The 72,089-nt window shown below is 36.2% G+C and overlaps 1 protein-coding gene, 1 non-coding gene and 1 pseudogene across 2 annotated transcripts in view; 2 read left to right on the top strand and 1 right to left on the bottom strand.

The window, feature by feature from the left end:
* LOC122283303 overlaps window positions 1-56 on the top strand; it is a 119-nt gene extending 63 nt beyond the window's left edge. The window contains exon 1 of the ribosomal RNA XR_006230777.1: window positions 1-56. This exon is cut by the window's left edge and continues 63 nt beyond it. This is a non-coding gene — a ribosomal RNA (5S ribosomal RNA).
* A 188-nt stretch (window positions 57-244) lies between these two features.
* LOC122283461 lies at window positions 245-363 on the top strand (annotated as a pseudogene).
* A 33,040-nt stretch (window positions 364-33,403) lies between these two features.
* LOC122282651 (increased DNA methylation 1-like) lies at window positions 33,404-51,592 on the bottom strand. Its single transcript, XM_043094595.1, has 9 exons — window positions 51,379-51,592; window positions 48,475-49,279; window positions 48,255-48,363; window positions 48,045-48,154; window positions 47,701-47,942; window positions 47,505-47,591; window positions 47,283-47,382; window positions 33,797-34,010; window positions 33,404-33,699 (listed from the first exon to the last, which is right to left on the bottom strand). Exons 2-9 carry the CDS (start codon window positions 49,201-49,203, stop codon window positions 33,578-33,580), a joined length of 1,713 nt encoding a protein of 570 aa, XP_042950529.1. The 5' UTR covers window positions 49,204-49,279; window positions 51,379-51,592; the 3' UTR covers window positions 33,404-33,577.
* Window positions 51,593-72,089: the final 20,497 nt, after the last annotated feature.

Here is a 72,089-nt window from a genome sequence, read left to right on the forward strand (position 1 = left end):
GGGCGAGAGTAGTACTCGGTTGGGTGACCTCCTGGGAAGTCATCGTGTTGCACCCGCCCCATTTTTATTTTTACCACATCTCTAGTCGAGTGAACCGGAACGACCACCCGGGAATGGATTTTTAGGAAAATCGCACCAGCCCCATCAATTAGCCATCGGTATCGATCAGATTGCCGGTTCGTATTGGATCGGTAAGGTGCGACTAGGTCGTACTAGGATTATATTTGTTTTTCGATGGTAACCTGGGTGCGATCATACCAGGACTAGTGCACCAGTTCCCACCAGAACTCCGTAGGTAAGCGTGGATGGGCCAGAGTAGTACTAGGATAGGTGACCTCCTGGGAAGTCCTCATGTTGCACCCCCATTTTTATTTTTACCACATCTCTGGTCGAATGAACCAGAACGACCGCCCGAGAGTGGATTTTTAGGAAAATTGCACCAACCCCATCGTGTAGCGATGGGTATTGATCAGATCGCTAGTTCGTATGTGATCAGTAGGGTGCGACTAGGTGGGAAGAGGGTTATATTAGTTTTTCGATGGTTGCGAGCTAATTATTTCCCATTCCCTATCCGTGTTCGACACATTTTTCTTGCATATCCCTTAGCTTTTTTTCACCATCTTATACAAAAGGAAACAAGGCATTTTTAATAATGTCCAAAAAGAATCAATTTTCATTGTGAATATTATTGTCGATAGCCTTAGTTAATAATTTTCTTTTATTTTCGATAGTGAATGAATTTGTATTACTTTTTAAAGTGTGTCAGTAACATGATATACTTGCAACATATAAGAAAGCATGACAGAATATATTGTGTAACCGATAAATATTTCATAATAGAATAAATCATGTGTAACAGATGAACATGTAATGACGTGGCATAGCATGACATATGTGATAACATAGACGCATAAACTGTAATTCCTTTACCCATCACACATACATAGTAAACTAATAGTAAGTTAAAAGCTAACTTATCTCGATCTTTGAGTTTCTTTGAAAAACTCAAGCGTGAGCACGAGGAACTATAGGAACTATAAGTAGTGATTTTAAAAGTTATAAACTTAATCATTAACAATTAGAAATATGGAAAAATACTAACTTAGAGTAAAATGATCATTTTACCCTCTACATGTGCAAAAATGACTATTTTACCCCTAACTTAAGGATTTTGTATCCTAATTCCAAAATTTACATACCTAATGTAAATTTCTTCCTAAACTCAAATATCAACTCAGAAAAGTTTAAAACTAAGCACAACTATGAAAACCTCATAAGGATCGAAACATGCATAGGCTATTCCCCTTATTTTTGTTGCGAATCTTCCAAATTTCAAAACTCATGATTAAACCAAATTTTTTTTCTAAATACTCATAACATATTCTTAAGTATAATCGTGTTTTGAATCATCTATAAAAGTTATCAAAATCACCCAAACCACACTTGGAGTTTTTGTTTTCCTACTAAGTTCAAAAACATAATTTTGTTTCTTAAATAGTTTTGATCAACCACTTGATCCGTGATTTAAAAAAAAAAATGTGATCTTCAAGCCAAAGCATCACATTGTTTAAAACTATCTCCTAAAATAGATCCAAGCTTTAAACTCAAAATCACATGGTTAAAAATCAACCAAAACATAGATTTAGCCAAGAACATGAATCCTTTTGGCCTAACGAAATATCCTCTCGTATAAAAATTCATATCTTTAAAATTAAAGTTAAATATCTTCAAAATAATATCTTAACATGTATATAAGAGGCTTAGGATTCTCAAATAAAAATATCAAAACCATTGGAATAAGTTTAAACCACAAAATATCTAAACTTTCATAAAACAAAAATTGTTTTTCCTCTTCCAGTTTCTAAGTTCCTTGATGTAAAAAAATATTTCGTCAAAATTTTTAATCATGTAACAAATCCTCAACCAATAAATCATATACACATGTTAAAAACATTCCATTAAAATTTACCAAGATCTATCCATTAGCTTGGTCAAAAACTCCAAAATATAACACACTCTCTAGTTTATCATCCAGAATGACCTTTCTGTGGTTAAAACAACTTTTGATGGATCCAATGACCTTTAAATGGAGAAAATAAGACATTCACATAAACTAGACTAAAAAATGAACAACTTTCATGAAAAATCTTTGTGATAAAACACTTATAAAAGCTACAAAATGGGCATGCAAAAGAACTTAGAAAAGCTGTCTGAGAGAGTCTTTTGTTTTCTTTGTAAGAAAAGTGGGAAAAAGAGATGGGATGAGTGTGAAATGGGCTGGAGGGCTTCTTGAACAAGTGAGGGAAGATGATAAAGTTGAGAGTGACCTTGAGTGTTGGTCTTGCCAACCAAATTAGTATACAAAAGTCAGGCCAATAGATTTCTCTTTTAGTACCGTGTAGAAGGAGAAGAGTGAGGTGGCTTCTAGTCCTTCACTTCAAGTACACTCTAGGGACTTCTTGAGTAGATTTGGTTTACTGTGTGGGAGTGTAATACTTAACCAAGAAGTAATACCAAGGTGGCCAAATTCATGGGCCTTAACCAAATGGGCCTTAATTTAGGGTTTTAAGAGGATTTGGGTTGCTATCAAGTCCAAATGCAATTTCTCTTGGCTCAATCAAATATCCAAGATTAAAAAGATTGGAGAATAATGTCATAACATAAATTTTAAGGATGAATAGCATGTGGAAGTGATTTAATCAAGTGATTAAATACAAGGCTACAAACTAATTCAATTAGGGTTTGGATAAAACTATTTAGGGTTAGGATAAAACTATTTGGGGTTTCAGTTTCAACCATGTTTTTGGACTTTTAGTTGGATTCCAACCATAAAGGGTTTTACTAGGGTGGAAATCGTTTTTGTTTTGGCACAATTTGATTAGTCGAATGGAATAGGGTTTTGCTTAGGTGGCATGATCTCACACCTTGATTCCTTCAAAATTCATCAAATGGTTCCTCTTGATGCCAAGTGTCTAATACTATTCACCATGTCTGACTAAGATATTGCCAAGTGTCCAAATAAAACTTTACTAGTCTAATTTGGATATTCTACATTGTGATTTTGAAAATACTACACTTGGTGCACTTATCAAAATTACTATTCACTAAAAAAAAATAAATTTTGTACTGTAAAATCTTAAATATTCATAAAAATCTAACAGTAAAGTTTGTTTACCGAAAGTTAACTCCGAAGTGCCCCTAAAAATAAAAACAATGTTTTAAATAGGCACTTTTTCTGAAAATAGAAAAATGGACTTATTGCGGAATAAAATCATAAATATTCAACTGAGTCTAATGGCGCCAACCATAATGCATTTTGACACTTTTAACTATCTCAAATAATTAAAATTACACTTCTGACACTATAGTGAGTGGTAACACTGACTATGTTGACAAACTAAAACCTATGCAATTGGTTGGTTCATGAAAACTTACGTGATTTTCACAAGTTTCTTAAAGCCTATAGAAATTCTATCATTGAATTGCTAGCGGGATATTATAGAAAGATTCTTCGCATCAAACAGATGGAGTGATTTCTCGTGTTATTTTGGTGAGTGTGTTCCACATGTTGGTCGGATAAATAGATTCTCTCTGTCGAATGGGTGGAGTGATTCTCCATACTTGGTGATATGTATGATGATGCATGATTATGTTGTATTGTTGAGAGGGTGATTCCTTGGGCGAATAACAATTTATGGTGTTTTATATTTGGACATGGGTGATAAATTGACGTTGGTATGTAATTATATTTGAGATGATGGAATAATGACTTATAGATATTTTCATTCATAAATGAATATCATCTATTGTATAATTTTCTGGTATTATTAATATTAGTCTTCGACTTATACCTTTTGAAATACCTTTTACATATGTCGCTATGATTTGGATACAAACGCATGCCTGACATATGAGCGCACAAGATTTTCACAAAATAAGGGATTTATAGTTTGTTTTCAGAGATGAGATGAGATGAGTTGAGATAAGTTAAATAAAATATTATTAGAATATATTATTTTTTTATTGAAATTTGAAAAAGTTGTATTGGGATTTGAAAAAGTTGTAATGATTAAGATGAGATGAGATGAGATGAGATGAAAGTTTTGTGAAAACGAACAAGGCCGCCGTTCAACTTGCATCCTGAGATAGCATTTTCTCGTAATGCAGGTAGCATTTTCTCGTAATGAATAGTGGAGGGGCTAGGGCGACACATCGAGTACCATAGCTCTTCACCGAACTACAATCGGGAGCTGGGAGTGCAACCGCTGCCATGTGCTACTCACTAATGCATTCTAGGCCCTTTCAGTTGTTTGATGAGTTGGTCTTTACTAGAACTAGTCTTCTTTTCTCCATTATATCTTTTCTTTTTGTCTTATTTCCTTTTTTTGTATTATTATTCTTGATTGTATGAGGTTAGATTTGCCTTTTCCTTTTTTGTACTCAACCGCTTCATGCACTACCATATCAAATCCACAACCACGGTTCCATCTTAATAGTTATCACACAACTGAGTTCAATATCTTTGCAGCGTTTGAGGTGCACATGCCACTAATGGCCACCATTCACTAGCACTTCTAGCAACCTGTGTTAAGATCCTCAATTGAAGAGTGGATGAAGAACACAGAAAAGGAAAATTTATGAACAAGTAAAATAGCAAAATGAGAGAAATGGTAGAAAATATACTTTAGATAAATTGGCTACACCTTGGGAAGTTTGAGGCTCCCAATTCCTCCAGATAGTTCCAGCTTCAAGCAATATGTTCAAATCCACTAATGAATTCCCCCATTTCCCTTATATCCTCACAGGGATAACAAGCTAGACAAATATCCAAATGACATGTGTAAGGTAAAATAATAGACTATAGACATAGACTACTACAAGGACTCAAACGACAAGTAAATGAAAGACTCAAATGGCAAGTAAATAAGGACCCAAAATGATGTTGCTTCAATTGAACTCCAACGATGCCGTACCAATTAGGTTCATAACAAATCCCCTCCCTTTAAAGAACCTTGTCCTCAAGGTTAAGAGCTGTGATACAATTCTATGATTAAGTTTCCAATCCCTTCTAAAAGAAGCAGCTAGTAGAGCTAAGGAGAACATAACTCGAGCTCCATTACTTCCCAACGATATTCCTTAATAAGCTGCCAAGGTGCCCCAAAGCTGGTGGGACAACATTATTACCATGTCTAACAATGCTTGACTTATGTTGTATCCAATTTCCCATGCTTGAAAATGTGGGTATTGATAGAGAGGTCAATTTAACTTTAATGACCCATCTTTCCCATAAAAGGTTGTACCAGGTTGTGCTATAGATGACACATCAGCCATCTTCTCAAAATTAATGGGATATTCTGACACTTTTGTAAGTAAGCTAATATAAGTTTTAAGCTTATTGAAATTTATAGGGACTTCTGCAAGTACTTCTTCTTCAATAGCAACCCTTTTATTTGACTCACTTCCATCCCTTTCAGTACTCAAACTGAAAATTTGTTGGACCTATTTTAGCTTCCCATCTGTCGTTATTTGTTCGACCTGTTTTAGCTTCCTATCCACAATAGATTTTTGTTTTGATGGTAATCTTTCCACAAAATTATCAAGACCCTTCCAACCTTGACCAAAGAATGACTCCTCACTAGCTTTCTCCAATTTATCCAGAGTAGATTTCCCAAGCTTGTTTACTTCATCTTAACTTACCTTCTCATTTAAAAAGTCTTCTACCTAGCTCTCCTTTGGCTTCTCCATTTGGTCTCAAACTTGAACAATAAAATACAAAGAATTCATTAACTTCTAGCACCTCATTAGTGTTCCAGTCACAATACACTGTAATCGGTGTCGAGAATGCCATTGGGTCCATACACCCCTTCTCAACATTATCATATATTGTATCCCATTTAACAAAGCTACCAATAATTGTCTAAACAAATAACCCAAGTAAGATTGATAAGATGTCCTTATCCCCTTTCTCAAGCATTTCCTTAGACAGGTTCTCTACTCTACCCACCTTCCCACACTTAGTTACCTTCACAAGAGAAGTGTACCTTGTACCATCATTGAGAGAAGGCCATTTGTGGGGAGGCTTCCTAAGTCACATTTTGTCGGGCTTTAGCCATCTTTACCATCTCATTGTTCACATGAAGTGCACACAAGATAAAAATGAGCTAGGAGAATGCAGTGTATGATGAAATACTTTTCCACCAATCATCATAAATGTTGAAAAGAACCATTTGTGGATCTATAGCCTTCAAAATCAAGTAACCAAACCTCTCAATCTTCAAGCATGCCCGAAGGAAGCTGTGGCTCACTTCCTTTAATAACTATGTTGGGAACACCAAGCAAGTGAACCTCCAAGGATCTATCACTCCTTTACGATTCACAATAATTTTCTTTGGTTGTTCTTCTCCGGGTAAAGACCGAAAAATGACAATGTTGGGACTAACTGGTCTATTGCTGCATACTTTCCTTTTTCCCCATTAGTTCTTATGAATAGAGCTCAGTCCCCCCATTCACCCCAAGTTTTCGATTCTCCAAGTTGGGTTTACTTACAAATTCCAAATATTTATTCAAGCTTATTATGAATTGGCTTGTCCTTGGCTTGTAAAATACTACACACATAGTTTGGGTTACAATAGTGTGAGATGCAATTGCAAGAACTCCAAAGTGCATGCTCTGGCTTGAAATCACCGATGATGGCATGCTGCTTTGTTGACATGCAAGATGCCTCACCCCCACGCACAACTTCCCATTTCCTCCCCTAAAAAATACAAAGGACTCCCTAGCAACTAATCTCTTAGATGTCACAAAAACACTCCCTCTCAGAAATACATCAACTAGGTAATCTCTTCCTCTATCAAAGTGTTCAAAAATCACTTTAAGTGGCAATACATCAACCAAACAGTGAGCCAAAAATTCTTACCTCTCAGGTTTGTCTCTTTCTCAAAATCAAACACCATGCCATTTAGTGCATGCATAGCCACACTAAATGCTGATATGAGAAAATGACAAAAGTGAATGGTTGAGACAGCTGGTGGTGATGTGGCGGTGGGGTAGCTAACGAAGACTGAAATGGTTTGGTTTGGGTCATGTTGCAATAGGCGGAGATGGAGATGGAGCCATAGTAATTCATCTTAATGAGCACAAAGGTGATATTCTGAGTGAGCAAGTGTGGATCTAGGTGAAGCAAATGGTGGGTCAGATTCTGTGAAGCCTAAAGGACAAGCAAAGGCGTGTAGGATCCATAAGGTGGTTGCGGTCGATGAGGTGTTGTGGCAGTGGCGCCTTCGTTCTATGGGCATGTATCATTGACTAATTGTGCCCAAAAGTTTTTTGATCAATTGACTCTATTAGATTCTCCACTTCGTCTATCGTCTCTTCTCCTTCATCTACAAGTTCATCCTCATCTATCGATTCATTTGCCATCTGTAGTACTGAGTTTTGTATTTTTTTGGTTGAATCCATAGCGTCCTTTTCTACTACCTCCTCGTTAGCTTGGCCTTCCTAGACCAGGAAGGATTCCTTGACTTGTTGCTTGAAAACCTTGTGATTTGCTTGCATTCGATCGTTTTTTTTTTTTTTTTTTTTGTGATGTGCTATAGTTTATCCATAATTTTTTCCAGCAATGGCATCAAATTTGCTTGCTGGTTGTTGAAGTTTACCCCATCCATTAAAGAATCGACGGCCCTAGATACCACTTGTTAAGATCCTCGATTGAAGAGTGGATGAAGAACACAAGAAAGGGAAATTTATGAACAAGTAAAAATAGGAAAATGAGATAAATCATAGAAAATATACTTCAGATAAATTGGCTACACCTTGGGAAGTTTGAGGCTCCTAATTCCTCCAAGCCGGTTTTGGAAAAATCTCATTTCTACGTACATAACGGTATCCATAACGTTCTTTCCTTTTATGTCGCATGCATGCTCTGTGAGAGTTTTTACTACTGTGCAGCCCAGTCCTTCGTGAGCAGTGATGAATGGCCCTCCGGTGGCCTCTGGTACTAGTGGGCTGGAGCAAAACAAGATGGCAGGGCCCCCTCTGGTGGGGTTGGAGCATTCTGCCGGAATATCCACTGAGGTGAGCGAGTGTAGGACCTTTGTGGAGGCTCTGTAGCAGTCGATCCCTCCTCCAAAATTTAGAATTCCTATTCGGCATCTTGAGGTGATTAACAATGATCTTTGCTTTGTTTCTTCGGACATTGAGATGGAGAGGGCTACCAAGGAGTTGAAGTTTGCTTTGGTTTTAAAGTTTCTAAATACTAGACCTTCCATTGATGTTCTGAGAAGCCATATTATTAAATCTTGGGGATTTGTGAGGTGCCTATGATTAGTTTTATGGATGACTTTCATGTCCTCCTGCACTTAGCAAATGAAAAGGATTATCTTCATGCTTGGGTTTGTGAAAGTCTGGTAGTGGCAGGAGTGCAGTTCAGACTCTTTAGTTGGTCTGTGTGATTTGATGTGAAAAAAGAACCATCCATTGCTCCCCCAATGAATCTTCTTGCTAGGCCTTCCTCTCCATCTGTATCGGTTGGATTATCTCCAAAGTTTTGCTACTAGGTTCGGAAGATTCTTGGGCACTGATAATGCTACCATTTACAGAACACGGGCCACAGGAGCCAGAATGTGCTTTAAAGTAGATCTTCTAGATGAACCGATTTTAGGTTTCCCTATGATGGTTGGGAAGAACTAGATATGGCAACTGGCTAGATATGGAAGCTAGGATTTTATTGCAACAAGTATTTCTGTCAAGGGCATACAGAAGTTGTTTGTCGGAATGGCTAGCGCCTTTTACGTACCAATGATGTGTTTAAACAGGGGAAAGTGGGTGGAAAAAAAGAGGAACATCGGACGTGGAAGGAAGTGGGTCGGAAACCTTTGCTTGTTGAGAACACGGAAGAGGAAGGGAATAAAGAAGTTGTACCGCAGGTTAACATCGATTCTAGCAAGGAGGGGATCAGTACAATGGAAAGAAGTGACGATGCCATTTTAGTGACTCACATGGCCCAGATGGAAGATGTGGATGGGGAGAGAACTTGTGCAGGGGAGGGGGGCTCTATACCTCATATTATTCCCATTTCTAAGCCAGGAGTCCCGTCTGGGATTAGTCCAACCATTGAAGCTGCTTCCGTCTTGCATATAGACCCAGAACCATGCCGTGTTCCTGATTGTGTTATAGATGAGGTGAGAACGTGTATAGGGGAGGGGGGTCGTGTAACTTCCGTTAATTCAAAAGTTTTGCCAGGATCGTCTGTGGGCAAAAGTCCTATCCCAGACGCTGGTCTCATCCCACTAGTTGTCACAGATCCGGCTCAGGTGCATGACAATGTTGTAGAGGAGGTGATTGTTCAGGATATTATGCACGAGGAAGAAGTGGAAGAATTGGGTAGGGTGGAAGCTTTGACATGTATCAACAAGTTTGATGCTTTATTAGAGGAGGAAACCGTTCAGGTGTGTGCTGATAATAAGGATTACACCTCGGACCCTGGTGACTCGCGGATAGGGGAGGGAGTTTCCAATGAAGAAAGTACTATTGCTCCAAGGAGATCTAAGAGAGCTAAGGCTCTCCCCCTCAAACTTTTTAATGCTGACAATATTTTAGTGTGGAATGTTTGGGGTTTGGGCACTTCCAAGAGGAGGTTAAGTGGGTTGATCCATAAGATGAAAATATCGATTTTAGCTATTTCTTAGTTGTTTCAAAAGCAGTGGATAAGATTCAAAAGTGGGTGCGTCAGATTGGGTTTCACAAATCCGCTTCCAATGTAGAAGAGGGAGGCAAAATTTGGCTTTGTTGGTCAGAGGAGATAGATATGGATTTGGTTGCTATGTCTAGTCAATCCTTCACAGGTTTGTTGTCTTCTAACGGGGAGTCGGTGATGGTTTCTTTCATTTATGCAAAATGTTCTTTAATCGAGCATCGTGAGTTATGGGTCCACTTGAGTAGTATAAATTGTACGGGTATTCCTTGTGTTGTTATGGGAGACTTTAACATTATTCGAGCTGACTCTGAAAGAAGAGGTGGCAACCTGAGATCCTGGCTGGCTATGAGTGATTTTAATAATTGTATTGACAACTGTGGGTTGTTAGATTGGAATCTCTTTGGTAAACAATTTTCATGGTGTAATGGCCAACAAGGCCTTGCCCGTAGTTGGGCTAAGCATGATCTTATCTTAGTCAATAATATTTTTACGGTCAAGTGTGATGGCATTGAGGCCAGGCTTCTAAATCGTAGCATTTCAGATCACTCACCCCTTTTTCTCTAGTTGACTCATTCCTTTCACAGGTATGGTCCAACTCCCTTTTGTTTCCAGAATATGTGGTTATTGCATAAAAATTTTCTCAGGGTGGCTCAGGAGGCTTGGCGCATAGAGACTCTGGGTGATGACAATCTGATTAAACTAGCCGGTAAGCTGAAAAAGATGAAAATCATATTTCGTGCTTGGAATAAGAATACCTTTGGCAGGGTGGGTAATTGCATTCGTGAACTTGAAGAGCGGATTGAAGTTTTTGAGGAAAGTCTCCAAAATGGTTTTTCTACCCAAGTAGATAATGATTTGTTGAGGTCCAAGATAGAGTTGGACTCTTGGATGCAATGGGAAAATGTGAGGCTCTCCCAACAGGCTAAGAAAAAATGGTTTCAAGAGGGAGACCGTAATTCTAAATTTTTTCATGATGTTATTGCTCAAAGACATAGGAATTCGAACGTCCAGTCCATGCGCATTTCTAAAGAAGTAACTCTTTCTTCTCTAGAACATGTCCATGAGGGAGCAGTGAAATATTTTGAGGATTTTCTAGGTCAGTTTGGATATGGCGATACTCCTGACTTGTCTTCCCTCATTCAACTGTGCTTTGTGGATAATGATTGGGATGCATCCTTGTATGAGCCATCAAAATTGAGGTCAAAGAGGTGTTTGCTTCTATTGATTTGGATTCTAGTCCTGGATCAGATGGGTTAGGATCTGCGTTTTACACTTCTTGTTGGGATTTCATCAAGCATGACATCATGGCTGCGATGAGGGAATTTTTTCAAGGTACAAGCTTACCCCCGCTTTTACTCTTCCTCTTTTATTGTAATGATTTCGAAGGTGCCAAATCCTCTGAGCTTTGATAAGTTTCGGCCGATTAGCCTGTGTAATGTGATCTACAAAGTTTTTGCTAAACTGCTGGTTAATCGTTTATCTCCAGTCCTTAGCAAGATTATTTCTCCTGAACATGGTGCTTTTGTTACGGGGCAAAGTATCTTCCAGAATATTTCGCTTACTCAAGAAGTGCTTAAAATGCTGCATAAGAAGGCAATGGGTGGTAACTTGTTCATGAAAATTGATATGAGCAAGGCTTACGACTGAGTAGATTAATGGTTTCTAATGCTTGTCCTTCGCTCTTTTGGAATTCCTGAACACTTCTGTAAACTTGTCTAGAATTGTGTTTCCACCCTTTGGTTTTCGGTCATGATGAATGATACGTATAAAGGTTTCTTTAAATCTGAGAGGGGTCTTTGTCAAGGTGACCCCCTATCCCCCTACCTCTTTATCCTGGTCCAGGAAGTTATTCCTCGACTTATTTCCAAGAGGGGAGGGAGAGGAGAATTAGATGTTTTTCTCTGTCTTCAAGTGCCCCTATGTTGTCTCATCTCCTGTATGCTGATGATATTGTGGTTTTTTCTAATGCTTCTAAGCGCACGGTTAGGGCTTTGATGGAGATTTTCTATACGTTTAAGGCTTGGTCAGGCCAAAAGATTAATTAAGATTAATTATAATAAGTCTACAGTGTTCTGGTCTAAGTGGTTTTTGCCTAGCTGCACCAGAGACATCCTGGATGTAACTAGGTTCTCACAGGGTCGCTTTCTTATCATCTATTTGGGAGCTCCTATAGTGGATGGTAGGCAAATTGGATAAAAAATGGTATGAAGGCCAACTTTAGGGTTTGGGGAAACCGTTAGGGTTTTGGTTTTAACCAAGATTTTGAGATTTCAATTGGATTCCAACCATTTAGGTTTCACTACGATTGAAACCCTCTTTGATCTGGCTCAATTTGGTTGATAAGATGAAAAAAAAAGTTCTGCTTAGGTGGCATGATCTCACACCTTGATTTCCTTCACAAATCCATCTAATGGTTCCTCTTTGTGCCAATTGTCTAATACTATTCACTATGTGGGGCTAAGATCTTCCCAAGTAGCCAAATAAAACTTCTCTAACCTAATTTGGATATTCCACACTGTGATTTTGAAAACACTACATTTAGTATGCTTATCGAGGTTACTAGTCACTCCAAAGAAATGCATAATAAACTTAGTACTGAAAAATCCTAAATATTCATATTAACCTACAGTGAAAATCATTTACCAAAATTCAACCCTGAAGTGCCCCTAAAAATAAATTCACAGTTTCAAACAGTTGTTTCGTCCGAAATTATGAAAATGGGTTGTTGTGCTATAAAATCCTAAATATTCAATTGAGTCTAGTGGCATACACTATAACGTATTCTGGCATTTCTAACTACCTCAAACAATTAAAATTGCATTTCTGGCAACACAGCGAGTGATAAAACTGATTATGTTGATAGGCTAAAACCTTTGCGATTAGTCGATTCGTAAAAACTTAGGGAGTTTTCACGAGCTTCCTAAAGTCTATAGAAATTCCACCATTGAATTTCTAGCGGGCTGTTACACAAACCCATTTGAACTTAAGCGCAAGATTCAAACCCTAACTGTATCTAGTCTTGGCATTGGCTAAGGGGGAGAGAAGAGTGTTGGGAATCCGAAGGGAAGGCTTGCACACCTAACCCCAGTAGTGTTACCATTTGTCACTCATGCAAGGATGTTTATAAAAGAGTGAAATGATGAGATCCATAGGGATAACCAAGAGGCACTGGGCCAAGCCATCCCACATGTTTAGCACCTTCTAGTTTGGCACCCTTTCAATTTTCAAGAGAGATATGCATAAGTAAATGGAGCCTAGGGAAGACCAAGGGGATTTCCAAGAAGGATTTGTAAGGAAAGCCAAGGGACAAGACGAATGGTTAAGTTTTCCATCCCACACGCCTATCCTAGGTTTTTCTCAAGAATGTGACACTTGTTAACCATACTAAGATCTTCTAGAAGATTTGTGAAGAGACAACCACATGAAAGGACAAACCTACCCTCACTATTTTGGTTAGCACTCCCATTCACTTGCCACATGTCATATTAGGGTTTTGAGGAAGCATAGGGAAGTGAAAAGGTCACCTAGGGAATATGCATGGAAGGGGAAAGATCTTCATGGGGAAAAGGGAGAAAGAGGGGTAGCATCTAGAAGAAGCCACACACCTAAGTGATATGAACCCGCGAAATTGGAATCCCTTAAACCCACAATCAATTTGAAAAACTCACCCAAAAAAGCCAAATCAAATCAATGGATGGAGAAACTAAAAACGTTGATAACTTGTTTCAAGAACATAGATTATATTAAAATCTAGATCCGTTGAAGAACCTGTCTCAAAAACCTAGATTATAAAGGTGGAACGCCACAAAAGTTGTGATTTACTTTTGATAAGTTCAAAAGTTTAAGAATAACAAGAGGAGATAATTCAACTCAAAATGAAAACTCAATATTGTCTGACCTCCTCAAATGAGGCTACAAGTGGTTTAAATAAACGATCCCTAAAAACCCTAGTGAATAGTATCGCAGGTACTGTAGTGTGAATAGTGTCACGCTACAGTAACTTCTAAAACTCTAGCTCAAATAAATAATAACTTTTCAAATAAGCCATTGGCCAAAATACAAGGTCTTCCCAAAAATCCTAGTTCATAAGAAATAAGACATATGTGTGGACTGGACATCCCCCAAGCCCAATTATTCTGAATTAGTTCCTATGACTAATAAAATAAGCATTTTTAATGAAATAAACAAGTCCAAGGCCTTCAATAACAATAGGCCCAAGTCATGTCTTCCATAGCTTGTTGTATCACATGAATGTAGGTGGATTTTCTTTAAGCCCATCTTGAATGTTGGGATCTTGTTAGACACGTCCCAAGTGGATTGTACCAATCTTTGCATTGCTTCATTGCTCTTCCTGGCTCTCAATCCTGTGATTGCCCCATCTGGAATTTGCAAAGGATCGCTAAGGCTCAGTCCACATTAGGGCCTATCATTCCCCCTCTCTTCAAAAGGATTCGACCTCGAATCTCCACCTGCATCAAAGGGAAAAAGATCAGTAACATTGAAAATAGCATAAACGTGATACTTACCTGGAAGATCCACTTGATATGAATTATCACTAATTTTCTCATGAATTTGAAAAAGTCTAAATAAGTCACTCCTGCCATCAATAAGCAAAAGCATCAAATCTAAAGGAGTAAATGGATTAAAACCATAAACAACTTCAAAAGGACAATATGAAGTAGTAGCATGCATGGTCCTGTTTTATGCAAACTCAATAAAAGGGCAAACAATCCTTGTAAGTTTTTAAACTCTTATGAACAACAGTGCGTAAAACCTGAGTTAAAGTCTTATTAACTACTTCAGTCTAGCCGCTAGTCTGTGGATGACAAGTAAAGGAAAATAAAAGCTTAGTACCCAATTTTTTCCCACAAAACCTTCCAAAAGTAGCTAAGGAATTTAACATGCCTATTAGAAACAATACTCCTAGGCACACCATGAAGTCATACTATCTCCCTGAAAAATAAGTCAACTATGTTTGTGGCATCATCAGTTTTATGACATGGAATGAAATATCCCATTTTTCTAAATCTATCTACAACCACAAAAATAGAATCTCTACCCATTTTTGTTCTAAGTAGCCCCAAAACAAGGTCTATAGATATGTCTACCCATGGCACATGAGGAATGGGTAAGGGTGTATACAATCCATGTGGCAAAATCTTAGGTTTGGCCCTTCTACATGTAATGCGCTTGCCACAAATGCGATTAACATCTCTTCTCATCTTAGGCCAAAAGAAATGTAAATGCAACAATTCAACGAACAGTAAATGATACTCCCACAAATGCTCATGTAACACGTCTAAAGTCTGCCTTACACCAAAATGATCCATCAAACTACATCCACGTGCTTCAAGCACAATCAACTCACACATAGAGCTCTTAGGCACACAAAGTCTATTCTTTCTAAACAAGTACCAATCTAGTTTATAGAACTTACCAAACAATGCATTCTCACATATTCCATACACACTAGCAAAGGCATCATCATTAGCATGCAATTTCTTATCACATTCAAATCTCAATAACTTTGCATCTAAAATGAAAATAAGGACATACCTTCTTCCTAATGCAATAACTACAAAATTTTCCTTACCATGTGTGTACTTTATTACATAAGAAAAAGTCTCAATACATTCCTTCCAGTTGGCATGCATCCTAGTCAACTTACCTTGTCCCTTCAAGTACGTCAAAGACTTATGTTCTTCAAAAAAAGGTCGGGTAGGGATTGTTGCATCTGACACAAAATCAATATAATGCTCTATCTCTCTAATAGGCGATAATCCACTAAACACACTAGTAAGAATCACGACCTTATATCCCTGCAACAAAGAGATAACAATACTAGGTAAAGATTCATTAAATTCATTATTATTAAAATTCGCCTTAGCATAAAAACTCATTTCTCTCTTTGTTTTTCTCTATCTTTCTTCACTCTTACTTTTCTTTTCACTCTCTTTTTTTCTTTCACTCTCTTTTTCCTTTTTACTCTCTTTTTCAACATCTTTTTCTAAACTTTCGGCCTCACAATTATTTTTCAACTCATTCTCTCTTTTTCTTGAGGTTTCACTATTTCTTTCTTCCTCAATCTCACTCCCACTCTTTCTTTTTCTCTCAACCTCACTTTTACTTTCACATTTTTGATCAATCTCACTTTCTCTTTTTCTTTTTTGATCAACCTCAGTTTCACTCTTTCTTTTTGGCTCAGTTTCATTTTTCAACTTCAGTTGATCATCATGGACCCGTGTCAGAGTTAAAGGAGCAAGTTTGATTGTTTTTCCTTCCTTTTCAAAACTGTATATGCTCCTTAACCCTTCATGTATCACTTTCCTATTATACTACCACGTTCTTCCCAATAAAATATGGCAAGTATGCATAGGCACTACATCACAAAGGACCACATCCTAGAATTTCCCAACTGAAAAAGAAACTAGCACTTGCTTATTTACCCTAACCTTCCCACAATCCCTTAACCACTACAACTTGTATGGTCTAGGCTGTTTCAAGGTAGGTAAATTCAATTTCTTAATTAAGGTAGTGCTAGCTGAATTAATACAACTTTCTCCATTAATAATCATACTACATACGTTGTTGATGTGACATATAGTATAAAAAATATTCTCTCTGCTCCTCCAAAGCATCTATTTTAATTTGTGTATTGAGAGCACGTTTGACAACAAGAGACTCACCATACTCTTCATACTCATATCCATTCTCAATACTACTAGGCTCACATCTCTTCCTATCTCTCACACCATGCAGATTTCTAATTACTACACCTTGTTGATCTATCCTATCCTTCACTTTCCCCAATGCCAAATTTAACTTTTCAAACTTTTGTTGCATAGACTATAACACAAAATATAAATTTTTTGTCATCCCCTTTGGTGATGTATGAGACATCATAATGCGTTGCACAAAAGAATGTTAGTGGTAAAAACTTCACACACTCCCTTACATTTTTACACTCAAATAATGGCACTCCATTCGTGTATCACTCTTAATTGACTTTTTCCCGATAATGATCTCTCACTCTCTTGCTTTTTACCTCAAGAGTTTTCCCGCTTAAGCTCTTTAAGAATTAATTGAACTCAATCAAGACAATATAATCTTGTTTTATTCCAACTAGTAATTAGGTCCAAGAAATAAGAATAAGAAAACACGGAAGGAAAAAAATGACAAGAGAGTCAAGGAACTGAAACGAGAGAAAGAGTAATTACAAAATAAGATACCAACTATAATGATATATTTAGCCCCATTTGATGATAAGACTCAATCAAAAAAAAAAAAAAATTAAATGTTTTGAATTTTTTTTTCCTTTATTTTATTTTATTTTATTTTTCTCTTCCTTTTTTATCCACTAATTTAATCAGAAACAATTGATTCAATTGTGAAAATCAAACAATTGAACTCAAACACACGAAACTGATAGGAATAAAAGAGAATCAATGAAATGGCATTTCAAGCAATTGACAAAAGTAGAGATGCAAGAAACCCTAGAAAATTTCAAACCCTAGATAGTGCAAATTTTGGTAGCCCTCAGACAAGAAATTTAGCCATTATATGATGATGAACACGAAACCCAAATGATAGAATAATTTGGCAACCCTAGGAAAAAAGAATTTCTCCATTTTCTTTCTTTTGTAACCCTAGAACAATGAAGCCCTATAATTAAATTTAAAGATGTAAGAATTAAAAGATAGAATCAAACTTGATTAGAAACCTGACTCTGATACCAAATGATATGAACTTGCAAAATTGGAATCCACAACAATTTAAAAAACTCACCCAAGAAAGTCAAATCAAATCAATGGATGGAGAATCTAAACCTGTTGAGAACTCATTTCAAGAACCTAGATTATATTAAAATCTAGATCCGTTGAACAACGCGTCTCAAGAACCACCTAGATTATAAATGTGGAACACCACAAATGTTGTAATTTGCCTTTGATAAGTTTAAAAGTTCAAGAAAAACAAGAGAAGATGACTAAACTCAGAATGAAAATTCAATATTTTCTAACCTCCTCAAATGAGGCTACAAGTGGTTTAAATAACCCATCCCCAAAAATCTTAGTGAATAGTATCATGGTACTGTAGCATGAAGAGTGCCATATAAGGCATGATGTGAATCATGCGATTTGATATGATATGTTCCTGATCATGTGATTAACTAAGATATGAATGATGAAAAATGTATGTTTTTTTGAAATGCTAAGTTTCTGTTACAAGTTTTAAAAGTGGTCAATGCATGAGTCATAGTTCAGTTTTAGTAAAGAGGTTTGTACGCATTTCAGATATACCTCTTGTATACTTGTGTTAACTATGGTATGTTGTGCAGTTATGTTGCACCTAAACTTTTACTCAAACTAGTGAACCAAAAATTCAGAATAGTTTTACCTGCAAGTATACAGGTGTTGTAGTACTTAACAGGGTCGAATCCACAGAGATTGATTTATATGATAAGGAAACTAAATTCAAACAATGAAAAGAAATTACTAAAAGGAATGTACAATCGAATAAAAGTGAAAATTACTAAGATGACGATTTTTAAAGTAGCTGAATAAAATTAAAATGATAAAATAAATCAATATGGAGAATGACTAAGGCTTTGAGGATCCATCTAATAATCTAGAATATTGTTTTCAGTTGATTTACTTCAATTAAATTAGAATAATGTTTCAGTTTAATTGGAAAATTTAACATTTAAGGTCAAGAATAATGGTCACTAATGATTAATCATGAACGATTGATGATTATAATATTCACAAACTCATTTGACTACCACAGGGATTTTTTTCAAGCATTCAATGTATTTGGAAATCACAATGAATCAAGATAAATATATAGATAATCAAAATATCTAACAATAAAACCATTCAATTGATCAAACTTACAATATAAACTCTAATGTTGATTTGAAAACAATGTCTTCACCTTTAACCTTAGTACAAAAGTTTAGCCAACCATGTTTAACACAAGAGCTATGAAAATCATAAAAATATCCTCCATAAAACAAACTAAGATAAAACACATAAATTAACACTAGAAAAATAACGTAGACAATAGAGCAAAAAGAGAAGATAGAACTCCAAAAGAAATAACTCCCTCAAGTCCGTAAACCCCCAGCGCCTTCTTGTTCCTAGCAAAAGAAAAATAAAGCTGACTTCCGTCTGCTAGTGTTCAACTTCAAATGAAAATAATTCTTAGCCTTGTTTCCTGCTCTCTTTTTCCATCCACAACCCAAAATTCTCTCAGTCCAAGTCCCAAAAATAATGCAGCGTCCAACTTCTCTCCCCTCAGCCGTCCACACTTCGTTTTTGCCCAATCTCTTGTTCCTTCGTTTCTCTGTTTTCACTCCTTTTTATTTTTTTCATTTGTCCCCCAAGAAGGCCCCTGTTTTCCAGTTTCATTCTTTTCATCCAACACCTCAGTCTGTGTATGTGTCGCTTTTGAAAAAGTCTCTCACCTTCTCTTTTTCGTTCAAGTCCAGCCTGCCCCTCTCTTTCTCTCCACTTGTGTTTTTCTACTGTTGAAGACAGCTCCTATTTTTTAGCTCCCGTAAACCAGCACCTCACTCAAGCTCTCCAAGTCTCTATCCCCCAGCCCAAATCTCTCTCTCCAAAAGTCCTTCCTCTCACCCAGAAAATAAAACCAGCAACCCCCTAGAAGCAAGGACGTTGACTCACTCTAAAATGAATAGCACAAAGGCTATCCTAAGTGCAGGAGGATATCGTATAATAATTAGAAATAAAAATTCTACATATTCTCATTGGAAAAAGTTATTTACAATCAAACTTGTGTAAAGGTAAAAATATATACAAAGAGGAAATCAAAGTGATGATATGTACAATAAGTGGAAGAGTGTAACGGAAGTTTTTTTTTTAAAAAGAAAAAAAAACAAGGCAATAGTCATAAATTAGATTCATATTTTTAGATTTTTGAGTGTCGAAATGGAATATAAAAGACTAACAAATTGAAATTAACAATCAATGATCAACTAAGCTAAACAATCTTAATTAATCTAAAAATTAAATAATAAAATTGAAATTATTTAAGTCATAATTAACTTTTAATCAATCTAAAATGCAATGGAATTAAGAGATTAATAAAACTAAGCCAAGAACTAAGCTAAATTAGAAGATAATTGACAAAATATTAGTTGAAAATTGAAAAACCTTAAAATCGAGAGTTTAGGGTTTACCCTTATATTCCAATTACAAAATTCCCAAAATCATTCCATAACAATTGTAATCACTGTTAAACAGAAGTTTAAAAGAGGAAGAAAAAAAAAATACATCAAAATTAAATATACAGGAAATAAGATACCAAAAGCCAAATGATTTTAAATTAAAAATCTCAAAAACATATACCATAAAATTTAAACTAAAATTAGATAAAAAGTAGGATTTGGAAACAGGATGCCAAATTAATAGAGATGAAGGCGACAAGTAATGGAGGAGGCTGGGCAACGAAAATTGGACCCCCAGGAATTCTTCAAGCAACGCTACTGTATCCCAAAAAAAAAAAAAAAAAAAAAAAAAAAGCTAGTTCTAGTTCTATTGTGTTACGTCCCCCTCCCGAGAGTCCCAGAGCAGCCAAAATAATGAACTTCCTTCAGTCTAAAATGAAATCTCTAAAGAGGAAGCTGGCCCATGTTGCGTAAAACTCTCTTGGGTTTTATTTTCAAAATGCTGAAATGTGTGTTGCGTCCGTGACTTTCTCCAAACCTAATTCATCATGGGTCCCACGTGCGTCTTTCATCACTTCTTCCCGTCTTGCATTCCCAAATGCTTTTTTTCTTTTCCCGTGCGGCGTGCCTTAGTCTTGTTTAGACCCAACAGAATCTCAAAAACTCATGTGCGGCTATACTTCTTCCTATGCATGCATTTCTCTTCTTCTAACTTTCTCAACTTTTTTTTTTCTCTTTAAGAGTTAGTGCATCTTGGCCCATATGAAAAAAAAAAAAAAATCAGAAAAAGAAAAATGAAGAATAAAATATCAAAAGTGTATTGTAAAAGTGAAAAATTATTGCCTAATTAAATAACAAGTTATAAAATTAAGCATAAGTCATGCTATTAACCAATTTAAATCACAACTCAGATTTTTATTTCTCATAACCACCATCTAAGACTAATAGTAATGTCATGAAATAATTAAAATATATTATTTTTATATTTATAAAATATGTAATAATTTAACTCAATCAAACGTTGAAGGGCGACTTATTAGTGTTTAATTAGATGGAGTTCTCTTGAGAATGGATTGACTATTCAAGCACTATGCTAAGATAGATTGTCGGAAGCAAGAAGTTGTGTTTGAATCCCCAAGTGAGGACAAAATAAATTACACATGAGCATTAGTTAAGACTACCCTCTAGTGATTTCGGCTTTGCAGGCCAGGAGGTACATCGAGGATAGTGCCTCAACATTTATGATGATGATAGTGGAGAAGAATATTAGGAGTAAAGAAGTCCGTGGGATACCCAGTGTTGAAGACTTTCTTGAAATTTTTGTTAATGAGTTACCTAGATTACCGCCAAATAGAGAAACAAAATTTGGAATAGAGTTGGAACTTGCTATGGCTTTGACACACAAGGCACTGTATCGTATGGCCCTAACAGTTGGAGGAACTGTTAGAGAAGGGATTGATTTATCACAGTTCTTCGCCATGGTTCACATGCATAGACTACAAAGAGCTCAACAAAATGACGATCAGGAACAAGTATTTGTTACCAAGGATCGATGATCTATAGAATCAACTAAAAGGAGCAGCAACTTTTTCAAAGATCAATCTGCCATATGGATATTGATTATGCCCAAAAAATAATGCGGTAGTTGCAATATAGATTGGGGTGTCGATTCAACAGGGAGATGGTAGAAAAACTAAAAGAGACTAAAAATTTAAGTGAACAAAAATCAAAGTAGTAATGTAAGATGAATCCTTTCTGAAAGAAATAAACTTAAGAGTCAAAATATAATAATGAAAAGATTTCACCAAAATTAATAGTAGTGAAGCATCGGCAATCCCTTTCTTGAACTTGATAATTCTATCCATGCTAGGTTCTCTGGATACTCAATTAGAGATTGTAGCACTAGACTCTCGAATTGGAAAATATATCTTTACAACCAATTTGTTCAAATGTAATTGTTGAAAACCAATCTTCTTTTGAAAGCACGGATTGCTATTCTATTAGACTTAGATTGAAAGACGACACTATACATAATAGCAATACTGCAGTAGAGAATCACATCAATAAGATTAACAATTAACAACTAAATCATAAACACCTCAAACATTACATAGAGAAAGCATGACTGAATCTATGAAAAACATCGGTTGTAAAATTATCCAAATACAAGAAATACTAGTAAGAGATGATAAACAAGAATTGTATCAGCAAGAAAGTTTATTCCATGAATTCAATAGAATTGAAATCATTATTATTCAAGAAAGTTCATCCCTACCTTCATTAAGGAATTAGCTCCTCATTCAAAAGAAGAAGAATTATTTTTTTGGAAGATCTGTTTCATTTTTTTTTTTTGTCAATTCATCCCACAATCAGGGATTAAATAGGTATAGAATTTTGAAATATGGAATTAGAGAATTATAGCTATAAGCTATCCTAAAAATCTAAAAAATAGTTTATGAAAATAAATGTTAACAAAAGAGAAAATTATCCCAAGAGTAATGAAATTACCAAAAAATTGGAAGATTTAGTGATAAGCAACTTGATTTACGAATCTCGGATCTCGGGAGGATTGCATTGGGTAGATTTCATGTGTATTGAGCATTCCTAGTCTCCTTGCCTAAATCTCCTCGTCCCATGACCGAGATGACTCCTGATCAGGATGATAGATTCCTCTCACTAACCTACCGAGTAGTAAGTCTTCTCAGTTAAGCTAGTTGTTACCCACGATGTCGTTTAGGTTGGTCGCTTAAGTTGGTCATTTTGACTGGTCACTTCTGATAGTCACTTAAATTCAACTTTAGTCACTATAGTTAGTCACCTAATCTAACCGCTAGGACCCATGTTGCTTCTCCCTCAAGAGGTAAAACATTTTGCTCATCACCTAATCCTCGTCACTAAGCCTTGTCACCAAGTCTTGTCACACTTGTGTCTCCTTGCCTCTCGTCAATCTAGATCCGTAATATCTCCTTGAATGTACAAAAATGCCCTCCTTTTGCACTGGATCTTCTCATTCACTTATCATTGCAGATTCTAAATATTTTTCATCAAAACTTGGGCACTATGAAATTAAAGTTTAAATTGAAAAAACATAATCAAAATGCCTAAATAAAACATGTAATCTAACAATTAAACAAGTAAAAGCAATGTTTAGAGTACACTTCCGTGCACTCATCAGATATCATTAGCTAAAAGCAAAGGAACAAGTTGTGCCAAAAACTTCCTTTAGGACAAGGTACATCCACTAAGTGTTCTAGGTGATGCCTTTTGGGTTAACCAATGCTCCAACCACATTCATGGACATGTTGAACAGAATATTCAGACCTTATCTAGATCGTTTTGTTGTCGTATTCATTGATGGCATCCTACTACTCTAAGAGCGAATAAAGCACAAAAATTATCTAAGTATGGTTCTAACTATACTTAAAGATCAAGAGTTGTATGCCAACCTCAGTAAGTGTGAGTTCTGGCTTCTTGAAGAGAAGTTTCTAGGCCATTTAATTTCCATTGGATGAGTAGTTGTAGATCCTCATAAGATTGAAGCAATAACAAACTAGCAAAGACCGGCCAATATTCACGAGATTCGTAGTTTCTTAGGACTAGATGGATATTACAGGAGGTTTGTGGAAGGATTCTCTAGTTTTTGTGGACCACATACCTCCTTAATCAAGAAGAATGCGAAGTTCATTTGGAGTGATAAGTGTGAGGTGAGTTTTTTTGAGTTGAAGAAAGACTTATGACAGCATTGGTACTTACATGAACATGACTTTTGTGGTGTATAGGGATGCATGCAAATCAAGACTTGGATGTGTGCTGATGCAGGAAAGAAGTAGTCGCCTATGCTTCAAGTCAATTGAAGGATCAGGAGCAGAATTATCCTACTCATGACTTGGAGTTAGATGCAGTGGTTTTTGCTATTAAGATTTGGAGACAGTACTTGTATGGCAAAAAGTGTGAAGTCTTTAGGGTTCAAAAAAGCCTCAAGTACCTTTATGAGCGAAAGACCCTTCATATGAGGTAGAGAAGATGATTGGAATCGATTAGTGACTATTACTGCGACATTAAGTACCACCCTGAGAAGGCCAATGTGGTAGCTGTTGCTTTGAGTCGCAATAGCACATCAGAAGATTCATTTATTCAATTAGCGGGAGTAAGTTCCCTCATATGCAGTATGAGGAAAATATTGATCAGGGGCCATAGTCAAGAAGTCGTGGTGGCCACAATCCAAGAATTCATTATGGATGTCATTAAAAAAATTTGAGAAGTCAGAAGGGCCAAAAGACTTTAGTATTAGAGGAGATGGAACTCTGTATTACAAGGACCGTAGAGTCATCCCAACTGATCAAGAGTTGAGGGATAGGTGTTAAAAGAGGCTCATAACACTCCCTACATAGCCCATCCTTATAGTACGAAGTTGAAAAAGAATCTGAGGCAACATTTTTGGTGGGAAAGAATGAAGAAGGATGTGGCAGAATTTGTGAATAAATGTTATGTCTACAGACTGGTTAAAGCAGAACATTAGAAATCGATAGGTGAGTTGCAATCACTGCCAATCCTAGAGTGGAAGTGAGAAGACATCTTGATGGATTTTGTGGTTGGTTTTCCTAAAAACACAGCTAGGAATAACACTGTGTCTGTGATAGTTGACCATTTAACAAACAACGCCCACTTCATACCCATCAAGAATACCGATTCTTTAGAAAGATTGATGAGGATTTATGTGTTGAAAATTTTTCAAACTTCACAAAGTACCTAGGACAATCATGTTAGACAGAGACTCTGGTCTAATGTCTCAACTCTGGCAAAGTTTGTAGAATTTCATGGGTACCAGTTTTAAATTTAGTAGTACCTACCATCATCAAGCAAACAGATAAACCAAGAGGACAATTCAAACCTTAGAAGATATGCTTACAACCTGTGTACTGGAACATTAAGGAAATTGGGAGAAGTAACTAATTCTGGTAGGATTTGCTTACAACAATAGCTTCTAGGCCACCATTCAAATGGCACCCTATGAGGCGTTGTATGGTAGGAAGTGCATATCCCTTTTTTTATTGTGATCAAGTTGTGGAGAATAAGAAAATTGGACCAGAAGTCCTTCATGAAATAAAGGACCAAGTCCTGATAACTAGAGAAAGGATGAAAATGGCATAAAGCCAACAGAAGAGCTACTCTGACAACCAAAGGAGTATAGAGATTGGATTTATATGAAAGTATCTCCCATGAGAAGTAAGCCGATTCAGTGCTAAAGGCAAGTTAGGTCTGAGATACATGGGACCGTATTTGATAGTGGAAAAGGTGAGGGGTAGTTGTGTACTATCTAGACTTATCAACTGAGTTCCATGGAATTGATAATGTATTCCATGTGTCCTTAGTAAAAAATAGTTTTGAAAATTAGACACTAGCAGTTGTAGACCCCAATAGCATACCTTTGCAATCCAACTTAACCTACAAAAAAAAGGCAATGCAAATCATTGATTGGAAGGAAAAGGAATTGCGTAACTACAATATCACATTGGTCAAAGTACTTAGGTAGAATCATAATGTTTAGAAAGCAACTTGGCAAAAAGAAGCAGGCATGAAAGCCAAGTACCGTCATCTATTTGGATCTTAGCCAAGTTCTTGTTTTGTATTTAGTCTTGGCTCATCTGATTTTTGTATTCACTTTTGTACAAGGTTGCATTGCATCAGTTAGTCATATTACTCAATTGTTTGGATATAAAATAAAGTACATTTTTATTTCATAAATATTGTGGACACATCTTTAGTGTGTGCTATGAATTATTTTCTCTATATTTTGATTATATCCTTTTGCAGTTCCATGGCACAAGAACGAAAGGCTGCAAGGAAGTCGACCCTTTTCTATATAGCGAGTGCGAGAGATGAGAGAGGAATGTCGTAGGAGGTGACTTGTTGAGTTAGATAGGTAGACATTTGCCTATTAGCCGAAGATGGAGCACCTAGAGCACTATCGTAGCCACATGATGGATATAGATAAGAATGAGGTAGGTTATGAGAGGAAGGCTTTGCCTTACGAGGAATGTTATCCACCTCTTCACCTGACCACATGGTTGGATCGTGATAGCTTCAAGGTGAGAATAGCATGAGATGGAGCTAAGTCTAGTCGAGCTGTACAAGAGAGTGTCGCAACCACCGATCCTGAGTCTGAGACATCAAGATCATCTATGTCTTCTACTCATTTAGGAAGACTAACTTTTCAGGGTCACATACCTGATCACAATGATGATGAGGTCAAGTAGCACCTTGGCCCTGAGCATTTTGATTATGTGGCTTATGATTCTAAGGACGGATTCTACTACTTCCCTCAGCATACTACACCTATTGATACCAACTCACCTCTGCTTGCATCGATTAGAGAAGATATGTCTAGTGATGGACAATAGACTAGGCGAGCAACATTTTTTCTCTGATTTGGTAGTAGTTTTTTTTTAGTGCTACATGCTTAGATTTTGATGATGAAATCCTTTTTTTAGGAGGGATGATGTATTAGCCATGTAGAAATTCAATGGATGAATTTCTTTAGGCTTTAGGAACCTCGTTAAAACCATCTAACCATCCAATTTGTGCCAAACCAAAGAGAGTTTCAACCCTATTGAAACCCCAAATACTTGAAATCCAATTTAAACCCCAAAATCTTGGTGAAAACCAACACCCTAAATGGTTACCTCAAAACCGTAAGTGTTGGTTGGTTTTAGCTTAGTGTTTAATCACTTAATCAAATCACTTTCACATACTATTAACCACTCAAATTCATGTTATTACACCCTTATTTATTCTTTTATATGTTCGTTATTTAATTGGGCCAAGAAAAATTGGAGGTAGGCTTGTTAGAAACCCAAACTTGAAACCAAACCCTATTAAACCCCACACTAGGCCCAAATGGATAAGGCCCATGAAATTGCACCACAATGTAGGACTTGTAAAGGAAGTTTCCCACTACCATGAGTGTCCTTTCCCTGTAAAGTCAGCCCCAAATTGTGGTTGATGGGAAGTCTAATAGCCACCTCACCACTTTCCTTTCACATGGCAGCACCTAAAAGTCACTCTCACATCTCCTCTCAACCTTTCATGCAGTATAAGTCTTGTCCATGTCCATCCCCTTAGTATTTTGTCACTTTAGAAAAACTTTACTGGAGAGAAATCCAAAGGAACCCTCTGATAGCCTTTTTGGTCTTTCTTGCTTGAATATTTAGAAGCTTTTGTGTAGATTCTCACAAAGCTCTATCCATAGAAGTTGTTAAGACCTACATCTAATTTTTATTGGTTGTATTTTGTGTAATTTTTCATGGATGTTTGACGGGTTAAAATTCTTTTTAAGTATGGAGATGTGATTCTGAGTGATAGACTAGACAATGTGTAAATTTCTTATGAAATTCTAGGCAAGATCTTGGCCTGATCTTTTTATGGTTTGTAGTAAATATATTAATATGCAAGTTTTAAGAATATCCATTGCATGTTATAAGTTTTTAATAAGATTTTTGCATAGATCTAAGACATTTCTATTTTGGGAAAGCTCCGGTCTTTTGTTATGAAAGCATGCTCCAATGACTTGATATTTACAGATGTTGCTCTCACAGATGGATTTATGTTTCTATTGATCTTAGGTTTGATGTTTAGATCTATTTTAGGACATAAATATGAGGCATATGATATTATTTTTCAATGGTTTAGTTCATGGAAAATTCAGATATAGTGGTTTGATAAAAAACCAAAACATATAATACTTAGTTTTGGAGTATGGGTACAACCCGATTGTGTTAAATATGATTTTGTGACTTTTTGTGATTTTAGTTTAATTATTCAAACTATTATAGTCCTTAGGAATGTATTAGAAACATATTGAGAGTATTTATTGAACTTTGGAATTCTCGAAGTAATTTTTAAAAGGGATAGACCAAGAACATCAAAAGTTGTTCTTATGGTCAGAAACTTAAAGTTTTGACATGAAGGAAGTTGGGAAGTTATTTTATCTAAGTTTTTGCTGTTTCTTCTAGTGTATTATTAAAGCATAAGATGCAAAAAACCCTACACCTTTATCAAACATCAAACTGACAACTAGTCTAGTCCTCCTTAGTGAGGTTTTTTCTCTCTAGAAGAGAGTGTGTCCCCTAAGCTAGTTGGCTGGCTTGATGAGGTGATGATGAAGGAGGAGTTAACAAGGAGGTGGGAAAGGCTAGGTCTCACTGATAAGGAGAAGGAAGGGGTGGTCCTCCCACCTTCCTCCATGCCTTCCTTAAGGTAGTTAAGGCCTTTTTGTTTGATGGTCATGATAGTGGCAGAAGAGAGTGTTAACAAGGAAGCTTTCAAGAGTACCATTTCAAAGGTTTGGAGGTGTGAGAGCTGGATCCAGTTCTCTAAAGTTGGCCACAACAAGTTCCTCATTGAGTTTAATGGGTGGTGCAAGGGTGGTGCAAGGAAGGCCATGGTCATTTGACCGATGGCTTTTATGCCTTCAAACATATGATGGATTGATGTCCATTAATGAGCTAGCTTTCAATAAAGAGGAATTTTGGCTCCAAGCATTTGACCTTCCCTTCAACTGCATGACTCAAGAGATGGGTGCTCAGATAGGCAAAAGCATGGGGAAAGTTATCGAGGTCCATGCAGATGAGAGGGGTATCAGCTGAAGGAGGTTCCTGAGAATTAGAGTTGAAGTGGACATCACCAAGTCCCTTCTAAAAGGCACATTCCTCATAGTGGATGGGAAGAAATTCTGGGTGCCTTTCAAGTACGAGAGACTACCTTCAGTATGCTTTAAATATGGTATTCTCAAACACAAACAGGCTGATTGTGTGAGTGTACCTAGTGGGGGTGGCAACCAGCAATATGGTGCATGGTTAAGAGCACTGGTAGCTAAGGATAATGACCTGTTATACAAAAAATATGGTGAGGAGGTCAGGCAGGAAGGTTAGGACCTCAGTCGACCATGGAGGGGAGAGGGGGAGGTCAGGGATGATCCCAAAAGAGGACTTGCAGAAACCAAGGATGGATGTCAGGCTATGTCTAATGATCCTGTCATCCTACCCCAACAAGTTGTGGCTGATGACTACCTGCAGGATGCATGGGACAAGGAGAAGTCAACCATCTTACTAGTTAAGGTAAGTATAGGAAAACAAGTTGAGAAAGGAAATGTCCCATTTTCCCTTTTGGATGAACCCTCTAACATGATAGGGATTGAGGCTATTTAACTAGAAAAGAAAGGCACAACAGCCAACCTTCACCCATACAATCATGAAAATAGCAATAAAGAGACAAAGGAGTCTAAAGCCTTGAATGACCTTGCCTCTCAGATCAATTCCATAGACTAGTTCTTCATTGAATGAGTTCAAGCCCTACAACAAACTAAATAGAGCAACACCTGGAAAAGAAGGGTCAGGAATCTGTGTTCTAACAGCTCCTCCTTGGGACTGGAAGGAGGCACCTCAGGCCAACCAAACAGAAGCAGAAGAGCCTCAAGCCCTCCTCCAACCATATCCAAACCAGCAGCAAGCCCCTCTGCTGCTGTTTTAACTAGATCCAAAAATAAAAATCTCAAGAAGGAGGCTGGTGATGATAAGAGCTCACACAATGCATAGATGGTGGAGGCTGTTGAACAACCCCACCAATCCAAATGAGTAGCATAAGCTAGAACTGTCGGGGGCTTAGGAACTCCCAGACAGTTCATGACCTACACCAAATGGTGCTAAAAAAGCTCCCCTCTTTTGTCTTCTTAATGGAGATTAAATGCAAAAGTTTCAAAATAGAGAGAGTTAAAAGAAGGCTAAACCTTGATTACAGTTTTGTAGTTGACAGTAAAAGGCTTACTGGAGGTATTGCCTTCTTGTGGAAGGATGAACTAGATGCAACAATTCATTCCTATACACAAAATCATATTTCCCTCATGGTTAAGAGGGGTATGGAAGGAATGGACTGGCTTCTAACAGGTTTTTATGGCAGTCCCACCACTGCCAAAAGGAAAGAGAGCTGGCAATTATTGGAAGCCATTAAACCAATGGCTCCAATAGGGTGGTTGTGCATAGGGGACTTTAATGAGGTGCTTAGCTTTGGTGAGAAGTGTGGGGGCCCCATGAGATCTCACAAACAGATTGAGGCCTTTCGATCCTCTATTGAAGCATTTGGGTTATGCGACTTGGGTTACATTGGCAATAAATTCACATGGTCAAATGGGAGGCATGGGGGAGCTTTCATTAAAGAGACGCTATACAGGGGCCTTTGTAATGCCACTTGGTTTGAACTTTTCCCTAACTCAAGGGTCTTCATCTTACCAGCATTAAGCTCTGATTAGGGAGGTCGAGACATGCTAAGGACCATGAATTCTCACATAATCCAAGAATTTGTTATTATTGCTAGGAAAATTTGGTGGAGAAGGAACTGTTTTCTTTTTAAATGGGAGTTTACTCACCCCTTTGTGCTGATCAGGGAGGCTCGAGACATGCTAGTGCTGCTTGCAGAAGAAGCCCCATCCAGTGGCCTTAGCTCCAGCAAACCCTGCAACCCAGCTTCTTTCAGGCAGGCTGCCCCTTTGAACTGGTATAAGTTGAACTGGGATGGGGCAGTAGACAATGCTCAAGGCAGGATTGGAGTAGGAGTGGTGGTAAGGGACAATGTAGGCCACGTGATTGCAGCCATGAGAACTGACAAAGATATGTTCCCTAATCCACTACTTGCAGAGGCCTATGGAGCACTACAAGCAGTCAAGTTTGGCATCGACCTTGGACTACACCAGATTATTCTTGAAGGTGACTCTCAACAAGTCACTAAGGCCCTTACTAGTGATCAAGAAGGATGTACAAGTGCCAGCATGTTCATTTGTGAAGCTAAGCAATTAATTAAATTTTTTGCTAAGTGGGAGGTTTCTCATGTAAGGAGAAATGGCAATCTTATGGCTCACTTATTAGCAAAAAATTCACTCTCCATTTTAGATGTAATTGTAACTATGGAGAACACTCCCAAGTGTATTTCCTCTCTTTTATATTGAAGTGGTATAAGAGTTTTCCCCCTAAAAAAAAAGGTATTAAAGCATAAGATGAGATTTTGTATGTTACATGTTTTGGTTTTAGCATGAAAGAAAGGGTTTGAAAGAATTGCAACAAAAACAACGGTTTAACATTTTTCATGTTTCGGCCTATGCTTGATTCATAAAGTTGTGTTATGTTTTAAATTTTTCTAATTATATATTTAGATTTAGGACAAAATTTACATTCGGAATATAAATTTTGGAGTTAGGGTGTGAAATCCTTAAATTAAAGGTAAAATTGTTATTTTCTCACATTTAGAAGGGTAATATAGTAATTTTGCCATGAATTGGCTATTTTATATTTCTAAGTTTGTTAGTAAGGAGTTTCTAATATTTAGAAATATCTCCTTACAATCCTTGTTAATTTGCCCTTATATTTGTCATGCTACGACCACTATAGTTAGCCTCTAACTAACTTTCACAATATTGTGTATGTACAGTGGTAAGAGACTATCACTCATGTTTGTTTAGCTTATGTACATGTTATGTTATACCATGCCATAATTCACTTTCAGTGCATATTTATCTGTTTCACATTACGTCACGTTATGCCATGCCTAATTGTTGCACGCCATGATTATGCCATGCTTAACTATATGCATCATGTTATGCCTTATCACAAGTCTCACTTATAACATGTTACCTCATGTCAAGCTATGTCATCAATAATTTCATTTCACATCATGTCATATCTCGAGTATAGAGTATGTCTCAATAATAATATTTTCACATATGTCAAGTCTTTTACGTTTGTCGTGACCCAGAGTACTAGGATAGGGTAATATCTTAGTGGAAACTTTTTGTTCACTCTAGAGTGTTTAAACTAGTGTGGAATTCTCTAGGTTGACAAGGTAAAGATAAACAGGCTACAAATAGGGCCCAAATAACTGGTTTCTAGAGTGAACTTAGGCACCAACACTGGTAGTGCCTATTGTAGTTCAATTTCATCTTATACACACTCATGTAGGTATAGATACCTGCCATAGGATGTGTATATTACGTACTTATAGTAGGTGCAGATACCTATGAAGTGATGCATATGTACGTACTCACAGTTAGTAAAGATACCTGTGTCATGATGCAGTATCAACAGGGGTGCACAACTCAAGAGAACCTGTGTAGCATCCACATTTCACTTTTAATTAACCAATTTAAATCTTGAACAAGTTTCCAAATTGATGTTCTGTTTCAGATGAAGTTAAATTCTTGTTTAGTTTCGGTTTAGTTCCTGTTCAATTTCCAAGTATCACTTCATGTTCTATTTCAAGTCATGACATTTCATGTTCAATTTCAAGTCATGTCATTTCACATTCCATTGAAGTTATCCCAGTACATGTCATGCTGTTTGTCAAGTCATGTCAAGTTTACTCATGTTCACGATTAGCATTCATGTTTTTACTATCATATGCATGCGTATCTATACTGTTGGTAAGTTATTTGTTAATTTACTGATATTTGTAATCAAATCTCACTTAGTAGTTCATATACTAGGATTAGGAGGTGCAACAAAGGGTCGACTAAAGGTGATCAATTAGATAGCAACGGTGCAATGCGGAGCTTATTGCTGCCATGCTCTATTTCATTGATAGGATGTTGGCTATCTTGGTTGAGTTGTGCGAGCTACTCGACATGCTAGCTAGTTATCTTAGTTTCTTTATGTACTTGAGGACTTCTATCTCCAATACTCTAGTAATGTTACATATCCTTTGGACATGCATTGTAAGTTGAGTGTCTTTTATCTTCAGTTTATGAACTCTATTTTAATGTTTGGGATATATCTTATTTGGTGCATAGTGTTGCTTAAAGAAAAAAAGTATCCACTGAAAATATTTCATACTATTTAGATGCATGCTAGCTGCATTGCATCCTTAATTGAGATCAACTGGGGCAAGTAATATTGTCTTGCATGTCCCGACTCTTTAGAATCTGTCCAATCCTAAGCAAAATCTAGGAGTGTCACACAACCTCAAAAGGGGGTTATAAAACCTAAATACATGTAAAATCATATGCCCTCACTGGGGTGTTCATCTTAAAAACTCCCTAAAGATATACTGACTTAATCATCGAAGATATCCCGGGGGACTCTAACCCCCTCTAATTTTTTACTACAGGTTACAAGCTGGAGGCGTGTCTAGCATTACAAAAACGTCCCTAATGCAACTTTTCAACTTTACATATCTACTTTCACAAACAACAATACAAAATATATTTTGAAAAAAGCTTTATATTCAATTTTTCTTATCTACTTTTATAAAATCCAATAAGCAATACATCTAAAAAAATCTGAAAGAATTCCAAACATTCTCAAAATCACCCTTAACCAAAAATAAGCTCAATATCTGCTCAGCTTACACGACATAATATGGAAATTGTACTTCAAAACATGACAAAACTAGGTTTTAGATTTTACATAAATCCATACTACCTTAATTATTGTAAAAAGAAAACTAAGAAAATATCGCATATATATCTAGTATATGCATTATTAATATTGTACGAGCAAAGTCATCAAAATGGTAGCTGAAGTACATGAAGTCAGACTTGCCTTCCATTTAGTCTATGTTAAAACTAAAGACAACACATGAGTCTTGGACAAAAATCTGTCTCATAAATGTTGGGAGTATTGTGTTTTGTCAACATGTTTCCCGTTATTGCTTAGGCATTACTTTCTACCCTCTTTCGTAGGTTCAACATTTAAGTCAAAAAGCGGGAGTTTTCCAACATTCCGTCCTTTGCTTGTTCCAGTTTCCTCCTTCTGTTTACTAACGCCATCAACTTCCTTGCCTAAAAAAGAAACCAATAAAAATAAATCAAGAAGCAACAAGTGGTGATTGGGATGAGAGAGAGAGAGAGAGAGAGAGAGAGAGAGAGAGAGAGAGACCTCTATTATCTCCGCCATCTGGTTTTACAGAATGAGCTGGGAGCAAGGTCTTCTGCAATCTAATTGCTTTAGTAAACATCAATGTGTTGAGAAAGATTAATTCATTCATCAGGGAACCTTCGACTTTGCTAAAACCAAATTTCTTAGTCCACATTGGAACAAGATGGTCGATGGATGGAATGACCAAATACTCAACTTTAAGAAAGCGAAGAGCCTGAAAATTAGATAAGCATCAAAACTGTGAGAGTATAATTTAAAGAATTAAGTTTATATCTTCCCACCAGTTTAAACTTTTGGAAATAGATAATGATTTAACATAGGTATAGAACATATATCCTTAGTGTGATGCATAACTTTACAATTTTAATTATCAATGAAAATCTCATTAATTTAGAATACAAAGAATGCGCGGAATGAAAATATCAATAATGGAAAAGATAAAGAATTGGGCAATTTGGCACCTCGTTCATATGATCAAAATTTTCTCAGTGGAAAGATATTTATTATTCCCTCCATTAAAGTATGCAATCATCATAGCAATGCTCCACACAGATATTCACCCTACTTTAACAAATAGGACTCATCCCAAGCTATGCCCATAAGTTTTAAGGGCTTTTAAAGTACTTTGTTATCTTTATACTATAGCAATATAGCAATCATAATTGTAAGAGAACTGATATAGACACATAAAGACTACACAAAGTAAACCTACAAACTGATTTGGTTTCATGGAATCCGTTAGATTTACTTTATAATAAAAGTAACTTTACAATCTGACATACTATATCAAGTCACATTAGTTTGTAATGCATTATAGTTTTTATATAATCTCACTGTGTTTGCTACTAAATTAATCATTATAATAAAATTATAAATCTCTAGGATTCATGTATAGTTAATTACTACAGCTCTACATTCAAATCACCTTACAACCTCTTATCCTTTTTGCAATTAATCTTCTATATTAGAGACCATTCCCTCTACACCATCCTCAATCCATATGATTTGTATATACGTCTTCACTCAGCTCTTATTCAGTTGTTGTTTCAAATATTAACCAATACATTTTCATCAAGATTGATTTTTCATAATACTTATTCTGGATCTCCCAATATATGATATGCTGGGCATTGTAAACGGCATTGAGACATGCCCACCCACAAAATACTTATAAAGGCAGTGCTTTCTACAAGTTATGGTCTTGACATTTCCATGAAGGTTCTGGCCTACTTTGTTTCTTGCTTTTCCTCTCACTCAAGATCATTTGGTGTTGTTTATTAAAAAATGCAAGTTACAAAACTCTTCACCAAGAGTCTTAAAATTAGACTACATACCAGCCTTTGTTTGCCAAGCAATATGCTAACTAACTTACAGTTGTGGGCAAAGACGTTGTACATGAAAAACCTCATATCTTTTATAGTATGTGGTTTCCATCCTTCTTACATAACTTCTGTTACCAATGACAATTGAAGCATTTCAATTACAAAATGTTTCCATGTATTCTCAAACAAACAAGGCCAAGAGTTCCCTACTCACAAGAAGGAGAGGCGTCCTTCAAATAATCCAATCAGAAATAGCTGCGGCCTTAGTCCCCACCCCTCATATTCTTCAATGGCAGCCAAAGTTGTTCAACTTTTTCAATAAGCAATATTGAGTTCCTTGTCCAATCTATTGTAAAAACAATCATCAAGACACAAAATGGATTTCTCTAATTAGGGCACCACACACCATCCCAATTTGATACTATGGTAGCTCAAACAAATGCCACACAATTGGAGAGAATGATCAGCCATGCAAAGAACAATGATCAATTTTTAAATCTTCTTCTCACTTTACCCTCTGTGCATTCATTTATCTTCCCCACACTAGTTTAGCACCTTCATCATCTTCAATATCCTCATCTCTTGTATCCTTTGTCCAACCTGTCACTAATATGCATCACTCTTTTTCTCCTTCCCTCTACCATCTAACTGGGAAACCATAGTCTTCTATATTTAATTAAACCACAACCAGCTCATATTTGACTACTAGAGCTAGCCAAAGTAGGCACTTCCGACCAACAACGTCCTTTATCTGATAATCACCTCAATCAATTCACAATTCATCTATTTAATGCCTTTCATGCACTAGCTCTCCATCTAGAACTCACTTCCTTCACTTAAGTAGTCAAAAACTTGGAATGAAGATATGCTTTCACGACTGAGTTCACTAGTCAAAGCAAACAAAACTTGGAATCTTTGCCCTTGATCCCCATGTCATAAGTACTTCAATCCAAACAAGTTTTAAAGATTAAACAAAAATATGAAGCCCTCATGATAGTACAAAGTTAGATAAGTGGCTAAAGGTCTTGAGTAGCATGATGAAATTGATTATATAAAGGTTTTGATAAGTAAAGTGATCAATCCTTCTACTATTAGAATAGACATTCTTACATGGTCATTTGCAAGAAAGTTTCTATATAAAGAAGTCCCCATGATTCAGACATCCTCTATTCCGTTACCATATGTGGAAATTGCACAAATCAAACTTTGGCCTCAAGTAATTCTATTTTCCTTTGTTTGATGTAATCACAAAGATGTTCAGATTTTTTGCCCTCTCTATATATGTTTTTTTTTTTTTTTTTTTTTTTTTTGATCACCAAAGAAACATAGTGTTATTCATCAAAACATCCATTACATCAAAGCATCATGACTAATAACTTGAGAAACAAACTCAGGAAAAGAATGCCACCAAATTACAAGATCATCTATATGCCATGAATGTCTAGCTAAACAATGAGCCACAGCATTGGCCATCCTACCCTTATGCTTAATAGAAACTTTAGGAAATCTTTACAAGAGCCTTCTGATCTCAAAGACCAAGTTCCCCCAGATAGACTCCTGATCTGTAGCAAGAGTTTGTACCACCAGAAGGGAATCTAATTCCACCTCGAGCTCAGCAATTCCCAAAGGTAAGCAAACCTGAAGGCCTCTTAACACAGCCAGAAATTCAATCTCCATTGGGTCTGTTACTTCATGTTCTGGTTTACAAGCTGTGAAAATCACCTGTCCCTTCTCATCTCTTAGAACCATTCCTACTCCCGAGCTGCACTGGTCCTGAAAGATAGCACCATCAGTATTAAGCTTCAAGGCACCTACCTGTGGAGCTATCCAATTGCACACAGGCTTTACTCCCTTTCTCTGCTCTGCTAGAGCTGATTTCTGTTCTTGCTGAAGTGAAAAAGCTTGATCCATAACTTGCTGAGGAGACAATCTTTGCTGCTCAAAGAGAAGTTTATTCCTTCTGTGCCATAACCCCCGTGTGCATAAAGCCATTAGTTCCATCTCCTTTTCCTTTTTGCTTAATGCTAACTGAAGCATAATCTGGACAAAGTCCAATAATCCTGAAGCACTCTGCAGAAACCTGAGCTGATCCAACAATGCATCTTTAAAGGTCACACAATTAAGCAAAGCATGATTTGTATCTTCCTCCTCCATTCTGCACCATGGACATATAGCATCTGTCACCACCTTTTTAACTAGCAGATTTTTTAAAGAAGGTAAACCTTCTTTACAAACCCTCCATACAAAAATTTTCACTCGAGTAGGGACTTGCATTTTCCATATTTTCCTCCACATTGTTGTCTGATCTTCTCGAAATGATACCTCTCCTTCTTGGTTCCTGGCAGCATCAGCCAAGAATAGTCTATAAGCACTTCTGACACTAAACTGACCACTCTTCTCATGTTCCCATACCAACTCATCAGGCCTACTAATAGAGGTTAACACCATATGCAACACTTCTTCAGCTTCCCTTGGAGGTAAACATCTTCTAACCTTTTCCACATCCCAACTTCGAGTTCTGTCGTCAATTAATTCAGAAACCTTCCAGTTTAATTGGGACTGAGTAGTGGAACCCGAGACAGGCACCAGTTTATGGTTTGGTAACCAAAAATCAGACCATATATTAATGGCCTTACCATCTCCAACCCTCCACTTACAACTTTCAGGAGATGTTGCTTAGCTTCCCATATACCCCTCCACACAAAAGAAGGATTTGCTCCTAGTTTGGCCTCTTTAAAACTTGTAGAATGGAAATATCTAGCTTTATATAATTGATGAAGCAGCAGACTTTCTTCTTTAAGGATACACCAACTCTGCTTTGCAAGAAGAGCCAAGTTAAAAGTTCTTAAATCCTTAAAACCCATCCCTCCATGCAACTTAGACTTACACATTTTCCTCCAACTAACCCAACTGATCTTATTTTCCTCTTTTCTCTGCCCCCACCAAAATCTAGCTATCAAACTTTCCAACTTTGAACACAAAGAGGCAGGTAATTTAAAGCAACTCATGGTGTAAGTTGGAATTGAGAGGGCTACTGCCTTTATAAGTACTTCCTTACCCCCTTGAGATAACAATTTTTCCTTCCACCCTTGTAATTTAGTCCACACACCCTATTTTGCAGCCCAGAAAAAGCTTGATGCTTTCCTCTACCCACTATTGGAGGCAATCCCAAATACTTATCATAATTTTGCTACTGTTGAACACCCCAGAACTGCATAATCTCAGCTTTAGTAGTAGAGGAGACGTTCTTGCTAAAAACCATAGAAGTTTTTTCTTTGTTCACCACTTGTCCTGAAGCCTTTTCATAAACCTCCAATAAATGAAGGATATTTCTATTAGTTTGTGTTGTGGCCCTGCAAAATAACACACTGTCATCGGCAAACATAAGATGATTAATCTTTGGAGCACCTCTGCATACACAGATCCCTTCCACTACATCTTTGACATCAGCTTGTTGAAGAAGGAAAATAAGACCTTCAGTACAGAGAATAAAAAGGTAAGGGGAGATGGGATCCCCTTGCTTTAACCCTCTTGAAGGATAGATTGGGCCTTTAGGTTCTCCATTCACCAAAATAGACAAAGAGACTGATTTAACACACAGCATCAGTAAACTAGTCCACTTATCACCAAAACCCATAGTTTTCATAACTGATTCCAAGAAATCCCATTCTATTTGATCATAAGCCTTACTCATATCAAGCTTTAGGGACATGTAACCTTTTCTTCCTTTCCTTTTCCTTCGAAGGAAGTGCACTAACTCATAGGCAATTAACACATTATCTGAGATTAATCTTCCAGGGACAAAAGCACATTGAGAACCAGAAATTAACTGAGGCAGAATATTCTTCAATCTGTTTGCAAGAACCTTTGACATCAACTTATAAATAACATTGCAAAGGCTGATTGGCCTGAAATCAGAGACCAACTCAGCCTTTTTCTTTTTTGGAATCAATGTCACATAAGTGTGGTTTAGCAATGAAGGAAAACTTCCAGTATTCAACACCTCTAAAACAGCTTGAGTAACATCTCTACCCACTATAGCCCAATATTTTTGGTAAAATAATGGAGCCATACCATCAGGACCAGGAGCTTTTGTTGGATTCATTTCCTTTAAAGCTACATCAACCTCATCTGCCACAAACTCCATTTCCAGTTTTTGTTTCATTTCTGCTGTAACTCGACCTGTTAGAGCCTCTAGAAACTGCATGCTACCCCTTTGTGTTGAGGATGTAAAAAGCTTCTTGAAGTAGTTTAGTATAATCTCATCCATATCTTCATTCACTCTCCAATTACCCATATCATCCTTAATCCCTTTTATCATATTCTTTGCTTTTCTCTGTGAGGCTTTATGATGAAAGAAACTGGTATTTTTATCACCTTCAGTCAGCCATAGAGCCCTTGACCTTTGTCTCCACATAATCTCTTGCCTTTCCAACCAATTTTGAACATCTATTCGAGCTTTCTTTAAACATTGGTTCTATGACCCTTTGGATCAGAAGCCTCAAGTCTTTTTAAAACTTCCTTTGCCTGTCTGAGCTTTTTCTGCACATTACCAAAGCAATCCTTATTCCACTTGGCAAGATGTTCACCACATTGCTGAATCTGTTTGAGGACTCCCTCCATAGATCTATCCCCATTGATATTAACCCAAGCCTTCTCAATGAGTGGTTTGCAGCCTTTATCTTCCACCCACATGGCCTTAAAGTGAAATAACTTTTGTCCTCTCCTCTGAACTCTATCCTTTTGTAGCTGTAGTGTGATTGGCACATGATCAGAGTATGACACACTTCCATGACTTACAGTTGCCATAGGATATAAATTCTTCCATGCAAGATTGGCAAGACCTCGATCAAGTCTTTCACTAATGCTGTGTTGAGGTTCCCTTCTGTTGCACCATGTAAATGGATTACCAATATATCCCAGATCCAATAAACCACAATCATCAAGCAAATCTCGACACTCCTGTATCTGTCTATCAGTTCTTGCTCTGCCACCAACCTTTTCATTCCCACTTAGCAGTTCATTGAAATCTCCCATCAACAGCCAGCCCTGATCACAAGAAATTTGAATGGATCTAAGTAACTGCCACGTCTCGTATCTCCTGCTAGTTTCAGGCTGGCCATACACCCTAGTAAAATACCAAGGAGCATAGTCAGTTGCAAAATCCTGAATGCTAGCATGAATATGGTGTTTAGAGTAATGCTTAATGGCCAAACTTACATCATTCTTCCACAATAAGGCAAGACCACCACTCCTCCCCTCACTACTTACTGCCAAACAATTATCAAACCCAAGTTTATACTTCAGTTTCTCCATAGCCTTAACTTGTAACCTAGTCTCTTGTAAAAACAAGACCTTGGAACCTTCCTCCCTAACTAGATCAGAGAGAGCTCGAACTCCTCGTTGGTTCCCAAGCCCACGGGAGTTCCAACTGAGGAGAATCATTGAGGTCGGCAGGGCTGCATAACAGCCTCTGCCGATGTCAACTTATCCTCACCAACCTGCTTAACCATACTTTCTCCTATCTTCCCTTTCCCTCTTACATCCATCTCTGCCAGTTTTAATTTCTTTTTATTATCATGCACAAAATTTGTGTAAACAGCATTGTCACCATTATCAGCCTGCCTTTTCCTACAGGTACTAGCATTCTATGACAAAGTACTCATACCTGTGCCTCTAGCACGTTTTTTCCAGGTTGATCGAGTAGATCTTCTTGGAGGATGTTTTGTTCCAGCAGGCAACTGGGCTTGGTTACCGATAGAAACATGGGCTTGAGAGGCCTCGACTGTCACCTGGCCCACCACAGAAGACTCCACATGTATTACATTCAAATTACCGTTACCTTCACCCTCCGAGAACTGCGTAACTGAAAAGCCATAATCACGACGAGTCATCTGATCCGGATCCCTTCCCACAAAATCAGCTTCAGCCATCAAGCCTCCTGCCGCCTCATTAGAATTCTTCACTCCGCAATCAAGAGGTCCTGAATATTCGCCATTCTGATCAAATGGTTCCTGAAAATCAGCACCGTTACGATTCACATTAACATCAACGTTGTCTCCCTCCTTCTTCCCCTCCGGCTGGCCTTCCTCCGATGATCTACTCTTACCAGCCATGGTATCTCCTCGGTGAGGACTATATGGAAATCTACGTACTCCTCCATCCGCGCGCAGCCAACTACCAAACTGTTTGGTATCACTTTTTATTCCAGCAGCAGTTTTACACTCCATCTCGCCATGGATGATCCTTCCACAATCAAGGCAGAACCGTGGCAATTTTTCATAAGTAATCGGGACCCATGTTTGAAATCCTTGCAGTTTAATGGTACGACCTCGTGCCAGAGGCTTTGTTAGATCCAAATAGATCCTCACTCTAAGAAAAGACCCCCATCCCACATCATCTACATCCACCTCCACCTCCTCCACCTCCCCTAGCGAGCTTCCGAGCCTAATCCCACACTCCTTAGACATTCCTGCCAATGGTAAATTATGAAACTGCACCCACATTGCTGCCTTATCAAACGACATTTGACCCAAGGGAGTATACCCATCAAACACATTCATAACAAAAATGTTGCCATCAAACAGCCATGGACGCCCACTCTCCACTCGGTTCTTATCAGCATGAGTAGCGAAGGTAATCACAAAAACATTACGTCCCACTTCGGTGAAAATGGCTGGTTTACTAAGCCTCCACACCCTGCCCATAGTATTTTCGACTATATTCTTCCTGATCACCCTCTCCGACCATATCTTACCAATCAAACTGCGTTCACCCTTTCTCTGCACTTCCGAACTACCTTCCTCCTCAAGCTCTATTGCCTCCCCTTCTTCATCATTCAACTAAAAAGTTTCCCACATCTCCTGAAGTTTCTCCATCGCACAGACTCAATCTACGGTGGCTAGCCCTCTCAGACACCACCACTCAAACACCACCTCTATTTCCTAGAGAGAAAATAGAGAGGAGACTCTCTTGTTTCTATATATGTTGTTGACATATTTGTCATGGGTTCCCACTCACATCATCTTTCTATGCAATTTAACATCTCTCGGAAGAATATGAATAAAAAGACTTACGCTCATCAAACTAGTGTCTACTTAAATAAGTCCAAATATATCTTAGAACTTTTGTATTGTGGATGTATGATTGGAGCTAAACCTTGTTTTTCTTGTATTACTTGTGGATCCAAGTTATCTCAACATGATGCTTACCATTTTCATGATAATGTTAAGTAATGTCAAATTATTGGTTCCCTCTAATGTCAATTTCTTCATTCTCTTGCCCCTGCACCTCGAAAAGTACCTAAGAGTGTCCTCATATACCTCAAAGGTTCTATCACTCGAGCCCTTTATCTTACGCATGGCTCTCTTAGGCTATGTTTGATTATCAAGCATACCTCAACTTATCTTAAATTAATTATTAATGGAACTGCTACTTTTCCAACTTCCCATAAAAAGTTTAAACCCATCTCAACCTACTTTATATATTCAAACACATCTCAACCTATTTCACACATTCATACACATTTCAATGAGACATACAAAAGACTATTATTCATATATCAACTTTGATTATCTAAAGATCACCTCAGTATCCAAACTTAACCTTACTCTTAAAAATTTTAGTGACTTAAATTGGGTAGGATCTGTTGATGATGGGAGATTTATTAGAGGTTTTCACATCTATCTTTAGTCTTTTCTTGTTTCATGGTACCAACAAGCAAGCGTTGAATGAGGGTGTCAAAATTAAGTATACAACGACATCTGTTCAAGTTGCTAATATTGCTACCAAAGGCTTAGCTACTGTGGGATTCTCATTTCTTTGTGATTGGCTAATGGTTTGATCTCTCCCCATTATATTTTAAGGGAGATGTTAATCATACAAATGATAACGAGATCAAATATAACTACCAAACAATCGTCTTGAGCCTTATTGTCGACCATAACATATCAAGTGAGAATGACAATCTAAGCCCCTCTCAATGCACAAAATCATATTATCAATGAAGCATGCATGCGGTTAAAAATTCTAATGTTGCAAATCAAGATTTGATTAACATAGTGCTGTTCATTATTTTCATTAGTAGATCACTTTTTATCTTCTTGCTGAATAGATCACATGCTTTTTTTTTTTTTTTTGTTTTTAAAGAGTTAGGGCCACCTGTAATAGATCATATGCTTAGTAGTACAAAGATTATTGATAAGTTAAAGCCTAAAACATTGTTTCAATGTTCAAACTTAGTATATGATATACCCTAAGTAGCTATGGGAGATGCTAATTTATAGAGTTTGTTTAATATTTTGTCCCTAAACTTCAATTTTCTCACCAAGTGAGATCAGGACCACATTAGGTTAGTTAATGATCAATATAATTAGGGAAGTGAATTAAGATCATGATTAGGATAGTACTTAGCCAAGATAAGGCCATATGATAATATCCTTTAACAGGATTATTACTAATCAAGACTAAATGTCCATTTGGGTTTGAGTTTCACAGCATGATTGTACTTTTAACAAATTAAAAATCCTTTTGATGTCTTTAACAGTTTTGGAAGTAATTAGATTTATAAAAATAGATGTAGAGACTCCTTTTCATGATGTCTTGGTTGAAGAATTAAATATGAAAAATGTAAGAGAGAAAAAACTTAAACAAACAAAGAGGAAAGCTGAAACCAATTCTAAACTTCTAGGCTAGACTCAAGTTCAACTTTTCAATTTTAGTTTCATAAACCTAATAACATGAATTGAATTCGTAAGAGAAGTAGTGTTGGAATCTTAAGAAAAAAGTTTGACCAAAAATCTCTTCTGATATTTAATTTGTGCAGCCATGAAAGCGATTTGATGTAGCCTAATTAATTTTGATTTTATTTGCTTATTCTCATGATATATAGATATTACTTTGATGATAGATGAATTTATTAATTGATTTGAATAAAAAATAGCAATATCGGGTCATGATATCAACACAAAGAGTTTCATGGGAAGGATAGTTTTGAAGCATATGATAAGATGCTTGTGTAGGAAATTCAGACATCTCAGCCATAATTCTTGAATGTATTTTCTGTTCGTTATATCATATAATGATAGGAATTGCATTATAGGCTGGTTTATAAATGGTTTCAATCAATATGGCAAAATGGATTGACAAAATTACATAAGCAAATCAATAGATACATGAGTTGCTCAAATTGAACCTGTTTCATGATTGAGTATAAGGTTCAATTCTAACTAATTGATACTTCATTTTATCTAAACTGAACTAAAACTTGTTCTAGGGATCGATGTTTAGGATGGTGTTTGAGTTGTTGTATGAAATTATAGGATGGTCATGTTCGAGTTGTTGTTAAAGTCAAGCGGTAAGAAAATTTGCGTAAGATGAAGAAATTTCAGCAGATTTTTAAAGGCACGTAAAAAACTAAATTAGAAAAAAAAAAATAAAGCTTAGTTAGAACATTATTTATAATTTATTAAATAAGAAAAAGACATGTAGCAGCCCTTAAAGCTGCCTTGGCGCAGCTAATAATATCAAATGACCTGTCAGCCAACACATAATTAGTTTGAGTACAACTAGATCAGCCACCGCTAGGCAAAAATTTTTCTTTATTTATTTTTTTTCAAATTATTTTTTAATATTTTAAAAAAAAATATAAAAATTTATAATAATATTAAAAAAATTTCTTAATCATTAAAAAAAGGGGGGAAAAAAAAAAAGGGCCAGCGGTGGCCAAAGTATTACTCTTAGTTTAATCCCCCAAATGGTTGACAAGTATACAAAAGTAAGTCAACCATAAAACAATCTCTTTTGAGCATTTCATGCCCATAATGACCCTCATCTTAATTCATCAAGCTCCTACCTCCAAGGCTCCACGGCCTTCTTGATTTGCATACAACCCCTGCACCGAACACTATATGTCTCTCTCTCTCTCTCTCTCTCTCTCAAAATTTCATCACTTTCGTTCTCGAAATCACATGCACATAAAGCCTAAATTCATGTCACGCTTACTTGGTGTTGTACGAAAGAGAGATGTTTAACTTGTTATAAGCAACCAAGGTAAGTTTCTAAATTTATTTTTTGTTTTGAAAAATATAAAGTTATGATGATATTTAGTTGTGTATTTGAAATTGATGTTGAAATTTTGGAGGAAAGACATAAGTAGATTTCGATTTGGCTACATTAATTTGGAATTCTTTTATATGGAAATAGCATGTAAAAAATGATGAAGGGATGGTGTTTGAAGTACTTGGAATTGATTTGATCAAGATTTCAAGTAAATATTTGCAGAAGAGAGATTTAAGGGTTTTTGCCCATGCATAAAGTTTAGCGTTTGAAGATCATAATAAATATAGATAATGTAATAAGTGAATAAAGAAAAATAGAATTTGAGGATAAGTGTGTTACACTACAAGAAAAATGATAAAACTTGAAAGGGGATGAAGTTATAAATATTAAAAGTTCAGGGTTTAGTTAGGAGTTTATAGTTTAGGGTTTCAATGGCTTTGCTAGATTGAGAAATGTAATGTAAATTGTAGTTAAGTTAAGTATCATAGTGAAATTAGTTAAGTGTTAAATAATAGAAATTTAAGAAATTATAAATGCAACAAAATTAATTGAAAATTAGAAATTTAGAAATAAACATGGAGAAGTCAACCTCTAGGTTTATGTAGAAATTAAACTAGCTAGCCATCCACGCCCAATAAGGAGCCCAAAGCCTAGCTATGTTTCGGCCACATAAGGATTTAGGGTTTGAAGACCTAATTAGAGTTTAGGAAAGAGGAAAGAGGTGCCTATGAGAGATTCTTGTGTTTCCCTAAGCTATAACCATTAGGCTCATAGGGAAATGGAGTTTTTTCTTTCTAGAAAGCATCCACCACTTGTCCCTCGTGCATTGAAAGTCTAAACTTCTAAAAAAAGTCATGTGAAGAAGGATCGAGGAAAGCCTTAGGGTTTCAGTTCACCTAGGGCACACGCTAACCCTAACCCTCGTCATGCCACTTGACAGTAATGCATTTCCACTCTATAGGTTCATTGTATATGAATCCAAAAGTGAAAGAAGGGGATTTCGGAAAATGCAAGTGACACACACCACCCTCACTATTTTTGCCACATTGCAAGAGACACGCCATTTGGCAACCATGCATATCACCCTCTCTAGATTCATTGTACTTGGACCACATATGTATGAGGGTGATTCAACCATGACATGCGGCAAACCTTGTGAGTTCCTAGAACCTCAATCTTGAGGAAGTGGAAGAGATAGGTCTAAGTAATAGGAGGGACACATCACATGGCACCCATGCAAAGGCTATAGTTTTTGAAAATAGAGGAAAGAAGAGGGAAGAGAAAGGGGGACAAAGGGGATTTTCAGTGGAAGGGCTTAAGGAATTCCAAAAATGCCAAACCCTATTGGAATAAAGAAGAAGGTATGCCACATGTCAAGCATGCACTTGTAGTTAGTGACTCGTATTATTCCCAAGATAAGTGGACCTAAAAATTAATCTTAGCCTTCTTGATTTTGTTTAGTTAGCCAATCTGATTCATTTTTGCTATATGCAACTAATAATGTAACGAAACTTTTTTTGTGCTTTGATATCAGTTCATGAATAATGTAACGCATGAAAGTCTGTCTATAATTTGCATTGTATTATTAAATTCAATTTGCAACCACCCTCATTTGTATAATTGATTAGTCATGGTAATAACTAAATTGATTTGTATAAGAGGGCTAACTGCAACCTTTAATGGGTCATGTGTGCTAAGTTCATAACTAATAAAAGGGAGAAAAGATAATACAAGCAATAATATCGAGAAAAGAACGAATATATTTATTGTTAATTGACCTAATAAATAATTGGTGAGATAGAGTACATATTCTCGATAAGAACACCCTCCCAAACTTAAAAATAGTTGGGATGTGGTCCGCTGTAGCATTTTGGCGCTCTTCATTAAATCTCTTATATATATTATATATATATATATATATATTTCTGTTCAAATTTTAATGAAACTGTAATACAAATGCATTATGTAACACATCCATTTGTTTCTATATGTAGGCAAAAACGAGTAGAATGAAGTCTTAATTTATATACTTGTTATATATATTATATATGTCATATATTGGGAAATTTCTAAATGCAGTGGGAAATTTTAATTCAACAACTTACAGATTCAATCGCAACTAGAAGCTTTCTCCACATCCCCATGTCCCTATAGTTTTCATGAGTTGTAACGAAGGGAATCTCTGCAACTTTCGTTCCATGTATCCTGTAAAACCATCATGAGTTGATGATCATTTTAGTTCGAAGGGTTATTCTTTCAAATCTGCATGATACCTATACTGCTTTTCTGCAATACGGATAAAGATATCGTAATGATTAAGAAATTACCTGAGACATGCTGCAGAGACTATCTCATCGTCCTTCTCAAGAACAGCAGTATAAAATCTTTGAAAGTTAATTCGAGCCAAGTTTGATCTAAAAACAACGATATCGTAAGTACCGATCGAGATACATGACGATGTCTATATATATAAATATATATATAATATAGTCTCATAATTAAAGATATCAAAAGGTAACTTACCCTTGATTGTATACGACACTTCGAACTATATTTATATTAGTAAGTCGGTCCGTGGTTGTAACGAAGGATTCATTCATCATGTCCCATACAATGCCAATCTTACAGTTACATTCCACAATCTTCTGAATGTTATCGGTAGGTGTAGCTGATCGTAGATCTGTTAGGCGCATTAGAGACCAAGACAATCGGCCTCCATCTACCTCATTTCGGACTCCAGCTATACTTTCCAAGTGCTTAAAAATCTTTGTAAAATTCACGCCATTATCATTATTGCAATTTACAATTAATACAATATGAAATATCACAGCAAATGAATATTTTGAAACATGAAATTAATTAAGTACCTCCCTGCAGCTTTTCCCACAGAAAGAATTGACGAGAGTAGTCTGGTTGCTAAGTGGGGCGACAGGAGTATTAAGATCTAAGTCTTCTTCAAGAGAACATGCCCAATGATCTACAAAAGCCATACTTTAATTAATTAGAATTTATTGCAAAAAAATAATTGAAAAAATTCTATAAAAATCCCAATAAAATTGAGGTATGAAAGTACTTACATTTCTTTTGGCATTGGGAACATGTGAATAATTCTTCATTACCATGGCCAAGAAGACCACAATATTTGCAAATGCAGTAAGGACACAACCACTCCTCTTGTGGAACACTCTAAAATCCATAATCCAATCATGCACTACTTATGTTAGAACCAAAACAATAAGTTATTATAATGATTTCTTTTTCCTTGAAGAATTCTTAACCGCAGAACAAATTCCTTACCTCCAATCTTAAACAATCTTTATGAAACGTTGAAGGACATTTGTCACAACAAATCAAGTCCCCTCCATCCGTGCAAATCATACAAGCATCATCATTCCTGTCTACAGCATTCTCCCTAGGGACAACTTGGTTAAATCCACATTGGTTTGGTCCCATGACCATAATGCAAGCCTCAAGCTGGCATTGGAAGAGAGAAACAAGTTTCCAAGCTAGAAAAATATTCGCATATGGTCTATTCAGATCACTCGCAGCATGAATCTCAAACTCCCAAACTGTTATCTCCTCGTTACAACACAGACAGAATATCCCGGCCCTTCTAATCATTCCCCTCAGCAAAATTCTTATTCGATTATCCGCCAGATACCAAACTTCTGCATTTTCCTTGATAATCCCCAAGTCTATCAACCATGACAAGATGTTTTTCTTTTCCTGTGGTTTTCCAACACTTGTATCTTGTTTCTTAAGTGAATAAGGAGCTTGCTTTCTTCCCCTAGAACTTTCTCCAACTTCGATACTTTGGTTTTCTCTTCCATATACCCTTCTCTTTATGGGACGACCTCTTCTTCGCACCAAACTTGAACTTCCAATTTCAATATTTTTGGCTTCATTTTGTGGTCTTCGTTGCCTAGACCTTGAATAGTCAGGATCAGAATAGCTGGAGTCACTATCTGAACTACTTGTGCTGAAGTAAATTCTCTTTTGGCTCCTGTCTCTCAATTTGTAGGCCATAGTTTTAACTACTCAGATCAATATCAGAAAATTTTCTCTCGAGATAGAATGTGTTAGCTGTTTGGATCAAAAGTTTCTGCATCAGAAAAAGTGGAGCTTAAAATACAAACCATGCATTCAATGTGTTAAATAAAGTTAATTCGAATTACCTCCACTACCAACACAATGGAGAGCAATGCAGAAAATGTGTTGGATTCATGTTTTGTTTTGTGAAGAAAATCATTTTGATTTGTTGCCAATCTGATTCTTTTCTTTTTTCTTTTTTCTTTTTTTCCATCTTAATTGAGATTTAATGGTTTTACAAATATGGAAGACTAATTAAAGCGTTAGAGAAAGAACGAGTACCCCTATGTATTTAATACAAGCATATGATGGAAGATTGCAATAGGAAATGGTAAAAAGGTCTCATACATAAGAAAATATGAACATATTATTATCATATAATATGAATATCCGTCGTAATAGTGAGCTTAAAGGAACATGAACTTCCCACTCGATTAAAGATATTCCATTTAACTGATCCTATGATCATTCTAAAATTCAATTTTCTAAAATCACAACCAAACAGCCCTTAGTTAATTTAATTAACTTTTTTTATTCCAAAATACTTTATACAAATTAATTTCAATAAAAATTAAATTCCTTTATGGCGTTAATGCGAAATTGGACTCATGAAAAATATATTCATTTTCTAAAGCTATATAATTCTAATAACTCAAAATTATATAATTCTAAAGAAATAATTACATTGGCATCATACATTAATTGTCTAAAACCATTGTCGAAAATTTTAAACTGCAAAAACATTGTTATAATCTTGAGGAAGAAAAATTTATATATTTCAACTAACTCAACATTAAGAAGTGAGAAATATAAAAAGTTCAAAGTAGAAGAGTTAAAAGCTCTGGAAGCCAAAGGGGTAAGTACTATTTTTTTTTTTAATAAGAAATAGACTTCATTCATTCATGGAACCGAAGTTACAGCTTTGATCTGATACATACAAAAAAATTCTCAGATTACAAGCCAACAACTACTCGCGTTTGGGACTTCACCAGTACATAAATTCTTTTATAATTGGTATGATCTTAACTTTTATGACTTTCTATAGACAAATTGCCTGAGAAACAACACCCTATCTATTGAAGAGTTAATAACTCATGCAATAAAAAGAAAAACCTTGTTTTCTTCATTAGAAAATTAATAAAAACGTCGTAGAAGAGTTAAATAGTGATTAGGAAGACAAGACGCAAATAATGGTAAATCAATAGCCACAATATGATGAAAAGTACTCTTTTTTTCCCCTTTATTGAATAAGCAACATAAATAGTAGATAACCTTTTGTCTTCAAAACTTTTCTTTAAGATCATAATATCAGAATTTATAGGGCAAATTGGATGACATTGCACCATAAGAGCAAATTAGCTGTTACTTCAGAAATTACATATATCATAAATTCATGAAATTCCAACCTCCTTTTTCTCAATGAAACAACATAACAAAGTCATGTTTTCTTAATGTGTCTAACAACTAGTTCAACTCTAGTTCAATATAATAGACAAATAATCATAAAAGGTTAACGATAAAGATAATTATCATGACGTTAATCCCAAGATTTATCCCAATCACACCCACCCCTTTAATTTTCATTTGACTTAATTGCATTTGATGGCACAAATATTAAGTGGAACCATTAATGGTTTTGAATCTTAAGATTATCAAAGTATTTTTGTGTGATAGATTAGTTTGTTTTATGAGTTGTGGACTAATAACTTCTTATATACATATGAAAGAAGATTCATAGATAGTAAAACTTTTTCATTATAGATTCAAACATAGCAAATTAAAGTATCTAGATCTTATGCTACCATACGATTTGCCTATAACTAAATCAAGATTCCAAGTAAAATAAATAAAAAGTCTACACTTTTTACTAAAAAAATATGATAGAGATGAATCTTATTGCTAAAATTCCACATTAAACATATTAGTTAAAAAAATATAGACTTCAAGATTGCACAAAAGTTTTTAGTAGAAATCATTAGGATGATCATCCATCAAGTACATGCAAGAAATATTCTCTCAAAAAATATCATCAATTTGTGTGATTTACACAATTAATTGGTTAAACGTTACTACTCCATCACAATGCAAGTATATCAACATGGAGAATTATACCTAAATTTCTTGAAGAATGCCATTACTCAAGATCCTTGATATGCATGCGAACTTTCTTCAAAAGTTAAGTGTCGATCTTTGCAAATACATATCCAGGCAATCCATCGAATTCTTTCGTGGCCTGAGTATCTTTGAAATAGATGATAAACAACATGAGAAAATGGAGGAATATTAGCATAGAATGATTTAAGAAAATGAGATATGGTTTTAAGGGGGGAGACTAAGAAATGGCTATATATCGCTTAATCGCTTAGGAAAAAGGGTTAATTGTAAAATAAATGCTTGGTTTTCATCTAACATTCATTACTCATTTTAATTTCATGATAGGTCATAGGGTGAATATGATCTGTGTCAACAATTAAAAACTATCACATGTCATCTTGCTTACAGATAAGCAAATTTATTACAAATTATGTAAGAAAAATATATCTTAAAAATCCAAAATTATTAAGAAGATCTAAAAAAAAAGTGTTCAAATAAAATACAAAATGCTTGGAGACAAAAAGAAGGTTGTGCCTCGTCGATGGCTGCTAACCACAAGGGAGAGGAATTCTTCACAGGCCACCTCGCGAGTTGTTGAAACCTTTGCGAGGTAGTCACACAGCAGCCATGATTCACCCTGTATGGTCGCAGTCACACTATGATAAAGAAAAAAATAACCTAGGCAACGAGGTCAAATTACATGCATTGAAATGGCTTTAAGTATTAAGATTTTGTAAATCCTTGCCCACAAGGAAGAGTTAAATGATATGATTACCTCTCCATATGAGTCATTTACTTTATAAATGAGGCTGATTTGTAAAATACAATGTGATTTTTCATAGATGGTAGCTAACAAAACTGTTAAGGTGACTTTTTTCACCAATTAATTGAGACATTCTGGTGTAATTTAATTACTTTGCATTTAATTGGAATCATCACTGAACGGCAACCTAAGAAATGACTTTATATCTTTTAGTTGCTTACGAAAAAGATTAATTGTAAAATTTGAGTATTGATACTCATTATTCATTTTCTCATCATTCCATTATGTAACATTAGATGATTGAAGAATATTTATTATATTTCACTTGCAAACCTATCATTTAATGCTACATCATGGGATGATGAGAGACGATGAAAAAATATATGATGAGTAGATTTTCTCAATTGTAAAACCAATACTTGATTTTCTGCCGTTTATAAACAACTACATCAATTTTCAACATTCATAAAGTTAATCCTTAGTTTAAAAAAAAAAATCACAATTAGTCCAACACTTCATTTCTCAGAATAATAACAAACAATTGGGCCTATATATTATTTTTTTAACGAAGTGATATGATAACCCATACTTAGTCAAGTCCTCATCTGTTACTTTTATTATTATTGTTTTTGCCTTAGTCCAATTAGAACTTAGCCCTATGGTTTAAAAGATGGATAGCCGCCTACTAAGGGACAAGGGCCCGCCTTTTTGCTAAATAGATAGCCGCCTGAGCCCACAAGAAGGCTCAAGAGATTTTTAAAAACCAAATTAGGTTTTTGATGCAAGGAGTAGGCACCAATTGGAAGAGAGAGACCCTTAAGTTCCCCTAAGCCTCAGTCATGAGAATCTTGGGAAGGGATTTTCGGTTTGGCAACCATGTAACCAAGCTCCTAGAAGCTTGTAAGATGGAAGGGGAAGGCCATTTTCTGCCATAAGGAAGAAGTAACACTTGGCACACATGCAAGTGGGAGCATTGAGTTTTCAAGAAAGGAAGAAGGCCAAGGGATTTTCAATTTTTGAAGAGCTATAGGCCACTCGGCAATCATGACATGATATCCCTCCACTAGGTTCATTGTATTTGGACCCAAAAGTGGAAGAAGGAATGAAGGGAAAAGGATTTCAAGCATGGCAAGGGGGACACACATGCCACTTTCCACATGGCATCCATGCATAAGCCCCTAGGGATCCTGGAAGGTTCTAATCAGGATGCGGGATATTTAGGGTTTTAGCCATGAGGATTTACATGCCCCTTTTTGTCCAAAACATAGATTCATTGAACCTAGACCATAAAGGGTTGGAAGAAGGCTTTAGGGTTTCGGCTAGGGCAAGGTGTTTGCCACTTGTCATCCATGCAAGAGGAGTCTCTTGACATTTTTAAAGAAAGCAATGATGAGGGAAGAAGAAATGGTGAATTTTGACTATAGCATACATGCACAAACAGACCCTTCGGTTTCCACATTAGAAATGATGATAGGAGAGAGAATGAATGGGATTTGAAGGACGTATTTAAGGAGGGCAATAATGGACCCACATCCTACCCCCACCGAAGGCACATCAAGAGTCATTTTGCTCAATTTTCATATTTTTCCTTTCCCCTCCTCTCTATCTCGCCTACCTTAGGAGGAGCAGACCAAACACTAATTTTCCTTCCATCCAAACACCTCCGTACAAGCATAGAAGGGAGATTGAGGACATCACATTGTGGAGGTTTGCACGGTGAGAATCTTGAAGCTTCTATCTCACCCTCTTCTTATCAATACACACGCACTTGCAAAGGCTTTTGGGTTGAAGAAGGTTCAGCTTGAGAGAGTTAAGGGATGTGTGTTATGGACTTATCCTGAGTCTTATGGGATCAATGTAGTATTTGGTTCAACCATACTTAATCTTATTTAGTATGGGTTGCCTAGAATGGAAATGAAGGAAACCTTGTAGAGTTAGTTAACATTCAGCTACCACTAGTGAAGGTCTTCCTTCTACTAAGCCATAAGTTACAAATCCCTGCACATCTTCAAGAACTTTCAGCCATGGAGTTGTTATACACACACTAGTATGCTCTTTTCACACACAACACACAAATGACTATTAGGACTATAAGGACCAACTAGCACCAAACCATTATGGGTTCTACCAAGTTAGGGGAGCACTAACACCATAAGATCTAGGGTTTTCCTCAAGGCATGAGTTTGTGAGGCTCAAGTAAGGGAAGGGTCATGAAGCACATGTTTTGTTTGAAGTATTCTTGATTTCAATGAGTCTAATGATTGAAACATATACTTTCAGCTTTCGTGATCGTTGGAAAATAATACTTTTGAAGCTTTGTAGGTTAGCTACTCTTGGATAATGTACTCATGTTTGTGTGTGAACTCTCCATTTTGGCTGTTCAAATTGGATTATGGAATTGCTTCTTATCACATTCTACGATTCATATCTAATATGTGCCAGCTATGTTTAAATGTTGTTTTGATGAGCTTTCATAAGTTATACATAAGCATGTGTTTTCTGCATGTTCTAAATCTTTCAAGTTGTAAATATGGAACACTCTTTAATATATGACATAAGCACATGACATTGTTGAATGAAAGTTACATGGTTAAATATCAGACGGTTTTTGGGTTATGCATTAAAAAAATGGTTTCTTCATGACCCAAAATTCAAGGATGGGGAATATCTAGATGGAACTCTTCTGTCTACTCTTGAGTGCTTAGATTGGAGTGGCAACCCATAGGTTAATGAATCACAATCAACAAACTTCAAATGGGTTCTTTTTAAAGGATTCCGGAGCGAAGTAGTACCTAACACTAATGGGTGCAACAAATTGGAAATGCAGCAAATTGCAAACTGCCATATCATATGAACTTTGACATACTCATACCTAGTTCAAGAGGGCCAGCAATTTGGTGCGGTAACTAGCAGGGAACTCATGATGCTTAAGGGAGCTGTAAGGTGTCAACCCATATTGTTATATGCATTAATGGTTATAAGTGATTAATATGACTTGAAAAATGATATTCTTACATGGTTACTTTGTAACTCTGTTACATGAATTACATGGTCAATGTTTTGAAAAAGAACATGGACAAGAATGGAATATGTTTTTAGTCAAGTTCATGCCCATGCATTCCTACCCATTGTTTGCCTATACATGTTGATATTATCTTCTTGTATGTTATTGGTTTAACTTACTAAGATTTGTTGAAATCTCAATGTTGTAATTTCCACTATCATTCCTCCCGGAATTGTAGAAGTTGTGACAGGATCCAAAGACACTACTCAAGATGGATGAGTTGCCTAACCTAATTGAGGACGAGTTCACCATAGAGGCTCGATACCATATAGCTATTATTGTTTAAAAGCTACCTTGCATTTTCTTAAGGAGGTGAATCAGGATATCCTAAATGAAGATTACATACCGAAATGGGCACCCGAGCTTGAGGAGGCCCTCACTCTAGAGAACCATTTGGACTACGTGACTGACTATATAATCCAGGCATGGGAATTTATAGTGGAAGCCCAAGAGGTCACCCAAAGTTTTGATCTATAGCTATCCGGACCTCATGTCTCACAAGAGGATAGTTCATTTTGATAAATTTTGTGATCTTGATATCTAGGGTTGTGGTTTAAACCCTTTGTTTGTATTAGGAGATATTTGTTAATAAAGTACTTTTGAGATTTAATAGTTTTCTTTATTTGGTACCATACTTTAATTGCTCATCTTTGCTTAGAATTGAACTTTTTCCGTTATGATTATTGCATGCTGTTAGAAACATCTTAGGTGCATTGTGTGTTAGCTGTTATGAATGAGGGGTGTATAACCTTAAGTTCCATGTCCTGATACTTTAGTCTCCATCCAATTCCAAGCTAGGTTTGGGGGCATCACAAACAATGGTATTAGAGCAATTACATCTCTAGGTAAACCAACAGTTGTCCTAGGGAATATGGTACCAAAACTTAAGCTTGAATCTCTTAGTTTATAGGCTTGAATCCTCGTAGCTTATAAGCTAAAAACACATGTGCTAATGAACCAAAGATTGGAACCAAGGTTATCCTATTTTAAAAATAGGACTAAGGGATGTTAGATTTGTATGTTTCAACAAAAGATGAGTTCATGACATGTGGGAGACAAGATCAAAATTCTCCAAGAAGTAGAGAACGGGAGGAAGGAAATCCTCCATTGGAAGGAGGTCAAGCTATAGCAATAGCCATTCGCCAAATGATGGAAGTGGTATGCCAACAGATGGCCCAAGGGCAAATACAAGAGCTGGCAAGAGGAGAAGGATGTGGCTATCCATTTGAGAAGTTTCTCATATATCGATATCCGAATTTCATGGGCACAGAAGGAGCTGCCAACAAGTGGCTCATTGATCTGAAAAGAACCTTCAATATAAGTGGATGCATGGAGGAATAGAAAGTCAAGTATACTAGACACTTGCTTCAAGGAGAGGCTAGTATATGGTAGGACACTAAGACGCAACTATTGATGTTGGAACTTGGGAATATAGTTGCACTTACATGGGAAAGATTTAAGGACAAGTTCGATAATCGATTGTTCCTTGAGTCTACCAAGCAACAGAACGCCTAAGCGTTTACTAATTTGGTGCAAGGCAATCAAGGCAATCAAACCATGGAACACTATGCAACTCGCTTCATGGAATTAGGAAGGTTCAGCCTACGCTTGACAACAACCGAGAAGATGCAAGCCCAAAAGTTTCAAGGAGGCTTGCTACCAAGAATTGATAGCCATGTTGCTTGTAACATCCCGCTAGAAACTCAATGGTGGAATTTCTATATACTTTAGGAACCTTATGAAAAACCCCCATAAGTTTTCATGAATTGACCAATCACACAGGTTTTAGTTTATCAACATAATCAGTGTTATTACTCATTATGGTGCCATAAATGTGATTTTTATTATTTGAGGTAGTTAAAAGTGTCAGAATATGTTATGGTCCACGCCACTAGACTCAATTAATTATTTAGGATTTTATGATGTAATAACTCATTTTCATACTTTCAGATGAAAAGCCTGTTTGAAACTGTAAAATTATTTTTAGGGGCACTTCGGAGTTGAGTTTTGGTAAACGATTTTTAGTATAGATTAATATGAATACTTTGGATTTGTCAGTACTAAGTTTATTATGCATTTTTTTGGAGTGAATAGTAATCTCAATAAGCATACTAAGTGCAGTGTTTTCAAAATCATAGTGTGAAATGTCCAAATTAGGTTAAAAAAGTTTTATTGTGACACTTGGCAAGATCTTAACCATACATAGTGAATAGTATTAGACACTTGGCACAAAGAGGAACTATTAGATGGATTTGTGAAGGAAATCAAGGTGTGAGATTATGCCACCTAAGCAAAACTTTTGTTCATCTGATCAACCAAATTGAGCCAGATCAGATCAAAAACTTGGTTGAAACCAAAACCTAAATGGTTTCCTCAAGCCTTAAAGTTGACCTTCAAACCCTTTTTTATCCAATTTCTAGCATTGTGTTTAATCACTTGATTAAATCACTTCCACATGCTATTAATTTCTTAAATTCTTGTTATGACATCATTATCCAACCTTTTAAACCTTTAAAATTTGATTGGGCCAAGAAAAATTAAATTCAGAATTGATAGCATCTCAAAACCTAACCAAACCCTCACTTGAAGTCCATTTGGTTGAGACCCACCAAGGCCAGCGAATTTGGCCATTTTGGCAAAAATTTTGCAAGAAATTTCCTCTCCCACATGGCAGAACATCCACTGTCTTGGCTGCACCCAATAGTGCCTTGATGTGAAGGAGAAATACACCTCATCAACCTCCATACCTCTACTTTTGCAAGCAGTCCTTTGCCCCTCACTATTCTCCACTTTATGTCACATAGCCACCTCCAATCAATGGTCATTCAAGCCCATATCTCCCCACTATAGAAGTCTAAAGTCATGCAAGACACATTTCTTTCACTTTTCTTAGAGAGAAATCCAAAAGAGCTCTCTCGGGCAGATTTCTAGGTCTCTTTGCATTTTTAAGTATTTTCACACGATTAATCCTTCATAAAGTTATTCCTATTTGAGTTTAGTTTCTATAGATATATTACTAGTCTCATTCCATTGACATTTGATTAGTCAAAAGTATTTTTAATCGTAGAAAGGTCATTCTAGGCATAAAATTGGAGAGTATGTTATGCTTTGGAGTTTTTGACCAAGCTAATGGACATATCTTAGTCTGAAAATTTTATGGAGTGTTGTTTGCATATGTTTATGACTTTACATTGAGGTTTTGTTTCATGAATAGAGTTTTTGATGATAGATTTTCTTAGATCTAGAAACTTGAAAACTGGAAGTGGAAAAACAGTTTTTGTTTAGAGAAAGTTTGAATATTGCATGGTTTGATCTTACTCTAAAGGTTTTGATATTTTTATATGATAATCCTAAGTCTGTTAGTGGCATATTAGGATGTTATTTTTAATATATTTAGTATTAGTTTTAAACATATGATTTTTCTTTGCAAGAGGATTTCGGTTAGGCCTAAGATTTGATATTTTTGGGTTAGATCCATATTTTATTGAATCTTAGCCATGTGATTTTAAGTTTTATGGTTGGATACTATTTAGGACACATTTTAAACCATGTGATGTTTTAGTAAAGATCTCATCTTGTTAAGCCATGGATCAAGAGATTGATCAAAACTAGTTAAGAAAAAAGTGTAAAACCAAAAACTCCAAGTGTTATTTTGTGGTTTTTCGTGACTTTTGTTTCATGATTTAAAGCATGGTTGATCTTAGGATGATGTTATGAATATGTTAGAAGTAAGATTTGATTTTTTGGAATTCTTGGAGATGTTTTGATTTAGGGTCAAAGCTTGTGATTCAAGGGTTTGCTATTTGTTAAAAAGTTTGGATCTTTTTACAAAACGTTTAGTATTGATGATTATATTTTTCTAAATGGATGTTTTAAGTATGGTTTTAAACTTAGGATACGAAAATCTTTGTTGCAAAATTTTGGTTTAGGCATGAGTTTTGAAGTTGGAAGGAATTGCAACAAAAATCAATAGAAATGGCCTATGGATGTTTTGGCCATAGTGTGTTTTCCATAGTTGTGATTTGTTTTAAATTTTTCTGAGTTGATATTTCAATTTAGAACAAAATTTACATGAAGAATGTAAATTTTAGAAATTTTTGGAGTTTGGATGTGAAATCTTTAAGTTAGGGGTAAAATTGTCATTTTCTCACATATAGAGGGTAAAATAGTAATTTTACTCTAAGTTAGCTTGTTTTCATGTTTCTAATTGTTAGTGATTAAATTTTTAACTTTTTTAGAATCACTATTTTTAGTTCTTCGTGTTTCGCGCTTTATTCTCGTAGAACTCGAAGATCAAGGTAAGTTAGCTTCTAATTTACTATCAGTTTACTGTGCATGTATGATGAGTAAGGAAATTACAATTTATGTATTTATGTTATCATATATGCTATGCCATGCTAGGTCATTACATGTTTCTTTGTTATGCATGATTTATTCTATCACGAATGCTTATCTGTTACACAATCTATTCAGTCACGTATTGATATATGTTATAAAAATGTCATATTACATTATGCCATCTGTTACATGTATGCCATATCACCTAATATTCACTATTACATGTATGTCATGTCACGTAATATTCATTGTTCCATGTTATGCCATGTTATGAAATGTTGTTTGTTACATGTTATGTTATGCTATGAAATGTTTCTATCTCAAGTAAGTCATGTCTCTCAAGTTACGTTCCAGTCATGTTATGTGATATCAAGACTTTTGTTCTTTCATATTCCAGTCACATTTCATCTCGAATACAGTTGTATATTTTGAGAACAGTTAAGTTTTAGTTATCAATTAATTTGTACTACAGTCAAGGATGATACGCCCTGCTTGGTATTGCGGTCAAGGCTATGCACTGTCGAGTACTAAGGTGAAGTAGTATAATCTACCATACTACAGATGATTAATTTAGTTAAGTTATGTTACGGTCAAGGATAATATGCGATGCCTGGTACTACGGTCAAGGCATGCTCTGCCGAGTACTATAGTGAAAGAGTATAATCTACCGTTATATTAAGTTATGTTACGGTCAAGGATAATACGTACTGCCTGGTACTGTGGTCAAGGTTATGCGTTGCTGAGTACTATATTGAAGGAGTATAATCTACCGTTATGTTAAGTTATGTTATAGTCAATGATAATACGCTCTGCCTGGTACTGCGGTCAAGGCTATGCGTTGCCAAGTATTATGGTAAAGGAGTATAATCTGCCGTACTACAGAATGATGACACGCGCTGCCTGGTACTGCAGTCAAAGCTATGCACTGCCGAGTACTACGGTGAAGGAGTATAATATGCCATATGTTATGTTCACGTTCACGTTAAGGTTCAAGTTTGTGTTCATATCATGTTATGTTCACATTTATATTATGTTCAAGCTCACGTTCACGTTATGTCATGTTGATGTTCACGTTCATGTCATGTTATGTTCACGTACATGTTATGTTCAAGTTCACGTTCATGCTATGTTATGTTCACGTTCACATTATGTCTCAAGTTCACGTTTATGTCATTTTATGCTCAGGTTTATGTTAAGTTCAAGTTCATGCTTATGTTATGTATGTTCACTTTCATGCTATGTTTAAAGTCCATGTTATGTTTCAAGTTCACGCTCATGTTATGTTGCTAGTCCATGTTATGTTTTAAGTTGAAGTTCATGTCATGTCTAGTCAAGTTCAGTTCACGTTTCAATTTAGGTTATATCAGTTATGCCAAACTATATATCAAGTTATGTTATGCTTACTTACAACTTTAATTATACATTCATGCTTTTACTGTCATGCATGCATCATTAACCTATGTGGGACTTTCTTGTTAACTTACTAAGATTTGTAATCAAATTTCACCGTGGTAGTCCCAACTACCATTCCCCCCGAATGGTAGGTGATGCGTCCGGATCGGAGTAGGGAGTGGACATTGGTAGATTGGAGGAGGTTGACTAGATACCACATACACGACGCGGAGCTTACAGCTTCCATGGTTAGTTTTTGGACAGTATTTTGGCCTCGTTAGTTGACTAACACAAGTTACTTGATGAACTTCCTCAATAGTGTATTTTGGTAATGTAAATATGGAGTCTCATCTCCAATAATTTTGAGATTACAGTCTTCTGAGACTCATACTGAAATCATGGATGTTTATTTTGTTATGTATGCTTGGATTACGATTTAACTATTTGGGATATTATAAGTTTGGTGCATAGTATTGCTAAAAAAAAAATTATCTACTGTGAATATTGCATAATGCTAAATGCATATTAGGAACATTGCATCTTATATGTCATGAATAGGGGCAGGTAAACTTGTGTTGCATGTCCCGACGCTTTAAATGTCTGTTCGATCCCAAGCGGAATCTAGAGGCATCATATTGCTTGTCTGAGAATTAAAAATTTCCAAGAATTGGTTGATGTTGCTTTGATAGTTCAGATGGAGCAAAGGAGTTTGATCACTCAAATCAATGAAGAATGGAAGAGAGTGATGCCTTACTCACTTAGAGGAAAATTTCCAAGAATTGGTTGACGTTGCTTCGATAGTTCAGATGGAGCAAAGGAGTTTGATCACTCAAATCAATGAAGAATGGAAGAGAGTGATGCCTTACTCACTTAGAGGAAAATTTCCAAGAATTGGTTGGCGTTGCTTCGATAGTTCAGATGCCATTGAGTTGATTACTCAAATCAATGAAGAATGGAAGAGAGTGATGCCTTACTCACTTAGAGGAAACAAAGAGAACAAGAGGGTTCCATCCTCAATGGATAAAGGGAAAGACATAATGGTTGGAAACCTGGCACCGGTCACACTACCAACATGCCATAGATGTGGACAAATACATAGTGGTGAATCCCATTTGACCATGGGAGCCTATTTAAAGTGCGGCTAGATGGGTCACTTGATTCGAGATTGTCCCTGTAACAAGCTTAGTGGGGGAACAACACCCAATGTCAACCATAAAACCTCACTGAAAGTTAGAGTCTATGCCATAACTCTAGGAGAGGTAGATTCGGAGGTTGTTGAGACAGTTGAAGTTAGAGTAATTACTAGTCTCTATTTAACCTGACACTAGTTGAATAGTTGGCTTTGATTAAGTTCTTTAGCTTATCTTTGTTAACTTGATAGGTAAGGTTAAGTTGCTGCGATATTTGGCCTATGTCTTGTTCGATTTGGGTGCATCACAGCCTTAATATCCACTACTTTCATACGATTGTGTGATTTGACTGAAAGGGTTTTGGTGACTATTCTGAATGGGAATGTAGCCGGTTGTACGTGAGTAATCAAGGACTACCCATTAAAGGTTTTATGATTAGTATTGAAAGCCAACTTAATTATATTTCGTTTAATGGAATTCGATGTAATCCTAGAGATGGATTGGCTATTTATGCACCATGCTAAGATTCGTTGTCGGAAGAGGGAAGTAATATTTGAACCACCCACCAATGATAGGATTTGCTACCCAGGAGAACCTATCAAGGTATTCCCATTAGTGATTATGGCTTGTCAAGATAAGAGAAGTATTCTAGGAGGTGCGATCACTTACTTAATGTTTGTGGTAGAAAGGGCGAATGAATCTAAAAGAGTGTAGGAGTACCCATAATAGCATAATTTTCCAAGGTGTTTGCTTATGATATACGTGTACATAAAGCACCCTATAGGATGGCCTCTATAGAGCTAAAGGAATTAAAAGCCTATATTGAGGGATTATTAGAAAAATGGTTTATTTGATTTGGTTCATCCCATGGAGTGCACCAATATTATTTGTAAACAAGAATGATGGATCCATAAGGATGTGTATCGATTATTGGGAGTTGAAGAAAGTAATCATCAAAAAATAAGTATCTGTTACCTTAAATTGATGATCTCTTAGATCAATTGTGTAACACCCTGCCTAAAATGCTCGTTAGGACTTAAACCATTAGCTCCCTGAATTTTAGGTAGTTTTTGTTGTTATTGTCAGAAAAAAAAAAAATGGGATTATTTTAGCATGAGATCACATTTTGAATCATTGGAAGATCTCTATTATTTTATTTTAGATTAATAACCAAGAAGCCAATAGGGGAATGACACTTGGCATCCTTAATGGGCTAAACTAAAAGGGCTCAGTATGGATGGATTTAGAGGTAAGCACAATTGTGTTTTATCTAGGGCCCTCAATCACTAAGGATGTGATGGGCTAAGGATAGGTGCCATAAACCAAGACTCATGTGGATTTAAGAAGCTTAGATCTTTCTTGAAAGGCCTTAGAAATTAGGCTCAAACATGAAGAAGGCATGAATCCTTTGGGCCTAACTTTGTAATAGTAAAGGCCGCTGGCCCCACCTTAGAAAGACATGCCATTTTGACCCAAACTTGGTAGACCTCTGAGGCCTTATAATGAGCCCTCAAATCTGAATATAAGGTCCACTTATTAACCCACACCAGAAGCTCATAACCAAGAGACTTACACAAATAGCCCTAAAAGCCCAACAAGGACCAAAAGCCTTATCTTCCATTTTTACACTTCTAATTGAAGCCCACATACACCATACAATTGGTAACCCTCAAGCCCAAGAATTACCCCACACCCCTAAGGTTCCCAGTTGACCATAATTAAGCTTCTAGCTTGACTTAAGGGCCTTAATCCAGTTACACATGATTAGTAACCTTTAAATCATGTTTTAAGCTTAATTTTCCGTTTAATAATTTTCCACATTTTTTATCCAAAATTTATTGATTTTATTACTAAACTGCATCATTCTTAGGCTAAATTAAAAGTTTAATCTTGACCCAACACATGTCAATAAAGGCAAAGACATGCCAATGCCCAAATCACCACAATTGGTACACATGCGCACCTCCATGTGCATTACACCAAATTAGCCCCCTAGCCAATGCATTTTGCATCATCTTCTCAAGGAAAATTTTATCATTTAACATCTCACATTATCCCTCATAGTTCAGTTCTAATAATGGACGAATTGGCTCCAAGGAACCAAACCAAAAACCCAACTGATTCTATTATAATTGTAGTTGAAGCTAAACCGAGTGTCATTGTGTTTTTAATTGAATTTCTACACTTTGTTGAGACAACACCACACACCACCTCTCTTTCCCCATGAGCCCCTCAAAGTCATCATGAAGTCTTGACCAAGTTTTCCCCCAAGCCAAACACCACAAACTGATGGGCATTAAGCTTGAACCACTCGGCCTATTTCCATGAGCTACATACACTCAGCACTTGGACGCTAATCCTCCACCTTCCACCAGCTGAAAAAACCTTCAAAGAATGACATTATACTTGCACAAATTAGTCATGGAGAAAAGACAAGAGTGGTGCAAACATGAGATGAAAATCTATCTAGATTTTTTTACTCCTACCCGATGACATCATGTCATTTTTTTCATTTTTCATTTTTCATTTTTATTTCTATACCATGGCAGCATCTGCACCCACAAAACACCTTGCAGCACCTGAAATGAAGAAATCATGAAAGGTCAGTATTCACCTACACAAGTGATGACACAAGCTAATATTTCATCACCACACTCCACCACCCACTTGTCCATTCACCAAGCCCTTCTTCATCCAAGGCCAATGTCCCCCCCCCCCCCCCCCCCCCCCATCTTCTCTTGAAGCCGATAAATACCTCCCTCACTTTCTCATTTCTCCACACCTCTCCTCCAAGCCTTCTCTTGAATCTGGAGAGAATTTCTCCCCCTTAGTGAGCAATAGAGTGAAACCAAGTGAAGTTCTTGAGAGTTCTTGAGTGAAGTTGAGTTAAGAGCTCTAAGGGCCAAGAATCTTTGTAAGTAACCTTGCTCTAATGTTTGTTTAGTATTAGCTTAGCATGTTAGGCTTTAATTTATGCTATGGGAATAAGTTTTTAATTGAGTTCAATATTAGCTATGGCATGTCTTAGAATAATTTTAGATGATTCGAGAGTGTCGTAGATTGAATCTTGAAGGTTTAACTTTGAAGTTAGAAGCATGCTTATTTTTAATTCTATTTTATGTTGATAATCTAAGCATACATCAGAAAGTTTTTAATTTGTCATAAGGTTGTAATTATTTATGGCACTTGATGAAATTGAGTGCACATGCATCCATGGGAGTTAATTAGTTGAAATCACAATTAGGCATTAATGGAATGTATGCCATGGGTTGGGTGTAGTTGCATTTTGATTCTTAAAATTCTATGGGCATAGATGGTTTTAGAACATAGAAATATGCGGTTTATGAAGTTTGGTAAATTTTGGAGCTCATTTGCAAATAGTAAAAATTGAGGACATTAGTGACAATTTTGAAAAGTTTAGGGTTATTTTTGTAAATACCCACTTTTGCCCTTTCTGATTATGAATATCTTTCTTAGAAGCTTAAATCCTAACTTAGTATAACTTTATATACAACCGTTACGATTTTCCAAACTCAAATAGTTTGTAACTTAGCCTCTAAGTTACACTTCGATAATTTATATATGATTTATTGATAAATGCCACATTCATAATATAAATGTCATTTGAGCATGAAATATCATGTTATATATTAACATTGAGTACATGATATGTACAATTTTCATCCTTTGAGCATGTTATACAAAATTGTCATTTTTACATAAAGCATACTTATAAACACATGTCATGCAAAATATTTTCAAGCATAGCATGAAAATTTAATTTTTGTCATGATCTCAAAGACTAGGATGGATATTTATCCTAGTGGAACTCCTCTGTCCACTCTGGAGTTCATGAAACTGGAGTAGTAACTCCTGGGTTGATGAAAAACGGTCAACTAGCTTCAAATGGGTTTTTTAAAGATCGCTAAAGTGAGGTCAAAATTTTATGACACCTAAGGCTAGTGGGTGTATATGTTATGATGTTATGATAATAATTTTATATTACCAATGCATCGAGAATGAATTTGTAGGCAATGTAGTTTCAACATGAGTTGTATAAAGGTCACCGATAGATACTCACAATGCTTATGGAGAACTGTGATAATACCATACCTTTTTATGTTAATTTTAATATGATTGTTAATGATGCTTAATGATGATGAAATGTTATGTTTTTGAAAGTTGAAGTAAAAAGTCTTCTCTGTAAGAAAATATGCATTTTTTTGAAAACGTTGAGAAATCTGGATGGGAGACAAATCCTTATTTTTTGCATAGCATATATTTCATATTTATCATTTATCATACATGATTTATCTTTGTGCATGTTGGTTATTTAACTTACTGAGATTTTAAGTAAATCTCATCCCTTGTGAACCGACTATCATTCCACTCAGAATAACTGAAGTTATATTAGGGCCAGATGAAGACGAACAAGATGGACTAGGGGTTCCGATTGATTGAAGAGGAGCTGGACAATGATAAAAAATTAGATCTTATTTTGATGTTCATATCTCTAACCTTTCATACCTTCTAGCATATGAAGGAGTTGATCCAATCATGGAGACTTATTATTTGAAGTATTTTGTATTGAGGACATGGATGTCACTGTGGATCCTGCTAAGACAGAGGCAATAACAAAATGGCACAAACCGACCATCACACATGAGATACATAGTCTCCTTAGTTAAACCAGATACTATTGGAGATTTGTAGAAGGTTTCTTCAAACTCTCAGGACTCCTTACTACACTGACTAAGAAGAATGTTAATCTCCTTACCTCGGCAATCTATCTTGGCATAGTGCTTGGATAATAAATTGAAGACAATTAAGTTTTCAATTGGCAATCCATTCCAAATATCACATCAAACCCTAATAAATTGAAGACAGTTAAGTCTACTTCCATAATCCTTTCACCTATGTTTAGAGGGTACTTTCTAAGGACTCAGGTACAAGTGACTGTACTTCCGTCAAAAATTGAGACAACTACTGCGTAAGGTAATGATTTGCCTAAAAGGTTACAAGCTCGTGCAAACACCTCTGACACAAAAGATGTTGTTACGCTTGAGTTAAACAAGACACATGTCGTATACTCATATAGTGTGATTTTACCTAAAGCACATTCAACTACCATATACTTAATAGCTAAATTATAAGAGCTAGTTTTTACAAAAAGGAGAGAGGTACTAAGGAAGATATCGGTAATGACTTTTTGTTTCTCCATCTCATGTTGTCTCCTTGTCTATTTCACCGTGGGTTATAGCATAGATGCAAGCTTGGGCATGCAGCCTCTAATTTGGTCTGTTGTTAGGAGCATTTCTTCTGCCTTGCATATTCTGTGGGCATTGACAAATCATATGCCCTAGTTGAGCACATTGGAAGAATACTCCTATCCCTACTCAACATTCTCCGCCGTGAACTTTTCCTCACTTCCTACAGGTAGTACGTGGGGTTTACATGATGCCTTTGCCCTTGTTGGCTCATTGTATTATCCTCCTCTTAGCTTTACTCCCTCCTGTAGAGAAGGGAGAAGTCATCTTCCTCTCCATACTAATCAGAGCCGCAACGTTTGGTTGCTCTGCTTCCATTATTGCAGCCACATTGACTAACTCCTTGAAGTTATAGTGAGAAAACTTGCCATGTAACTAGAAATCAAAGGTTATAGTTCTCCTTGAAACTTTTGACCTAGCATCTTTTCGACGGTGATCAAGTGTGGAGCAAACCTTCTTAGCTCCATAATTTTTGTAGCGTATTGTTCGACCATGAAGTTTCCTTGCACTAGAGTGTCAAACTCTTTTGCCTTTTGCTGTTTCGTTGATTCCATAATCGATTATCAAACACTTCCTTGAACCTTTCCCTAGTTAAGGCAGTGTTGTTGCCCAATTCTCTTAGCAACAACTACCTCTTGGTATCCCACCAGATACTGACATTCCTTTAATGTAGATGCCCCACATACTGCACCTTTTATTCCTCAGTATAGCTATAGATCTCAAAGGTCCTGTCAAGATCGAGTCGCCACTTATTGGCCTTCATGAGTCCTTCAATTCCCATGAAACTAGGATATATGTCTCTTGCCTTTTTGCCTACGAGCATGGCTATTGCTGGTTTTGTCTTACGATAATCTCCTGCTAAATGATGAATCACATCCACCAAATTATTTCCTCCATCTAATGGGTAGTCTTGATCTCTACGAGCATTAGATCCCTTATGATTTCTTTCCCATCTGTTGCATGCCATTGTTCTTCAATCTTCCAACACCTGAGATGCACGTATATAATATCTAGCTCCAGCTTCAAAACTCAAGCCTATCCAGAAAAAAGATTTAAACCCTACATTCTAAGGACATGTGGTTTTACCCAAAGATATAATTACTCTGATACCACCCTGTTGACACCCCCAGGTCACCGCCTGGGATGTAACTGAGACTTGGAGTGCTGGGACAAGCAATACATGGTTACATACCTCATTCATGACAGTTAATATATAATGCATTCTAGTATGTAACTAGCAGTATGCAATAGTTAAAGCGAAAAAAATAGGGTGATTGATAAAATTTTATGCCAGAATGAACTAAATATCCCAAATATATTAATAACCATAAATAGATTATGTCACATCATAGGGCATAGGTCCAAACGTAAGGATAGAACTTCCTTAATACAAAATACTAAATCCAAGTTCCATTGTTAGATCAACTCTCTCATATGCTCTATAGTATGTACAGCTAATGCCATAAAATATTAAAATTAAATCCAGCCTTCGCTCAAGATCCAGCTCCTCTTCAGCCATCTTTATCCAACGGTCCATCTTGATCGTTCTCTACTAGTCCTGACACAACATTAACCATTTCGGGGGGAATGGTAGTGGGACTACCGACTTGCACAAAGATAAGTTCTACATGATAAATGATAAATATGAGATAAGTGCTAATGAAGAACAATTAGAATCTGTCTCCCATCCAGATTCCTTAACATTTTCAAAAAAAATTAAAAAAAAAAAACCATTGATGAACATTTTCTTACAAAGAACATCTCTCACATCATCTTTTCAAAATATAACGTTTTGACATTTTTAGAGCCATTATTAACAATAACATAACGTATTAAATCATCACAGCTCCCCATTATGTACTGTGAGTACCTGTCGGTGACCGTAGTACAACACATGTTGAAACTACATTGTCTAGAAACTCGTTCTCAATGCATTAGTAACACAACATTTCATCATAACATAATATCATCTCATAAAATCATAACGTATGCACCCACAACATTATAAATGACTTTGCTTCAACATTCTTTAAAAAGAATCCATTCAAAATCAGTTGAAGGTTCTTGTGAATTTCCACTAGGTTAATTTTGTATTCAAGTCTTTAAGGTCGTGAAAAAATTTATTTTCATGCAATGCTTGAAAATTTTTCATGACATGTGCTTGTGAAGCATCTTCACGTGAAAATGACAATTTCGTATAATATGCTAAAATGGTGAAAATTACACATTTCATGTAAGAAAATAATCAAATACTCAATGTAACATATGACATGATATTTCATGCTCATAATGACATTTATATCATGAGTGTGACATTTATACATAAATCATAAATCAATTATCTAAGAGCAAGTTAGAAGCTAACTTACAAACTTTGCAGATGTTAGGAAATTGATGTGGCTGTAAATAGAAGTATTCTAAGTTAGGAATTTCATAACTAGGAAGATGTTCAAAATCAAAGGGTTCAAAACTTCAGTACTTACATTTATTGGAAAAAAAAAATTAGTATTTACAAAAGTGCCTCTATACTTTCTACAATTGCCACTTAGGCCGTAAATTTTCACTATTTATAATTGGACCCCAAATTTCAAAAGATTCATATTTTCTATAATCTAAATCCATATATGCCCTTATAATTGCAAGAATCAATTCACAACTATTCCAAAATCAACCAACCTGTGGCATGCATCAATGTGGGTTTATTTGTAAGCTCAAGTCTATAACCTCTATGGTTGCTTGTGTACTCAAATTCCATCTAGTGGCAACCATGAATATGGGACTTAGGGACATGATTTTAATTTGGATTCATTCTTCACAAATTCATCCCAACACTTATGCATGGATTATAACTAAATTATCACAAAATCATTAAACCGAGCATATGCATGATGCTTCTATTATTTTCTTGTCAAATAGAGGTTTAAAACCTAAAAAAATCATGAATTTTCATTCTTATCCCAATCACAAGGCTTTCTAAATATTGCTAACTAAAGCTTAGCAAGTTTAACCAAGATCCCATAAAATAAACTTTAATTAAGTGATAATCAAAACATGCTTTGATGATCAACACCAGATATGGATTCATAAACCTATCATGGTATGTTTTTTACCTAAGATTTAAACCTTCAATCATTATTTCAAGACATTGGCAAAACATTCAAGATCATATCAAAATATGCCATGGCTAAACTTTCATCCCAAAACAATTCATGCAATCAATACTTCAAATCTAACCCAGTTTGCATTATTCAAGTTAAACCTCGCCTAAACAGAATTAAATTCCCATCCTCATGCAATAAATCAAAGCCTAACATGTCATTCTAACACTTAAAAAAAATGTAGGGAAAGATTACTGACATAAATCATTGCCCTTGAGCTCCCAAACTTAACTACTTCAAGAACAACTCTCCATTCCCTTTCTCACTTTTCTTACACTAAGAATGAATGGCTCCCGAGAACACTAGAGGAGTGGTGTGAGAAATTGAGGAGTGAAGGGGGGTATAGGACTCCATGGAGGGTGAGAGACGTGGGTTTGGATGAAGGGTGAGGCTTGGTAGTGGTGGAGGTGGGCGGTGGAGTGATGAGTGCAAAATTTCAGATTTTTTCATGCTTGGTCAGGTGAATAGTGATCTTTCTCCTGATGATTTCTTCAAGGTTAGGTGCTACAATGAATCTATGGGTGCAGGGTGCCATGGTTCAGAAATTAAAACAAAAATCAGAATACATCTCCAAGATGAGATCATGCTAGCCAACAGGTTGGAATCTTCCTATGATGACGAGTTTGTGTTCATCTATTTATCTCATCTTTGTGGCTTTGTTTTGCAGGTATAATGGCTTAATTTGGTAGCTTTTTAGGTGAGGAGAGGAGGTGGCTGCCATGTGATCATACATAAGCACAAAATGAAAGGGAAGCAAAGTGAGGGTGGTTTAGTCAAGTGACATAGCTTCACCTATCCCATTGCCAATTGGTTTGGCCATCTTTAAGGAATAAATGGACAAACATGCTTTTGAGTGCCTTGAAGCACTTGTTTGGGATTGGGGGGCAGAGGTGGTGGGAAGTGGAATTAGCTCTTTTAAGAGCAGAAATTCCATGAAGATCTAAAGGCATCTGGTTTAAATTCAACTATACTTCTCGGGGAAATACTTGGATTTTTGGTTGTTGTTTCCTGGAACTATTTCACCCCTTGCTAGGCTTGGTTTTAGTTGATATGATGAGGTATGGATATGCATAAATCCATTTGAGAAATATGTGGAAGAGGCCATGGTTCGGGGCTAGTTTAATCAAGTGTGCATGGTGATGCGACATGGGTATCGACTGGTGTTTGTGTTGGCATTGACACGGCTTGGTTTTCAATTGACATGGGTTGAGTTAAGCTTAACCTTCTAGGTTTGTCTTAAAATGATGCAAAACAATTATAAAATCCAAAAATTTTAGATCATAGTTATGAAGAAAATAATTTAAAGAAAACTATGCAAAAATCATGATGCTTATGTTACTATTCATGCATGAGATGAATAAGTGCTTCTTAACTCAAGTTAGAAGCTTAACCATGGTTGGGAGGAAAACCTAGGGGTGTGTGGTTCATCTTGAGTTTACAAGAAACCAATGGTATGGTGTATGTGGGTCCCATTTAGAAGAATGAAATAAAAAAACAAGACTTTGGGCTTCATGGGTTGGGCGTTTATTGGGCCATATGAGCAAGCCTTGGTTGTGGGCATTGGCGTGGACTATTTTGTGGATCATATGTGTGATGACCCCTTTTTACGTATATTTT

The sequence above is a fragment of the Carya illinoinensis genome, chromosome 11 (assembly GCF_018687715.1).
Source record: "Carya illinoinensis cultivar Pawnee chromosome 11, C.illinoinensisPawnee_v1, whole genome shotgun sequence".
Classification (NCBI taxonomy): domain Eukaryota; kingdom Viridiplantae; phylum Streptophyta; class Magnoliopsida; order Fagales; family Juglandaceae; genus Carya; species Carya illinoinensis.

What these genes read in the sequence shown, in the direction of transcription:
- LOC122282651 (XM_043094595.1), bottom strand. Translation starts at nt 49,203, where the DNA reads ATGGCCTACAAATTGAGAGACAGGAGCCAAAAGAGAATTTACTTCAGC. An exon ending in GTGGGAAAAGCTGCAGGGAG is followed by an intron (nt 47,943 to 48,044) that starts GTACTTAATTAA and finishes AATTTTACAAAG; the next exon opens with ATTTTTAAGCACTTGGAAAG. An exon ending in AGTGTCGTATACAATCAAGG is followed by an intron (nt 47,592 to 47,700) that starts GTAAGTTACCTT and finishes CGTTGTTTTTAG; the next exon opens with ATCAAACTTGGCTCGAATTA.